At 35.0% G+C, this 72,089-nt stretch overlaps 1 protein-coding gene and 1 long non-coding RNA gene across 2 annotated transcripts; one reads left to right on the top strand and one right to left on the bottom strand.

Moving 5' to 3' along the window:
• Positions 1–25,669: 25,669 nt before the first annotated feature.
• On the bottom strand, positions 25,670–66,207 carry PPP1R3A (protein phosphatase 1 regulatory subunit 3A). The gene is made up of 4 exons (XM_082693070.1): positions 65,374–66,207; positions 31,091–31,149; positions 30,854–30,978; positions 25,670–28,937 (listed from the first exon to the last, which is right to left on the bottom strand). Exons 1-4 carry the CDS (start codon positions 66,159–66,161, stop codon positions 26,556–26,558), a joined length of 3,354 nt encoding a protein of 1,117 aa, XP_082549196.1. The 5' UTR covers positions 66,162–66,207; the 3' UTR covers positions 25,670–26,555.
• On the top strand, positions 41,683–43,092 carry LOC309845300. The gene is made up of 3 exons (XR_014301187.1): positions 41,683–41,735; positions 42,021–42,124; positions 42,992–43,092. It is a non-coding gene; the product is annotated as an uncharacterized lncRNA (long non-coding RNA).
• Positions 66,208–72,089: the final 5,882 nt, after the last annotated feature.

The raw sequence follows: 72,089 nt of genomic DNA, 5'->3' as shown, positions 1-72,089 counted from the left end.
AAGAATGATTAGGGCTACCAAAAGGATACAGGGGTCAGCTTAAAGGCCAGCTCCACTAGCCAACTCTGGAACCATTTGAACATCAAAACAAATAATGAAAGTAACTGATAATATAAACTACTGAATTAAATAAATAAAAACTTCAGTGAGGGGCCCCTGGGTGGCTCAGTTGGTTGAGCAGCTGCCTTCAGCTCAGGTCATGATCCTGGAGTACCGGCATCAAGTCCCATATCGGGCTCCCAGCTACATGGGGAGTCTGCTTCTCCCTCTGGCCTTCTCTCTCATTCTCTCTCTCACTGTCTCTCTCTCAAATAGATAAATAAAATCTTGAAAAAAAAAAACTTCAGTGAGGAATGGAATATGTACATAGTTTCAAACTACCTCCTCATGCAAATATTAATTATTTACAAAAATTAGAAAAGGCATTTCAGGGGTGCCTGGGCAGCTCATTCAGTTAAACATCTGCCTTCAGCTCAGGTCATGATCCTAGGATCCTGGGGCGGCGCCAGGTGGGGGGTGCTTCGTCTTCCTTTGCCTTACTGCTGCATGCCCCCCATGTGGCTTGTGCTTTCTCTCTCTCTCAAATCAATAAATAAAATCTTTAAAAAAAATAAACAAGAAGAAGAAGAAAAGGCATTTCGCAGTGAGGAAGTCTGACATACGCTCTTTTAACTGAGTGATCAAAGTGATCATTAAAGGGACAAATTGAAACTACATTGAGAAAGCGCAGCCGCTCTTCTATGGTATTCCTGCAGAAGAAGCATAACTTGAATCAAATCATGAGGATGCATCAGACACTCAAATTTAGGAAGAGTTAACAAAACAACTGGCCTGTAATCTTCTAGAGTTTCAAAGTCAAGACTAAAGAACCATTCCCAACTAAAGAGCATCAAAAAGACTAGATGGCAGCATGTATTTCTGAACTGGATGTGTTTGCTATAAATAGCATTATCAAGACCATGGAAAAATTTGAATGGAATTCTAAACTTACAAGACGATAATGTATCAATGTTAATTTTTAAATTTTGAGATTGTGTTATGGCTACATTGGAAATTTTTTTTTTTAAGATTTTATTCATTTATTTGACAGACAGAGATCACAAGTAGGCAGAGAGGAGGAAGCAGGCTCCCTGCCGAGCAGAGAGCCTGATGCAGGGCTCAATTCTAGGACACTGAGATCATGACCAGAGCCGAAGGCAGAGGCTTTAACCCACTGAGCCACCCAGGCACCCCAGAAAATATTTTTATATGTAAGAGACACTCAGTAAAGAATTCTGGAGGGATGTTACATCAGCAATGTACTCTCAAGTGGTTCAGGAAAAAAAATGTGTTGTTGTTGTTGTTGTGATATACTTGTGATTTTTTGCAAGTGGGAGATTGTTCCAAATTATATTTTTAAAAATAACACAAGTCTTAGTACACATTTAAATTGCTTATTTATCTTATCTCATGTATCTGATCCACAAACTCTACAATTTTGTATATTACCTTATATCTTACCACTTCCCTGGAGTGACCACTTGCTTTAGTTCCAGAGCTGGCCAAGGCTTTTCTCGTGCTTTTACAAGAATAGTGATACCTCTTTCTTTTCTCTCTCCTAGAAAATCTTTCCTTATTCTCTAAGACCCGTTGAAATGCTCTTTCCTATGGAAACTTTTCAACTCTGTATACTGTTACTTAGGCCCCCCCATTCCCATCAACTTTATACATTATTCTGTGAGTATTGTCTGTAATAAGGAACTTGTCACAAAGGAAAGACCTGTAATACATTCATCTTCCTATTTCTGGGACTTGTCACAATCCCTAGAACATGGGAGCAACTCAATGCATTGTATTGAATGAGTGAACACTAAATTAATGGATAAAGTGTTGAAACTGTTTGTTAATATTGTGTTTCAAAAGGAGTGCTGTTGTAACTCCTAATCCTATATATTACATAAACTTATGGACATATATGATCTCTTGGGGAGCTTATAGTGGTCCTATTATACATGTACTTCATTATATGTTCTTTCAAATCATTTTTTTTTTTAGTAGAATGAAAATATAGAGCATGAAGGAAGGGAGAAAGGAAAGAAGAAATGGAGAGAGATTAGAAGGGAGTTTCAGAAATCCAGTGAATTGGTAAAACTTACCATCTCTAGTATCTGGTCAGCACAGCTGCTTGGGCATAGCAAATAGCACACTTATTTTAGGGTAGACAAACCTGCATGTGACCTCCAACTCTGCCTCTTTTCAGTTATGTCATCTTAAGCAAGGTAGTTAACTTCGACGATTCTCAGATATTTCATATTTTAAATGAAGATAATACTGTGAAATCCATAGCCTCATTGTGATGATGAGAGGGAACATTTTAAATAAAGAGCTTAACATTACGCTTGGAATATTATAAGTTCTCAGAAGACAGAAGCTCTTATTTTTATTATCCCTACGATTCTGATGCTCAGTACCCTCTGATAAACTATCACTTTGTTGTACTTTATCAATAAGTTAATTCACTAGAATAAATGTTTGAAAGTATGAAACCGCAAAGTCCTACTTCTGAAAAATCTAATAGTTTTATTTTTTTAATCTATAAAAGTGTCACATTTATGATTACAGGTTTTACTTTCAATTTGGTTATGTTCCAAGTCAGATATATTTCTAAGTTAGTTAGTTGTGTATGAGAATAGACAATTCGACATTTTGCACATGTAAAGCATCTTCTTTGGTTTTGACAAGATGAGAGGTATATTGTACTTAGTTCTTAGGATCATTTTCTCACTTTCCAGACAAAGGGTTTTTTGCTGCGAATCTGTCAGTCTTAAATCTCATGGGATATGCTCTCTTCAACCCTCGTCTCTCTTGTTTTTTGAGTAAATAATTATACGATGTTTTCCTCCTAATGCATACATTGCTCTAAACCAAAGCTCTCTACAAGAAAAATTTACATGGAAATGAATCACATAGTAAGTATTAATGGTGTTTTGAAATAATAAACAGCAGCTATAAAGGCTTTTAGGCAAGTCAAACTAAAAAAATAAAATAAAATAAAGTGGAGGTTACTGAGTTCAGACTGATGTTATTTTTCACATCACTTCTCTTAGAATTAGAAATCCATGAGGAATAACAATAAAATCTTCCAAACTGAAGGCAACAAAAGATTTCAAAGAGTAAGCCCAAGATATCACACTTGTAGCTTTAAGGTCATGGAGAGTGAGAAACCTAAGCATAAAGACCCATTCAGAGTTTGTATTTGTCTGTGACCCCCAGTATTACATGTGAATTTCAATGGTGTTGATGTCCACATTCCTCACATGAATTGCTGAAGGAGTTTCTGCACACCACCTCCTTCAGTATTCAGTCTAAACAAGTCAACAACCACTATTCACTCTTTGGAGTTTGAAGAACTTTCTTTTTATGTGCTTTGAAAAGTGTTGCATAAAATTGGAAATTTCTAGGGTGTTGCTCGTGTTCAAGGACAGATTTAAACAATGAGGAGACATCAGGCTTGGAAGAGTCTCTGAAAACAAAGGCAACCCACCACCTATATCCTGTATGAGGAAAAAACGTTGTTTGGAAAAAGCTGTGAGTTGATGTATCACAGAATATACATACACCAGTGTAATTATTACAGATAAGTCGCTCTTCTCATGCTCTACAGCTGTATTGCTGGGTCTTTAACAGTGTTCAGAGGCTACACTTTGCACCATGGATTTCAGAGGGCACCTACCAAGCCACCCATATTTTGGAAGCAGTGAGCAGGAGGATTAATGAGTTGCATAGTGCCCCCCTCCTTTGAATGAGTATTTATTGATTCTGACAGAGGCATAGGGAAGTGAATGATAGAGAGTAGAGTTGCAAACCTCACCTGGCTCTCTGCCTTAATTTGTTTGTGAAAATGAATTAAGACTGATGGCAAATAAGACTATGCAGGAAAGACAGGACACAGAAAACTATAACGGTCACAGAAAGGGAGAACAGTGACTAAAAGAATCCAGTTTTTAGCCAGGTGCTATTTTTATAATCTAGGATTTTAGGCACACATAATCTATTTTAATATAATGCATATGAATACATTCACAAAGTTATGTGCAGTTTACAGCCTTAAAAACAAGGTTTTCCTAACTTGCAGCACTGTAAGCTCAATTTCATGTACCTGGGTCTGAAAAAAAAAAAAATCCAATTGTGTTGTTTTAGTCACGTACATCATCATCAATAAAAGAGATTTCTGGTGTTCGACCACAACAGCACCCTTGTTAAAGATGCATGAAGTCAGTGGAATAGGCCTTATTTCTCTTCAGCTGTGGAGGCCCTGGAGGTCCGACAGTGATAAACATTTGTCTGTCATTTAATGAGGCATAAGTGACTCTGAAGAGATGTAATTAATGTGCCGAGGTCTGGGTGTTTGTTTGCTTTTTTGTTTGGTTTGGTTTGGTTTTTGGTAAGGCATGCAGTTGGCCACATCAAAATTAAGGTCAAGAATGCAATGCTGTTGGTATCCTCTCATTCTCTGTGGCTATGACTTCTCTCATTTTGATGGGGGTAAAAATTAGAGTGAGGACAACACTGGGCCTCCGTGTGGCTATACTCTTGTATTAGCTTCCTAGGGCAGGTGTAACAAAGTACCACAAACTGGGTGCCTTAAAATAACGAAAAATTGTCTCCCGGTTCTGGAGGCTAAAAACCTGAAACCAGGGTGCCGTTTCAGGCACCTGAAATCTGTAGGGAAGATTTCCTTCTTGCCTCTTCTAGCAGCTGCTGTTTGTCTACAGTCCTTGCTATTCTGCAGCATGTAGACACATCACTCCAGTCCCTGCCTTTGCTGTCACATCGCTTTTACCTGGATGTCTCTCCCTCTGTATTCCCATCATTTTAAAAGGACACCAGTCATAACTGTACTAAGAGCCCATTCTACTCCAGTATGACCTCATCTTAACTAATTATCTCTGAAAGACACTTCTAAATAAGGTCATATTCTGATGTACTAAAGGTTAGAACTTCAATATATGTTTTTGAAGGACACAATTTAACATATAAAATTCTCAATTGTTTTTTTTTTTTCGCTAAACCTAATTGTGTTTTGGATGCTATAGTTACGCAGAAGAGAGTGAGAAACACATCCCAGTAAGCAACAAAATTGATTAGAGGACTTAAAATTATGTTTGAATTTCACGGACTCTCTTACCTTCTCAGTGTAATTACTACATTCTTCTCACTTGGTTAGATTTTAAAAATTACAGAATATTTGAAGAACAGAATCTCCTACTTATGATTTGCCTGATGAAATTTTTAAAATAAGTTTAAATTAATTATTCTCTTTTATTGACTGTTAATGAATCATCAAAATTTCCATAAACCCCTAATCCCATCTGTGATTCTGAGTCCCTTCAAATGGGCCCCCAACTATGGTTATAAACCATGTACCTACTATGTGCCAGGCTCTGGGCAGGACACTTTCCATACAAGTCTCCCTAAATCCCATTATGCTGGCATTATTCTATCCCACTTTACCTATAAATGAACAAAGTAATTATAGTCATGTGAGCAGCCAGTTCTTTTAAGTATTAAATGCAGAAAACCCACCCTTCTGGATTCTCCCGTAGCCGTATAACTGGCTTGACTAATTTTCCTCATTGACTGGCCTGGTTGTTAGGCATTATGTACAGACTGTCTTGTTGTTACTTTAATTTGGCCTGTGCTTATTATCCTGGGGGGCGGGGGGGAGCACCCTGAATTTACTTGATGAAAGAGTTTTTTCTCCACTAATCTATTTTGTGGCCAATTTTTGTCTGCTTTTTTTTTTTTAATTAAAAGGGATATAATTTTACTTCAGTTAATTGTAGAGCACAGACTAAGCATTTGTAGCCATTATAAGTATGACAGTGCATGTATTTACCTGGTATAACCAATATTGAATCAATGTAATCTACAAAAACTTTTTATTTTAGCATTAATATAGCAACTCTTTTTTTTAAGATATTTTTTATTTATTTGACAGAGAGAGAGAGGTCACAAGTAGTCAGAGAGGCAGGCAGAGAGGAGGAAGCAGGCTACCTGCTGAGCGGAGAGCACGGCTGGGCTCGATTCCAGGACCCTGAGATCATGAGCTGAGCCGAAGGCAGAGGCTTTACCCCACTGAGCCACCCAGGCACCCCCCGCAACTGATATTTTTAAGACAATATCCCCAGCCCTTGTCAATTTATAGGAATGTGAGGAAATAATTGACTTTGTTCTAATGGTAAAATTGGCTTTTATCCACTGAAATATCCTCTCTTCATTCCCCAGATCCTTCCTTCCCCATTCAAATCATCTCCATCTGTGACTTATCACTACTAGCAGCAAGAGAAAGTTCTGTTAGTTGCCACCTGAATATTACACGTTAAATGAGACTCAGACTCCGCATCGTGATTTATAAGACGCGTCCTACTCTGACCTCAGTTCCTTTGTGCTGCTGCTTGTGACACTCCACACACCACCCTGACTAGCTTGGGGTTAGTTTCTCAACAAGAGCTGGTTCTTTCCTTCCCAGGACCCTCCATTCACACTGTTCCCTCTGCTTTTCCATGGCTGTTCCTTTTATTTATTCAGGCCTTAGTTCATATTTGGAACATTTCTTTATGGCTGCCTGCCTTGCAGACTCTGTCTGTTAGATTTCCCCATGTTGTTCTCCTTCATATCATCTTCTGCTTTATTTCCTTAGGAGCACTTAACACCCTTCATTATTTGTCTGCTATTGCTAGGTCTCACTCTAGACAGTTAAGCTCTGTGATGAAGAGAATATGTCTGGTTTTTTGACCGTAGTGCACCCAGTTTCTGTCGCATTGCCTGGCACATATTAGGTGTTCATTAAATATTTATGAAAAAAATGAATAGGCATTTAATACTTGGTTTCCCTGTGATGTCTTGGTACATTTTTATTATTTTTGGTTTTGGCAATCTGCTTACTATTATATGGGAAAAATAAAAAAATATCAAGGTATGGAAAGTTCTGCTTTTTTTTTTTTTGCTTTTTGTTATGTGTTTGATTAAGAAAGTTAAGGTTTTAGGAATTTTATAGCTAATTGAAAGCTCTTTTAAAGACAATATTTTGGGATGCCTGGGTGTCTCATTTGGTTAGGCATCCAACTCTTGATTTCAACTCAGATCATGGTCTTAGGATCATGAGATTGAACCCCATGTCAGTCTCTGCTGGGCATGGAGTCTGCTTAAGATTCTCTCTCTCCCTCTGCCCTTCCCCCATACATGCACATGTGCACTCTGTCTCTCAAAATAATAATAATAATAATGACATATTTGACCATAATACACCTCCATCACTATATTCTAAGAGTAACAAAAATCATCATTCTCCTGTTTGTGTCTCACATTTTACATAGGTTAATTGAGAACATAACAGACAAGGATAGGGGCACCTATCCACCTATCACCAGCTCGTGATTTCAGCTCAGGTGATTATCTCAGTTTCAGGAGATCAAGCCCCACTTTGGGCTCCACACTCAGCATGGAGTCTGGTTGTGATTCTCTCTCTCTCTCTGCCCCTCCCTCTCCATGCATTTGCTCCCTCCCTCTCTCTCTTTCTCTCTCTCAAAATAAATAAATAAAATCTTTAAATAAAAAAAAGAAGATAAACTTAATACTGAATTCCAAAGCACAATTTAAAAAAAAATGTAATGCTCTATCCCTTTTGAAAAACAATATAAGAGATCATGAAAACTGTTTAGCTATAAAAATTATTCATATCTCTCATAGGTTTCTGGGGAAGTGTAATGTTGATATAAGTACTACAAATAATGACCCAATTATATATATGAAATGGTTGAATTGGTGGCTACTCTCTTTATTACCATCAGAGAATTGAAACTCCATTTGTTTAAACCATTAATGTGATACGTTGTTCTTTAAAAAAAATTCCCCATGCTAATTGTTGGCTATTTTTCATATCTCTTCAGGACCCAGCCCATATTAAATATTCACTCCATACATTTTAAACAAAGGAGTAAGCATTAAATATATGCCATTAAATTGAGATTGAAGTATACATATCCGTATTGTGAACTTTCCTAAACACTAGCTTCACCCTGTAATATAATGTCCAGGAACAGGGGTTTGGAGGTATGTTTCTCAACTTTGCCACTTAGTGCCACTCAGCTATCTTTTCCTATAATGTTACTTATCTCACTGGGAGTTCCTGAGACACCATGTGCAATACTGAGTACATCTTACGCTCTCACTTAGCTGGTTATTGAAACTAATGATCAGGCAGGCTGTAAAACAGATACCATTTGTGATCTCTTCTAGCTCCTCAATCAGATAACTTCAGATACCTTTTAAAAGGCCCTATCTGGACAGAGTTTTCTAGAAACTCTGGTAATGTGCATAAGGTAAATTTGTTGAATAATAGCTAAAATATTAAAATATATGCTTGATTTATTCTACAAACTATAAAATTCCCAATGACAATAGAAAATAATGACACATCTCATTGGGATTTACTGATAAATGTTATGCTTTGGCATTAGCTAACTACATTCTAATATGCAGTGGGAATCTTTGCCCAATTAAAGTTTACGTCTTTTCTTTAATTTTACCTGCAGGGGTCACTGCTGTCACAGGGCAATCTTCCTCTCTGTTTAGGTTTTGATGGGTAATTACCTGCTGACAGGTAATGTATTATAGGAATAAGGTAATATATTCTTACGATTTACTATTCAGTAAGGAATTCATTAACATAAAGATTATGACCTAGAATATACCCTTGGGAAACTTTCATGTTGATATGCTTTTATTTGGAAGGTGAGTCACTATGTTTGCTAGTGGAAAATAGTTGACAGAAACTTCATTTTTACCTTACTTCTTATTGGATATAACTACGAGGTTCAGTCAAATGACAGTGAACCAAGAAAAAAAGTGATTCATTCATTTAAAATTTATTAAAGGGATATATCCTTGAATATCATAAGAGGTATGATTGTCATAAGAAAAATGCATTATGTAAACCTAGTTAATGAAACTAACTTTACACATTTTTTTAGGTATGTTAGTAAATTACAAATAGTAGCCTTCATTCCATTCAGGTTGTTAATATAATAGAGACTATAAGAGATGCTTCACATGAATTATTTAGTTAAGATGGTAACAATAAAGCTTAGCATTTTATAATCTAATGCAAGTTCAATTTTTATATTCATATAACTAATTCTTTTATATATAGTATTTGTCTAAGTATCAAATATTCTTTTAATAGCAAGTTTTTATTTAATTGGGGTAAATAGCCCAATTAGACTTATAGTTGATTTCATTCTTCTTTTTGAACAATTGTGAAGAGACGGAGTTTAGAGACAAATTGGACTAAATCCAATCTATTTCCTTTTCTAGAACAAAAATGATGTCCGCCAGGGAGACATCTTAAATGTATAAAGCTTCCATGCAACCCCTGACTGGGGAGAGTGTATCATCTACAAACAATAATACCTCCGCCTTGTTGGTCGGAGAACAGTACAGGGAATTCATTGCTGCTATGTATTTTTTGTGGAATACGAACTAATGTGACCAAAAGAATAAAGGAAGTTTGGTAATTTTCCACTAAGGTTTATATTGGCAATAAAATCAATTCAGAGAGTTTATTTTTAAGAAACTGATTTTTTAAAAATTCAAAGCCGAAATTGGCAATGACACCATCCCAAATCTATAAAAAAAGAAAGCCAAAATTGACAATGACGCCATCCCAAATCTATAAAATGGTTGTGTAACTCTATGATTTTTAGAACTGGATCCATCAAGTTCTTGCAAAATTAAAATAGGATTTTAAGAGTTAATTTTTAATTCCTTGGAAATTTCTTTATAACCTTTCCCTGTTTCACAATGAAAGACAAACACTGTCTTGAAGTTGAAATGCAAGTGAATTCTGAAAAAAAAATTAATGTATTTGTACTAGAACTGCAAATGTTTGACAGAAATTGGAAAGTGGCTCTTTAAAGAAACTCTCAGCAGGAGAGCCATAATTAGTTTTAAGATTTACTTCTAGTGGCTTCTCAGATCAACAGGACTTTGTTTGCTATAGCATCTTAAGGTATCTAGGGGACATTCAGTCGTCAAATATCAAGGGATCTATGGTTTACCGTAGTCAAAGAGCAATGTGAAAATATATGTGAACGTCACAACAAAAGTTCCAAGCAGAAGCCATTTAACTTGAGGTCAACTCTCTTTACATGGAATATATATTTAGACTTTTCATAGTCCTCAAAATAATCATTGTATAACTGTCCCATGCTGTATGGATTTGTATTATTATTTTGAGAAAAAAAAAAAGTCCTCTTCCACTCTTTTGTGTAGTATATATTCTGGTTTTGGAGAGAAGATGTAAAAATACACACAATAAAAATAAATTCTGTTAGTTTACACAGCAGGGATAGGAAAATGAATCATCACTTTAATTTTATATAACAAATTTGTATGAAAACTTAATCTAGTAAATTTTAAAACTCACTGGAAAAGGACCATAAAGGCAGAGAACTTCATATTGGCATTAATTAATTAAATAAGTAAATATTTTTTGAGCCTATGTGATATACTATTTTTTATTTAGATATAGAAGCATAAAATATGGGCTTTCAACTTACCATTAGTTGAAAAGAAATGCAAATAAGGTAAAAAAATAATGATCAAAATATAGAATTATGTGCCAAATGAATGAAAATACTAAAAATAATTTTCCAAGAAAGGAAAGATATTCAAATCCATCATCATACACAAAAATTGTTACAGTTTTAAGCACAAAGTCCAAGCACAGAGAGTCCATGACTCTCTGTGATCATATCCTTATTTTATAGATGAGGAAACAGAGAATCACAATAGTAAGGGACTTGTCCAGTGACACACATAAAAATGAATGATAGAGTGTGCCATTAGAATAATTAAGGTGAAATGAACTATGGCAACAAGCCTGAATTCTTTTTCATACCCATAGTAATACTTCTGTCCTCCTGCCTTCAACTTTATGCCTGCTCCCAAAATAATCTTCCAGAAATGCCTTGGATCTATCACTGACTTGTTGAAAGACTTCTTCAGGGCTCTATGAAATCTAAACTTAAGGCTGCTTTCCTGCCTGTTTTTCTCACTGCCTTTCTCTTCCTCTCTGCAAACCAAGTATCAGTCAAGCTACTCTCCAAAAACACTCTGAACCTTTTGAAAACACTTTGGCTTTTGAGCATACTGTCCTCTCACCCTGGAAAGCCTTGCCCCTTATCTCTTCAACTGCAAGCTTACCCATCCAGTCTTCTACTCAAAAACCACCTCTGGGGCCTTCCTTAATCTCCTCCATTTGGAATTAATCTCTTTCATACTAAACCTATTATATCTCTGGGGTATATACCTATTGCTCCTAAAAATCTGAAAGTTCACTGAAGACCGAGACCTTCAATCTAGCATATTTGTATCATCTGCAGTGCATTGAACAACTTACATATAGCCACAGAGAAGTAGCAATAAGATAGCAATTTATTAGTAATAACAATACACATAATTAAAATAGATGACTTTTATTAGGCACTTAACCCGGTAGCAGGCAGTATCCTACGTACTGTGTAGATGATTCGAATCAGAATTTGAAGCCAGGCAGTCAACTCCAAGACCTTTGTTTTTAGGTTCTGAAGTCAGCTGTTCTGGATTGAATCCTGATTCTACCACTTACTGGCTGAGTGCTCTCTGTGTGCATCAGTGCCACACCTTTTTTTTTTTTTCCTGATTTATGTTTTACCTTTTTTTTTTTTACTTTTTTAAAATTTTTTTATAAACATATAATGTATTATTAGCCCCAGGGGTTTTGTGAAATGCCAAGTTTATACACTTCACAGCACTCACCATAGCACATACCCTCCCCAATGTCCATAACCCCACCACCCACTCCCGACCCCCCTCCTCCCAACAATCCTCTGTTTTGTAGGATTAAGAGTCTCTTATGGTTTGTCTCCCTTCCGATCCCATCTTGCTTCCTTTATTCTTTTCCTACCCCCAAACCCCCAAAGTTGCCTCTCTACTTCCCCCTATCAGGGAGATCATATGATAATTGTCTTTCTCCGATTGACTTATTTCACTCAGCATAATACCCTCTAGTTCCATCCATGTCTTTCAGCGCTTCATCTTTAAAGTGAAAATATTAATAGTGTTTATCTCAGGTTTTTAAATAGATTAAGTTAGATAATTTTTGTTAAATGTTTAGGGTAGTGCCTAGCACACAGCAGTGCTGATTAGTAGTTAACTCTACTTATTATAGTTTGTTCTAAGTATTTGGTGAGTTAAATTAACTCAGCTATCTTGGATAAAACACTTCTTAATTTCTCGCCTCCGATCAAAATTCTATTCTGGCTTTAAGGACCTGTCTGTGAGCCAACTCTCTTGAACTCTTTCCCAATATCATCAAGAGTATTTTTTCACAGTGTGGTATACTCCTAATTTTCCACAGCATCTAACTATAACATCTGTTAGCTTCAGGAAATAGTTATGGTCAGCTATGGTTAGCAATAATGTAAGAAATAGCTATGGAGTTACCAACTTTTTCTCATGACAATAGAAAAATGATTAATCTCTTGTGTTTTGGATTTAATCGTTCCATTGGCTCACTTAAACATGCAAAAATTATTCTTGTGGTAGGCAGAATACTTTGAAAGTCCTGAGTAGGAATACTTAAAAACTCTATACTTGGTCACAACTACAGCAAGAATTCTAATTTATAAATTGGAAGGCAAAAACCTCTCAAGGTCCCCAGGTAGCGTTAACATATCAAAGATGAAGTGTTTACTCAATATGCTAGTAAAATCCCAATTTAATTCAATCTTTTCCCATACAAGAATTGTTTTGGTATCTGACGAACCATACTCAATTTTCTAGGTTGTATTAAAGCATGTTTTTGATGAGGTAATACATAACGATGTATTTTCCTATAATGAAAAGTAAACATATAGTAGGCATTTTCCCTGAATAAGATGAAAGGGATTTTACACTTGTTAGGACTTGATATCTTATTAGGTCAGCCCATAGGCCATGATGTGGTTGAGGAGGGTGACACAAATAACCAGAGGAGTGGTCGCAATGTATTCTGATGTTGCTGTGTTTTGGTCATGCCTTTTGAAACTGAAACATGATAGTACTCTAAATCAGTCACTGGCTAATTGGTTTTCAGCACTAAAATAACTTTTTCTTCTCACTAGTTATTTAATGAGAATAATCTATACAATATTAAGTATTGTTTTATATTTTAGTATTAGGTGTAATTTTATATTTTAGTGGGATAATACTTTAGTGGTATAGCAAACACTAACATGCTTTGACTCAGTCTAAAATCTTGCAAGATGGTGTGTGTGTGTGTGTGTGTGTGTGTGTATGTATATATACCTGAGATCATCTTAAGGCAGCAAAGATTATCATCATAGTGGCAAAGATTAGGAAGAAAGAAAGGGAAAGTATGATATAAAATGAAATGGAAAATAAAAAGCCTAGAAATCCAAAAGCTGAGTTCTCTCTCAGGTTTCTCAGTGGGATTATTATCCCTACCCAGGATACTTTCAGTTTTTCTGTTACAAGTGTGAGGAAATGATAAAATAATATCAACTACTTCAAATGTATGTACCTGGATTTCATGACAAAGAACATTTGCTTCCATTAGGCATTTAGACATAGACCTTTCAAGCTCTAGGGAATCCTTGGATTACATAAAATAAGCATTTGAGCAAGGCCTAGGAGCCCCTAATAACAAATCATTTCTTTCCCTTTAACATAATGATGTTCAAATGTAAGTTCTACATATTTTGAATTCCACAAAGGGATATGTGGTAGTATAATTTATAGATAAATCATAAATATTTAAAAAATCAATTCCACAGCATCTCTGATCTAATTCTAACTTCTTTTTATATTAAATTTTATTAATTTCTTATTTTAATTCCAGTACAAACATAAAATTCTAAATTCTTATTACTTAAATTTTTAGCACTCATCAAAGAGAATAAAAGACAATATACTCAATATCTGTTGCTATTGTTAAAACTAGCATTGATCAATCAAACCTTTTAAACAAAGCCTTTCTTAGGAGTAACCTTAGAAGTAAACTATCTCACTCTATCACTGTGAGATTATCTTAAATGGGCATTATTAAACAGACAGGCAGTGCATGTACTTTTCTTCTCCCTTTAATACCATTTCAACAAACACGCAAGACTACGTTTTTCTCCCTCCAGTTCCCACCTGCCATTTCCTGGGATGTGACACATCCAATACTGGGCTAAATACAAACATTTGATAATGCTCACGATTTGAACCCAACAAATGGGGGTGGAGCTCCCCTTCTCATGAGAAAACACATACTGAAACCTGGAATACAACCTTCATAAGCTACAAGTCTACAAAGAATAAATAGCCTCCCTGCTAAGGCTAGCACAAAAACAACAACTGACTTTGCAGTTGACAGAATCTGCAATGTTTCTATTGTCCCCACAGCACAGAAGCCCCCAAAATGATGATATGATTAGTTCTGCATATGAGGATCAAGACGCCAAGTGAAAACAACCACAAATTGGGATTGAGACAGGGAGAAACAAACTCAGAGAAAGAAAGTGACAAATGAGCTTATAAACAAGAATTCTAAAGCACATGAAGAAATCAAATACAGCTAATCAAAGCGAGAATTGGCACATTCACTCCAAGCTAAATTAATTTTATGAACTATGCCGATAAAGACTTTGAATATCTACATTTATGATACTCGAATTGATCAATGGAAGAATTCTTCTATTTTTAAATAACAAGGAATTATTTTTTAAAAAGAAGAAAAATGAAAATGGCTAGTCATGAAAGAGAAAAATTCTATACATTTAAATAAAAATCATGGTTATTAAAATTTGAAAAATAATTTTTACATTAAGTAGAAGAGAAAACCAGTGACTTGGAAGAATAATTTAAGTAATTCATTAAGAATGCAATATAGAGAAGAAAGAGATAAGAACTGTAAGATATAAACTTAAAATAGCATGATACAAATAAATTCAAATATATTAATTAAAAATCTGTAAATGCCTCGAACTCACCTATTAAAAGACAGATTACAGATTGGATTTTTTTTTTTAACACAGCCATAGTTGCTAGCAAGAGAGATGAGATAAAGTGATATGAATACTAACCATAAGAAAACTAGTACAGCAATATTAATATAAGATGGTATAAAATTTAAGGCAAAATGTTAATAAAGATATCATGGACAAAAAGAAAGGGAAAAAGTCACATAAGAAATATTAGCAATAATGAGCTTATTTGCAACTAAGAACTAAGAGACTTGAAATATTTAAAGCAAAACAGGCATCATTACAAGAAGAAATGGATACCTCTATAATATTAGTAGAAGGTTTCATGGAATGCTAGTTGAAGCAGACTAAATATTGGTTAGCAAGTGGCTTTGAACAACAAACTTAGAAAGCTCAACCTAGTAAATATATACAGAATTCTACATCCAAAAAAATGAATCCATACATAGAATAATAATTAAGTTCATAAATAGTAGATTACAGATGAAGTGTTATCACAGTTCAAATAATTGACAATAAATCATATTCTATGACAGTAGTCTAATGTAATTTGACACCAAAAATCAGAGATCATTAAATAAATTAACTGTCCGGTTAAATAACACATTTGTGTGTTAAATTCCAGTGGGAATTATGGGAAACAGGAAATAATTACAAGTGAATGGAAAATTTAAAAATATTATATATATGCATATATACACACACATACATGTTCTGAGGCATAGATAATTATCTCAAGACCAGTTCAATTCAGTTAAAAATGTTAGCTTTATTTTATAGTGTTATATGAACTTTCTTTAAGAAAAGGATTAAAAATAAATGAGGTATACATTCACCTCAAAAAAAAAAAGAAAAGGATTAAAAGTAATACAAACTAGTTGTACTAATGTGAGACTTTTTGCAAAATGCATAAAGAATATCAGTATGCAAAATTCAATAATGTTCCTATACACTATTGGTATAACCAACAAAATATCAAACTAATAACTAATAGAACTGGTGAGAGATTTTGGCAAAGTAATTGAATAAGTGACACATAAAAGTCAAGTCTTACATTATATTAATAATTTCCCAAAAGAAATATAATAGGAAAAAATAATTCATTCACAATAGCACCAAAATCGATAAAGTATATAGGAATAAATCTAATAAGAAATGGGCAGTATATTCATGGATTATATTACAAATAATAGTTGAAAACAAAAAATACACTTTTTGTAGAAGGGCTCAATATTTTTAAAATGTCAATTCTTCTCTATTGTACACAGAAAAAAATCCATTAAAAACAATTTTCCATGAAACTTGATAAGCTGATCCTATAATTCAGATGGAAAAGCAAAGGGCCAAGAGTTGTAGAATTTTAAAGAACAAAATATAGGAAATTTACCTCACCAATATAAAGATCTACTTTGTCTCCCAATATCAATATCTACTATAAATCTATAGAAATTGAGGCGTTATAGGAGGACCTTTGTGATGAACACTGGGTGTTGTATGTAAGTGATGAATCACTAAAATCTATACCTGAAACTAATATTATATTATATGTTAACTAATTGGAATTTATATAAAAACTTAGAAAAAAAAATTTGGGCCTGGGTGCCTGGGTGGCTCAGTGGGTTAAGCCACTGCCTTCGGCTCAGGTCATGATCTCAGGGTCCTGGGATCAAGGCCCACATCGGGCTCTCTGCTCAGCAGGGAGCCTGCTTCCCCCTCTCTCTCTCTGCGTGCCTCTCTGTCTACTTGTGATCTTTCTTTGTCAAATAAATAAATAAAATCTTTAAAAAAAAATTGGGGCCTTATAGGTCTACAAAAGGAAAAAGAGAGGCAAAAATATATCCACAAAAATATGAGAATTGGCGCATTATAGATACACATTACAAATCCTTACCTACTCTTGAGAACTTGAGAACATTTCCTTTACAGGAAGTCCCCATTACTTTCTGCCTCCAGTTACTGGGACACAGTGGATTCCATCTAGAATGAACATTTTATAGAGATAGAGCCAAATGAATTTCTGTCTCCTAGGAGTTTCGAACTGACATCCAGAAAACTCTAACCAGTTAACTTTTGGACATTTACAATCAGGTTGTAATATTGCTATTAGAGAATTCTATTTTAGGAACCACATGCCTAGAAGAGTAAGTCAAAAGAGAAAATCCACTGACCAAAACAGAAAAATGAAGTAGACATGGGGGAGGAGGAGTTGGGAAAACACAAAAGCCTAGAGAAACCCCAGTTTTGACGACTTTTCTTGTTCCTATTGATGCCTATTTTCACTCTAGCCCTGGAGTAGTTGTCTTATTTCTTTATGATACATTCTTCTTCTTCTTTTTCTTTTTTGTCCCTTAAACTACTTTGAGGGGTTTTGGTTATTTCCAGACAAAGCACTTTGAGAGAATGAGATTGACTATTATCAAATTCCCTTTGGCTTTAACAATTAAAAAAATGATGCCCAACTTTATAAAATACAAAGATCTCTACACCTTCACCAATAGAATAGCTTTATAGATACATAATATTGACCCCAGTGATTTTTTTTTTAAATGAGGAGAGAATATATATAGAAGGACCAGTATTCAAAACCTGCTCCTCTTTGTCTTATGTGGGTTGAAGACAGCTAAAGGCTTTTTTTTTTTTTTCAATTTCTTTTACTTCTTCTTTATTTATTTTTTTAAATTTCCCTTGAGAGAATGGCAACTTCATTTTGGTTTTTAAGGAAAACGTGCTATTTTTCCTGCACAGAAAACTGGATCAGAGTCCATTTCTTTTTTTTTTTAATTAAATTTATTTATTTTCAGCATAACAGTATTCATTATTTATTTTTTTTTAAAGATTTTATTTATTTGTCAGAGAGAGAGAGGGAGTGAGAGTGAGCACAGGCAGACAGAATAGCAGGCAGAGACAGAGGGAGAAGCAGGCTCCCCGCCGAGCAAGAAGCCCGATGTGGAACTCGATCCCAGGACGCTGGGATCATGACCCGAGCCGAAGGCAGCTGCCCAACCAACTGAGCCACCCAGGCGTCCCCAGTATTCATTATTTTTTCACCACACCCAGTGCTCCATGCAATCTGTGCCCTCTATAATACCCACCACCTGGTACTTAAAAATAGAACTTCCCTATGACCCTGCAATTGCACTCCTGGTTATTTACCCCAAAGATATAGATGTAGTGGAAAGCTAAAGGCTTTTAAGACAAGTATGCTAACCTTTTGCCATTCATTCAGCAGGAACATATCTTGTGGTCTTAACTTATGATAGTAGTTCTTTATGTAGTATTGCATACACACATCTCCTAAGTAGAAGTGAAAGAAATGCTTCCACTTGAATCCATTGTCATTCACTGTCCGAGCACAGCACACCTGTTTTGAAGTGAGTCCAGAAGTTAAGGTTATTGCAAAGACCAAACTAGATGGAGGGACACCAGTTCTGTCTTCAAATGTCTTTGTCTCTCACTGAATATCTTAGGTCATTTGTTTATATTTAACTTATTTTGGCTACTGTAATGCTATTGGCTTATGCCATGTTTGTTAAATGCCAGTAATATGGTCTAATTTGTTTCCACAAAATTTTTCTTCCTCTTACAGATAATAAGAATGTATACTCATAATATAGCTTCCAACAACATAGACTATTATAATTTTGAGTAACATACAGTGGCTACCATAGCTTTTGTAAAGGTTTTTTTTTATCTTGATAATTCTGCTTTGGCTATCATGTATAATGTAGTTATCATGTCCTGAGCCCTCTGAATAGGGTATAAGCTATACTGTATAGTTTCCACAGTGTTATAATAATCTTGTGCCAATAATGTAAATGACATCTTTCCAATGGCTTTTGACCAGTGCATTCTTTAAAAAAGTCCCTGCTTTTGTTTTTTAATCATTGCTCTCAGCAATACTGAATCAGCAAAAATGTTGCACTTCTTCACCTATGTTGACCAGTGGCTGGTATATCTGAATTATATTCGGCAGTCCTAAGGACAAGAATTTTGTCTGTAGATTATAGAGGTATTCATATTGGATGCTTCCCCTTTTATTCATGTGACACAGAGTGATTTATACCTACTAGCTAGGATATTTTATTGGATTTTTAGGCAGACCTTGTAATTTTTCAGTCAAGTCATGTGACTTTTGAAAATGAAAATAATACTATTAATAATTATAGAGAGACATCAGGCAAAAATAAACACTATACCATTTATATCAAGATGTATCTTCACTGTAATTATTAAGATTGTAAAACAATTCTAACAATTCTAATGAGATATTTGGAGGGTCTTATTGTGATTTCCTTGATGCCTAAAATTACAGTGTTAAAAAGATGGCACATCCCTGAAATCAAAGAAATAAAGTGTTTACAGGACCAAACAGTCCTTCCTTTGTGTCACTTCTTTTCCTAAATCTTACCTCTATTATTGAACTGGTCACGAGATTGCAATTGCTGATTTATGTCTCCATCTCCTTTGCTCACTCAGACTAGTATATGACATGGGACTGGTGTATTTCTTGGGGCCTGGAAGAAAATCAGTGTATATATATTTTTCTAATTGAGGCCATCTGAATAAATTGGAAAGAGCAGAATAGTTTTAGGAGCTTTCTTTTTTTTTAGGAGCATTATTAAAGATAGGATTATCTGTGGAAAAGATGATGCGTTACATGTAATGCTTTTATATACAATTTAACACCATGTAGCATGTTAGAATATGACTGTGGTTCATACCATAACTTAGTATATCTGAATTTAAGGAGCAACACAATGCAATGGTTAAGAGGTTCAACTCTGGAGAAAGTCTACTGGAGTCTGAATCTAGACTTTGCCACCTACTAGCTGTGTGACCTTGGAAAAGCTAGATTCTCATTATATCCATTTCTATCTGTAAAATGGGAAGGTTAATAGTATGTACTTCTCTCATGGAGTTGTAAACATAAATGAGTTTTTGTACATACAGGACTTAAAACAGTGCCCAATTATTGTAAATGCTTGAGAGCTGGCTATTGCTTTATTGTTACAATAACTCTTACTATAATAGTTATAGTGTTATTATTACTACTATTATTATTAAAGATGAACTTCACATGCACAGATCAATAGAGCTATAGATGTAGATATTATACTCAAATATCCAGACTAGCTGGGTGCTGAGCAAGAATGATTTTTCATTCACATAATGAAAAATCAATATGTTGCACTTAAATTAAATACTGGTTTAAGGATGGGGATAAGATAAGACAAGGTAAGCCAAATAATTCACATGGGAGAAAATAACTAATTAAAACTGAAATCTGTAGGATTTACCCCAAATATTGAAGACAGTGAAATGAGGGACTTTGTATGAAGGACATTTATAATCTCTTATCTTTACTTCCTATTTCCCTTTTCAACTTGCAAAGAATAGAAATGTATTTAAAATATTTCTATTTATGTCTATGAAGTTGGGAAATTATCTTTTCCTTAACCTTTATTCCTTCCTTAGGTAGGAGTCAGAACTTTTTCACTTTAACATGGAGTTTTGTGTGCATAACGAAAATGACAATTGAATTTCTCAAAATTCATAGATTAATTGGGAAGAGTCGTTTGACATATAGAAAGCATGATATAAATATCATTTTATAATGTATGTATAAACATTATTTAAATGTGTGACATTTTCATAAATGCTCCATGCTAAAAATATTTTATAAATTGAACATTAAAAGGCTCCTACACGAAACTATTAAAAATAGAATATGGTTTATTTAAGTGTTTACAAAGAGAATGTCTAACCTCTTAGAGTGATTTTTAAGCACCACCTCTCTGTTGTTTGATATTATGTTTTATAGAGTGCATCTCTAGGAAATTTGAAATCTGTTTCAGAACCAAATCAATACATGATATCGATGAATTCTACAATACAGTAAATGTGTATCTTATTTTACTTTTAAGTCTTAAGAGACTAATTTCTGATGGTGTCAAGCTGTTACATGACATGATACTACATTTGTAGGCCATACACTGCTTTCCTTTAGAGTCTGCTGCAAAAATAGGCATATTTTTGTGTTACCATTTTAATTTCATATCGAATATATAAAATGAGTGTCTTCAAGGAAAGGATAACTCTTTTACATGTTATATCATCTGCATTACTACACACTGTATTAGTAGACTATGTTCTCTGCCATTCCTGTTATTTGTCAGATGTTGGAATACCCGTGTACGTTTATATGTGCGTGTGCCTGCATGCTTATGTGAATATATTTGTAAATATGTATATACAGACTCTTCTATATGTTAATATGGCAAGTGTTTTCTTTTTAAAAAATCCAGTGACTGTTTTTGATGGTTGTGCTATTTGCTTAACCTGAAAAGTTGACATGCAGAACAGGTGTGAAATTGAGAGATCAGCCATTTTCAAAGGGCATGGCAGCAGTTGAGAAGATTGAGTTTCTTACACTTTATACCTTGTGATGTTTGTTGGTTTTTAAGCGACTGCACTACTTTATCTGAAAGCAGGTCTTGTTCTATCAATTTTCCCTTCAGTGAATTAAGGTATACATTATTATTCTTTTGATATACAATCTGTGTGTTATTTCCCATGAAATAGAATGAAGAGAATGTTTCCCATGCTAAGAAGAATTCATAAATATAGAAAATCGATTTAATTATTAAGGGAAATGGAGAGAAAGGATTGCTTGTCTCTTTTCCACATCCCAAACCCCCTGCATTACTTTGTCTTGTTTTCCTCTTTGCCCCTTTCTATGTGGTCTTTGAAAGTTCACTAAATTATCCTAACTTTTTTTGACTAAGTTTACTCGTTTTAAAATCAGACCTCAGAGTATCTTGTCTACATTTTAGAAACAAGATAGGAAGGAGGGATTACTGCAGTTCAGTTTTATCCACAAGTACTGACCGAGGATTCCTTGTGAGAGAATGGAAGGGAAGAAGAAACCGTTGTCCCTGTCCTGAACAAGCAGGCAGTCCAGTGAGGATAATTACTCAAATGCCCACTGCATGCAGGAAGATGAGTGTCCAAAGATATCTGAAAACAAAGATATCCCACAAACTGAACTAGGAGGAGACTTCAAAAGAATAAGGGCTTGAGGTGTACATAGAAAAAAATGTACAGAGTTAGACTGGAAGAGTAAAGATACCTGGAAGTGCCCCAGACAAAGGGGTGTACAAGAGCAGCCACAGAGGAACAGAAGTGCATGGCATGGTTTGTTTGTTTGTTTTTTTAAGATTTTATTTATTTATTTGACAAACAGATCACAAGTAGACAGAGAAGCAGGCAGAGAGGGGGGGAAGCAGGCTCCCTGCCAAGCAGAGAGCCCGAAGCAGAGCTCGATCCCAGAACCCCGGGATCATGACCTGAGCCGAAAGCAGAGGCTTTAACCCACTGAGGTGCATGGCATGTTCTAAGGACCACATGACTTGCTTGACTGACAGAGGACTTCAGGCAGAAAGCAGTGGGAAATAAGGCCTTGTGGTTCAGGTGGGGTGTTAGGGATGATGCACTAAACCAAGACCAGTAACTTGAATAGGCATTGAATGAAATGTTTTCCAAAATCAAGTTGTGGAGGCATCTCAGTCAAATAAAATTGATTTACTCATACCACTCTTTATTATCATGAATATAGAGAATTGGATATATTAGGGGAAAACTTAGGGAATTTTTCCTTAAATTTTTACATAATATATTGTTTCACTTTGAAAATAGAAGGTGTGGTGCCTGGGTGGCTCAGTCAGTTAAGTATCCAGCTCTTGATTTCAGCTCAGGTCTTGATTTCAGGGTCATGAGTTGGAGCTCCCATATCAGGCTCCATGCTGGGTGTGGAGCCTACTTAAGTTAAAAAAAAAAAAAATGAAGGTAATATATATGTATTTAACAAATACAGAAATAACACAAAACAAAAATGCTGAACTTTTTAAAGAGTCATTTGTTTAATAAGTTTTTAGCATACTACAATGACGACATTTCATGAAAACACGTGATTGTTCAAAGCTAGGCTAGCGAAAATTTAATTTGCTGTTCAAAGAGGTTCAGATAAAGTTATGGAAATGTATTAATGACCAAACCTATTTTTAACAGATGAAAAGTAGATTACGTTGCCATGATTTTTATTATGAACTATTTCTGAAAATAGAAAAGGCAACTTAATTTAATTAAATAAATAGAAGTAACTTCCTTAGTTGTTCTCTTCACACATGTGTGCAACTGTGAAGACACTGGAAAAACATGGTCTCCTATGTTTCTTTTCATACTTTGTTGTAGAACCAAGTTTGACCCTATTCCTCAGTTCCACAAGAACTGGCTGAGGCAGGGTTCAAAGAACAAAAGACAGTGCTTATTGCATAGTTCAGTTTCTGTATTCACTCTGAAAACTTGAAAGAAAGAGCAGAGATTCTGGTATCAGGAATCAGTGGATGAACTGGCGCTGGGGATGACAGTCCTCCTGCATGCATCTTTACTAGTTCTCCTGCTAGTTTGTTCTTGTTTTACTTTCTGTGCTTTTTTAATTTATTTATATGCAAAATTCAGCCTAGTACAAAAGGCAACGCGCCTGGTGATGTGAAATAACATTCATGACTGAAAAAAAATGATCAAGAAAAGTGCCATGAATGCAATTTGGGAAAATGAAGTCGTTTATATCCTCAAGTTGGTCTGGATATTTTTAAGTTTTCCATTTACCCAGTAGACCGGTTTAAGATCACAAGTAAGAGATGATCCTGTTTCTCTCACAAAACAGTGACAATCACTATTTCATTATCAAAATATTAGAACTCAGCAGGGAAGCATAACTGCATTAACCCAAAGTTCTTGAATGTTGCAAGGTGAGTTCTTTCACTGACTCATTTCCATTTATGTGGAAAATCTATTGGGATATCGATGATAAACAGATATGTGATTTTTAAGATAGTTGATACCTATACTTGCCAGTTAATTTTCAGAATTGTGTTTCTAATAGAAGCTCAGCAAAATAAGAGGTGATAGTTATTATATCACATTTTTTAGGAACAATAGGAGGCAGATGTGTAATGAAGTTCTCTTTTATTTTTCTGCCACACCCTCTTTTTGCCTTTGACCTATACTTGGGGTGGGGGGGGACACAGTGAAGGCATCTATACTTATAAAAATTACCTTGTCATGATGATTCACAGTCAAATCTTTATTAACCAGGGGCTCCCACTTCTTTCTGAGATCCATTTCTCTTGCTCGTCATAATGTTGTGATCAAAATGGGTTGCAAAAATCTACCCCTCCACCTAGCAACACTTTCCTAAGTTCTTATGACTTTATTTCAAATTCTTCATAAGAAATGTTTGGAAAGTCAGTTAAATCACCCATTATTTCTTCACTGCATGCAGAGAAATACACAATTAAATATTTTAAAGTCTTTGAAACTTCTATTGTCATATTACAAATACATAATGAGAAGGTTTAGTAAGTTAATGTTACCAAAAGTTAAGTAAAAGAGAAAAAAAATTCATTCTTTATGTATAAGGGAATAATTATAGTTCGGGCACCTGTGTTAATAAAGTAATGTAGTGTTCTTTGCATTAATAAGATATGGCATATTGACCGAAACTCTTAAAGGTAGAATGCAAAAACCAAGCCATTAAGATCTGAAGAAATACTAACCTTAACTCTGCTGTAATTTGGACCTGTCAACAAAATTATCAGGATAGAATTTTAGAGATAATATTCTAGGTATGGCCCTACAGTATTCCACTTGTATTTAATGAAAATGTGCTTTCTCAAACAATCAAATATTTGCCCTAAGTTCTACTTCAGGATGTTTGTATTTGTTCAACTAAAAACTTAAAGTCAAGCATTCAATTTCAATGGGACTTGAGACAAGCATACAATTAGGGATTTGGAAATAGTTGTGTACCTAATGAAAATTAGGGAAATCATTTACTACTACATGAAAGTCAGTTTAAATGCTTTGTTCTCATTTTTTATTCCCATAAATGTATGTTTCTTAGAAGCATGGGATGATATATGCAAGTTTTACTCATTAAATTTACCTTTACAGATAAATAGGTTATCTTTTCTCTCTGAAGATCATGTTACATGCTCTATGAAGGAAGTTCCTATGAAAAAGAAATCACCCAAATGGACCCCCTCAGTGTTACTCTCTTCCATATTCCTAGCCAAGTCAAAAGTATCAAACTACATACCTATGCATCCTCCCTGAAAACTAACCATTCAGGGTATCAAAGGAAGTACTGTGCCATAGACCAGAGCACAGGATTTTTGGATCTAACAGTCCTTTAATAAATGGTTGTTGAAATCTTATATAAAAATCTTCACATTCCCACTATGTGACCAAAATGATTAGTTCCATTATTTAACATACTTAACCATAGATAATAACAGCAGCTAAAGTCACTGCTATCCGGGATATTCATTTTTCCCTGAGTAGATTTCCAGGTCTACTTATCTGCCCACTAAAACCATGAGTTATCATTTAACAACCTGATGATTATGTAACAATCACAAATGATTAGTTCGTCTCTATATGCACCTTGGAAAATAATTCATTGTCTCATAAAAAAAAAAGATTAAAAAATTGTTTGAAGACAAAAAATACTACCAAGTAAAAATTGTTTGAAGACAAAAAATACTACCAAGTATCTTTTTAATTATTACCATTTAATACTTGATGCTTTATAGGTACAAATTCATTCTGAAGCGATGCTTGTGGAACTTTTCATTTAAAATCTCAACTGAATATTTGACATTAAAATTGTTCAGCTGTGTTATACTTTCTCTTCTTTGTAAGACAAAAACATTGCTTATTGACAAGCCACCCAGAAAATTTTGTAAACTGAGAGATCATCTCCCAATTGTTTCAGTTTTTGTCAGATTTGGCTTATGAGTGCTCTAACTTTGTAGGTATATAGGAGGTAAAATATCTGTGTATAAAGTATTATTCAAGCAAAAGGTCTTTAAGTTTATGCATTTCAATATACATGGATGTTGTTCTTAAAAATATGAAATCAAAGTTTAAAGATTTGATCTATCAAAATGTGCTGATAAATGATAAGGGATAAATGCAAATTCGATGGTCAATACCAAAAGACCAAAAAAAAAAGGTCCTCTACCATTGTTCATGTTTTATCTATTTTTTAAAAAACCGTAGAAGGAAAAATACCCTAGGGGGGAAAAATTGAAGCTTTACTGCAAAAGAAATGAATGCAAGAAATGGCACTTTAAGTAGTGAAGAGACGTGAAGCATTGCACCTTCATAGCCTGCTAAGGAGCAACAGCTGTACCTAATTTCAACTTGACGTGCTTCAGATCTCATATTCATATAGGTATTTAATGATCCAAACATAATGGTCCTATATAGAATAATTACTTATATGAAGGAGCAAACTTCATACGCATTCCTTTTTAAATGATCCTTCAAGAGAAAAACTGCACTGGCTCTTTGAACAATGAATAGTCTCTTTCACCAATCCAAATGTTTGGGGCTAAAAAGCGTATCTTTTACGAGAAAATAATAATAGTGGTGAAGTTACTTCTTTTTGACAGACTCTTTTTGTTTCCCCCCTTCCCAGGAAAGCCAGTACAATGACAAAAGGTAGAATGCCAGGCCAATTATTAAGTCATACTGGTAGATGGTTACAAGAAATATCAGAAACAAAAGGACATAAGGGACTTTAGAGTTGGTGTATTTCGAAAGCAGAGATTCGCTGCTTTCAGTTTGACCTTCCTGGGCAGGGAGACTAGTGGAAGTAGAGCTCTCAGATTGCTTGTCACCTGAAGAGCCCAGTGATTGTCCAGAGGCTAATCCTTCATTTTCATGCCTTGCCTGTTCCACGTTCTCAACAGCTTCACCGATGAAAATCGTTGACCGTAGAGATTTTTCTACACCGTGTTCTCCTTGTTGAAAAATCTGGCTTTTAAATTTTTCTCTGCTACTACCTGAGGTCTCTGTTCCTGAACTTTTAGAAACTTCTTCAGGTATAGAACCAAGATGAGGGTGCTTCTCAACACCCTGGATTTCACTTGTTGGATTACAATTATATTCTGATTTAGTAGAAATAGATTGGAGAGTCATGGTAGTAATTATATTTTCTACAGCAATTGCCTGTTCATGAGATGGCACTGAGGTTTTAGCATGGTGATTGGAAACGTGAGAGCCATTCTGAGAAGCTCTGTTAGTGTCTGAGTTTAAAGCAGAATGAATAAGAGCATCTCTATCTCGGTTCTTTAATTCTTGGACCTGTTTATGATCTTTATTTTTTGGAAATGTTTTTTCATCTTTTGGTAACATTCCCAAATGTAAATCCAGTTCTGATGCTGCTTTTTGATTGCCTGTAACAACTTGTAAGGATTCTTCTACAGATGTGAAATTTCCAATGCCACATTTCTTCCTGTCATGTGTCTTCCCAGGATTGTATATAGATATGGTTTCTTCTTTCTCCATTTCATCTACATGTACATTACAAATACCTAAACGTGATTCCTTTTCAAAATCATTGTCATAAATTACACCTCCTGTATCTCGTTGACAAAGGGTATAATGTGAATCATCATTTCCCCCTTTATGTGGATCAAACGCTGTTTCCTTTACCTCGATGGGCCTGTCACTTCGTGCTGTCTCTTGAGGTACCTTAGCAATTATTGCTTTTTCTCTAGCAGACATGCTTTCTAGAGCACTTTCTGATGTTGTCTTAATTATATAAGCTGTACCTGCTTCTGCTTTTTCAGTAACACCATGATCAGCTAGAGAAGACAGTTCACAGCTCACTGTTTCTTGGCAGGTAAACAATTCTTCCGTAGGAATAGCTTTCAAACTCCTTGTATTATCTCTTTTTTCCCACATGTCTTCACAATCTGCTTGTTCTTTGATCTGTTCTGTCCTATTTGTCTTGCTTTCTCTTGCTTCTCTCTGACTTTCTAGAACATTCCAACTTAGTTTCTGTTGTGCATTCTTATTCTGATCTTCACGATTAATCCAATCTGATTTTTCTTCTTCAACTTGGAAAAGGCAATCATTCCTCAAAACATTTCCACTTCTTGGTGAACAAACTTGGCCACGCATCCCTCCTAAAGTAGTGCCTTCACTAGTCAAGAGATCACGTCCTGGAGTTGGTAACACAGCTTTTTCCCAACTTAGACTTATTTTTGGCAAATGAAACATATCTGCGCTGATTGCCTGGTTGGGAATTGTGGTGTCTTTACTCAGCTGAATGGTTAGGTCTCTGTTGCTAGCTGCCGCCCCTTCTGTACTGATTTCAGAGTGGCCCATCTTCCTTTCTTGGTCATGTAAGATTGAATGAAAATTTTTGCTTTGTTTTACATTAACATCTAACTGTATTCTTTGCTCCTCCTCCTCAGTCTTACCATTGTCATAACCTTTCTTAGAAGACCCTTTTTCCATTGATTCTTCTGAGTGGAAATCTCTTCTTAAACATTCCCAATCTTTTATTTCAATTTTCTCAGCTTTTCCTTCATGTTTTTTATTAAAGTTGTCTGCAACTAGTTGATCTGTGGAGGGACAAGGTATTTGCACTCTGGCTCTCCTTTTCGCGGGATTAGCATTATCATCCAGTACTTCTTTGCTGCCAAGATGTAATCGCACTAATTCATTACTGCTAGTATCTCCCAATGGTGGCTCAATTTCTCCTCTATCTGTAGTAATTTCCTCTGAAAGTTGATGTCTACACTTATTTTCTGAGGAATATTTTTCAATACAGTAAAAATCTCCCTTTAAGGGGCTTTCTGCTGATGAACTTGGAGACAAAGACCTTTTAAACAAGTCAGGGTGTACTTCACCATGGCTTTGCTTCTTCTCTAACCCCTCAGCTTTATTTGGAAAATTGACCGGATCTATTGCAAAGGTATTCTTTTCATCTCTGGAAGCAGTACTTCTTATTAAGCATTGATTTATCTTAAGGGATAAAAAACAAAACAAAACAGATAATGATCAAATGATTTTAAATATACAGAATGAATTAGATTTCATTAGTGGGGCTAGCAATTAACTCATAGATTTCCTTGATTCATTTCATTTGTGGATTTTGTATAAATTCTGAAAGCCGGATGTTTTGGGGGGATCCTTTTAGGCTATGACTTGTGAATGAGATTAATAAGAAAAGGGACCAAAATTAATCACTCTCCTTCCAGCTTCCAAATATCACATTGTATTATTCAACTATTCTTGCTTGTCATTGCACTTTCTCCTCACTTAGGATATACACATTGATAGCTCCATGCTAATCAATTAGAGAGCAGCTTCCTGGGTGCCCCTTGCTGCATTTACACTTGCTGTAGGTGCCCCTATTACAGTTTCTCTTATTAATATGTTTTCTGCAAAGCCTCTGCAAACTATTAATAGCAAAACGTCACTCAAAGAAAAGTGAGGGAGTTAATGTCTCTGCAAATTCTGTTTTAATGACCCTCTGCCAACTGGTACTCAAATGTATTTGAGCTCTTCAGTGATGCCAACTGTCAGGATTTAACAGTGAGATGCCTGTGTTTTTTTTTCCTCCTCATAACTGACATTTGCATGATCTCAATAATTATATGCAAATCTTACGTTTTCCCCTTCTTCTCACATAAGGCTCATGTTACTTGTCAACTGCACAGCTGTCTTGTAAGCCAATGCCTGTGGGTTCCACAGATTTGGTTGTATTTCCATCTATTATAGAGCTTCATTGTTTTATGCATTAACGTCAGCATGGAGCAAATTAGCATCTAAATTACAGCTCCCTGTTCATTTATTGGATGTACAATCTCAGTAACTTCTAAACAAACTTTTATATTTGAGCCTGCTCATTGTAATGAGGTGTATTGGTGAAGCATGTGATTTTTCAGGGCCCTTTCATTATATTCTGTGGTTTGAAAAAAAAAAATGGCGATGTTAACTTTCAGCTGGTGAGAATTCTCACAATGGGTGACAACTTTGTAGTTTCTTAAAGTTGGAGCAAAGTAAATTGCATACTTTAGTGATGCAGCTTCCATATCACTATAGAAAAGGTGGAAAATGTGGGGAAAGAGATGAGCTCTATTTCTTTTCTGTTTCAGCACTGACACTTGAAGAGGCAAATGTCATTTTAATCTTGGATGATTATGAATCCATGTATCCTAATGATATGAGCTCCAACCAAATACAGTAAAGGATAAATTGCATTATGTGACTCATTTACTCCCATTTCTTCCTTTGTGATAAAAATGCTATCTAAACCATCCCCCCAAAATTCCAAATAGATTGAATGTTCACCAAGTGTGAAATTTATGATAACAAATTTAATACTAAATTGTACAGTACTGAATTTGTTTCCTGTTTTAAAAATATAGCACAGGCTATTTTCTCCTCATTTGATAATTTAATACTTCCTAATGATATAGAACTGTGAGATTCTCACAAAGATGGAAGTAAGTTTTTTAAAAAAATGCTGTTAAATGCAGGATTCAGACTTGAAAAGCTGGACAGACTCTAACAATCATCGAGTCCAACCCTCTCATTTTACAGACGAGTTTATGCTAAGTGTACACTTGTCACAAAGATTAGAAATGCACATCAGCATAGTGCTTCCTCTTCTATAATTCCTACAAACTATTACTCAGAGCCGCTGGTGAAGAGATAAGAAATGAATGTCATTAATTTACCACTGCAGAGACCAGAAGCAACATACTGAAATCAAAGTGCCTTGTTGATCAAGCTAGAGATGCAAGGACAAAATAGGCTGTGCTTTCACATTTGCAAATTATATTAGTTGAAACTATTGAAAGGCAGGCATTGCAGCATCTTTGAAGCATAAATGGATTCATCCTCTGTAATACCGTGGCAACCAGAACACTTACCATCATCTCTAATTCTTTTTCATTATGTTCATCATGTTCCCTGTTTACATCTTTTACATTTTGATTACTGGTTTCCAAGTCTTCCTTGTCCTCATGAGAACAAACAATTGTTGGGATATAGGTATCTGCAAAGTTAATAAAATTGTGTCTGTGTAAGATCGTTATCATTGTAGGTTTTAAAAAAAGACACAGATTTTGTTTCAAAATTAAATTAAAAAATCAAATAAAAAATATTACCTGTAATCTTTGAGTTCTCAAAGTTACTCTCATTTGATGTTGCTAATGATTCTTCTTTACTGTCAAATTTAAAACAGAATGTTATAAATGTTTTCTGAGACTACCTCTTCTAAGTATTTTTGTACAGGGGAAAATTCAAACAGATAACAAGTCAAATATTATATAACCTTTCATATTTTCTTGCATTACTTGGTATGCTTTTTAACTAAAATTAATCTCTTGGAATAATTCAGTAGTAATTCACTAGTAGTAGAAAAATTTTTAAATAATTTCCACAATGCCATATTTATAAATAAGATTGTGTTGTCTATATTTAAAACTTACATAACCAAAGCAAAAATATATGTAAATGCTGATTATTCCATCATGCATGAATTTAATCTTTGCAAGTGAGAACATTTTTCTCTTGGTTTAAATGATAAAGTTTTATGAACTGACAGTCCTTTTGTGGTCATGGAAATTGCTTTTTAATGTTCCAATTATTAATTTTTTTGTGTTGCATTTTATTTAAAATTCTTTCAGTTAGGTGGATATAACATTAACTCTCTCTCTCCAGGAAAGGGGGAAAAAAAAACAAACTAAAAACTGAAAGGCAGCTAAATTTATACTCAGTTCAAAGACTTTATGTCTGTATTGCCACAGGCTAATTTTACAACCAAGACTTCAGATTGCACATATGAAAGCATGTATTTTCTTTCTTTAAAATGATTTGGGTTATACTTCCTTTATGATAATTTTCTGCATGGTGATTAATACATTTTTCTTTCAAATGTACTCTATTTGTAGGTATATTTGTGGCATTGTTAGAATTTAGATTTGTCCATGACACTCAACAAACAGGTCAATCTATTGGAAATGATTCAGCCAGTGTTCACATTTTCTTGTATTGTCTCAGCTGAATTTTCTTATGATGACTTTCTCAATGACCTTTTCTCTTTAATAAAATGCATCTAGAAAGTTGGCAATGGCTGATAAAGTTGTGTAATAGAGTCTACTCTCCATTGCATGGATAATGTTGCTCCAAATCCCAGGAAAGCCAATCTTTTTTCAATCATGAGAAAACTTCAAATTCTTCCATCTAGACTAAACAAGAAGGTATTTTTTGTATGTATTTATGTTTTGTATATATATTTTGTATATATTTATAAGTTTATAAGTTTAATTTAACTGTACCAAAAATATTTGGTATTTTTCAGTGGGTCCATGAAGAAAATGTTTCTGCATAAATATAACATCACTGGAAAAATATAGTAATTACACAATTGATACTGAACCTATAAATCTGTATTGTTTAATGAGGCCAATAATTATGCAAAGAATTGTTTTTGTGCAATCTAACTGTAAGCTGATGGGTTTTTTTCCTTCTCCAAATACATGATATTTAGGTACTTAAAAATATATAAACCATCACACACCATTTAGTTGTTCTTGCTCTCTCTTTATCTCCATAACAGCATTGAAAATCTCATTTGTCGAGGGAAAAACAGCCATTTAAAGCCTTCTGTTTTTGACTAACCAAAATGCAATCAATAATTTTTCTAATTTAATTATCTAAGATACTTCAATTTTTAAAAAATGATTGCATCAAAAGAAAATAAACCTGCTTTTAACTAATATGAGGGACAAAAAAATTAGGTACTAAAATGTATATTATTATATTGGTGTCTTATAGAACATGTAAATACATAAAATGGGAGAGATATCTTAGATTCAGGGATAAATACAAGAAAGAAAAGCTGAAATACATGAAATTTAAATATTATACCAAATATCTATGAAGAAAACTAATAGAAGATATGTAAGACTCCTACTACAAGGAAAAGAATAAAGTTGTATCAAGAAATAAAAAACCCCTAGAAAAATTGAGATACATACCATGTTCATAGATAGGAAGAAGATATATTAAAGTATTAATTCTCTCCCAAATTGATCTGAGATTCAGTCCAATTCTAATCAAAATTCCACAACAGTTTTTGGGGCACCTGGGTGGTTCAGTCTGCTAAGCATCTGTCTTCGGCTCAGGTCATGATCTTGGGGTCCTAGGAAGGAACCCGACATCAGGCTCCCTACTCAATGGGGAAGACTGCTTCTCCCTCTCCCTCTGCCTCTCCCCGTGCTTGGGCTCTCTTGTTTGCTCTCTCTCAAATAAATAAATAAAATCTTTTAAAAATACACAACAGGTTTTTTTGTTTTCTGGGTTTCTTGTTTTGTTTTGTTTTGTTTTTTACAAAATTGGAAAACATATCTTTTTTTTTTTAAGATTTTATTTATTTATTTGATAGAGAGAGATCACAGTAGACAGAGAGGCAGACAGAGAGAAGGAAGCAGGCTCCCCGCAGGAGCAGAGAGCCCGATGCAGGACTCGATCCCAGGACCCTGAGATCATGACCTGAGCCGAAGGCAGCGGCTTAACCCACTGAGCCACCCAGGTGCCCTGAAAACACTGTCTTAAAGAGAAGACTAAAGGACTGAAGATAGATGAAATATTTCTGAGAAGTTGCTTTGAGGAGAAACCTGTTCTACCTAATTTCAAGAAATCTTATGAAGTTTTAGTTACTTAAGACTGCTATGCTGGGGGCACCTGGGTGGCTCAGTGGGTTAAAGCCTCTGCTTTTGGCTCGGGTCATTGATCCCAGGGTCCTGGGATAGAGCCCACATCTGGCTCTCTGCTCAGTGGGGAGCCTGCTTCCTCCTCTCTCTCTCTGCCTGCCTCTCTAACTACTTGTGATCTCTGTCTTTCAAATAAATAATTTTAAAAAAAGACTGCTATGCTGATGCACATATCTAGAACTTGGGTATATGGCAAACATGGTTACATAGCAGGTAATAAGAGATTGTTCAATAAATGGAGATAGGGGAAATGGCTGCTTCTACAGAAAAGATGAAATCAGCACATGTATTCAAAAATCAACTCCAGATGGGATAAAACCTGAAATGTCAAAAACCTTGAAATTCTTTTTTTTTTTTTTTAAGATTTATTTATGGGACACCTGGGTGGCTCAGTGGGTTAAAACCTCTGTCTTCAGCTCAGGTCATGATCACAGGGTTCTGGGATTGAGCCCCACATTGGGCTCTCTGCTCAGTGGGGAGCCTGCTTCCTCTTCTCTCTCTGCCTGCCCCTCTGCCTACTTGTGATCTCTGTCTGTCAAATAAATAAAATATTTTTTTAAAGATTTATTTATTTTTTCAGCTATATACATGCATTTTAATTTTAATGTTTGTGGCCAATACTGTGCAAGACCAATGTTTACAGCCTTACATTAACTTCTCCAGCAGGACCCATATGTAGCAGAAGTGTTCATATTGCTTTTATTTCTGCTTGTTAGACTAATAGTATCCTAAAATAATATAGCCACCTGGAACCATACTTACACAAAATATAAAAAGAATCTAGATGATTTAATTGTATTCTGTATTTCTGTAATTCTATATTAAAAAATCATAAGAGAACTCACAATGTAATTTTTCCAAAACACAGCTTTTATTATAGCACACCCTAAATTAGATATACCTCTCTCTGTAAACATTGTGCATGTTCATGAAAAGTCTGGTTTCCTAAATAGGTATAATGAACAAATATAAGCAAAGTTGTTCAAGAAATTTACCCTTGAAACTTAAATTAACTATTACCATCTTTGAAGTTGAAAAATAACACAGAAATGTTCCACTATGGAATGTTGAAATATAAACAATTTGAATTTTAAAGTCATTTATTCTTTTGAAAATATATTCCTGTTTTAAACAACCAAAAAAATCTAAGATTCAAATTTGTCTCTATGAATAGGTTAAGCAATACACTAAATCATACTTACTTAGAAGCAACAAAAACTTTGGCAGTAATGCAACTAATGTCTAATGAACCCAGAAGTTCAGATAAAATTGGAAGTCTATGTATCCTCTATAACAAAACATTTCCTTCACTCAGAAAAAAAAAAAAAAAAATCTAGCATCTGATTTAAGTATATAAAGCCAAAATATTCTCTTTGCCAGTGCTCTGCTGAAATGTGAAACTTATACAACCAGTTTCATTAAATTGACCAGTAGAGGTTTATTTTTACTCCTGTATATTTCTGGTATCTATTGAACAGGTTTTACTTTGATGGAAAGCCATTTTGAGTCATGGGATTGTCATTAAGTTACAATTGTCACTGACCTGATTATCAGAAGTATGGCTAGTATCAATTATTTATTTAGAGAGCACAGCAGGAGGAGGTGCAGAGGAAAAGGGAGAGAAATCCTCAAGGAGACTCCACTCCACTCCCAGTGTGGGGCTCATTCTCACTATGGTAAAATCATGACCTGAGCCAAAACCAAGAGCCTGTCGCTCAACTGGCTGTGCCACCCAGGCACCCCTAAGCCTTGAAATTCTTAATAGAAATATATGTGGGGCACCTCGGTGGCTCAGTGGGTTAAAGCCTCTGGTCATTATCAGCTCAGGTCATGATCTCAAGGTCCTGGGATCGAGCCCCGCATCAGGCTCTCTGCTCAGCAGAGCCTGCTTCCTCTTCTCTCCCTGCCTGCCTCTGCCTACTTGTGATCTCTGTCTGTCGAATACATAAATAAAATCTTAAAAAAGAAAATACATTTGAATATCTTACACACTCAGAGTTGGAAATTTTTTCTTAAATAAGAAGGGAAAAAAGTGACTATAAAAAAAAAAGATTGTCAGTGTAGCTGTGTTGAAATTTAAAACTTGTTCATTAAAAGGCAGATTTATAAGAGAAAAATAAAAATTACAAACTAGGATAAAATGCACGTGTTACATAAAACCAACACAAAAAGGCATCAAGAATATATAAAGAACTCCTACAATTCAATAAGAAAGCCCTAACATTTTCATAGAATCAGGGGAGAGGGACAGACCTTTCACTGAAGAGAAACTACATATAGCCAGTAAGCACAGAAAGGGATAGGCAGTATTGTTAGAGAACAGAGAAATGTAAATCAAGACCACAAGGTCTTAATATCCATTTAATATCCATTTAATTGATAAAAATTAATATCCATTTAATTGATAAAAATCGCTATCAAGTATACAAACTTGAAACAATCCAAATGCCCACCAACAGGAGAGAGACACAAAACTATGGCATAACATTAAAAAGGAATATTATATAGCACTCAAAATCAATAAACCACAGAGACATACAACAGTATGGGTAAATCTTAGTAATATAACATTAAATGAATAGTCCCAAAACATTACATCAGATGTTCTTTTTTTTATAAGCTAAAAACTACTAAAGTAGATAGATCTATAGATAGATATAGAGATATAGATAGATCTATAGATAGATATAGAGATATAGATAGATAGAGATATAGAGATAGAGATCTATATAGATATAGAGATATAGAGATATAGAGTTGTTCTGTGGCTTAGATTAGAGGATGACTTTAGATAAAATCCCACTCTGAAATTCAAAGTGCCAGTCATATGACCAATTATATCTAAAGAGTGAAATTAAAACAACTTTAGAAGAATTGAGGAAAAAAACAAAGCACTTGATGATTGATGATAGGGCCCAGAACTATACACAGTTGTCATAGAAAGGACAAGTACTATTGAATATTTCTAGTCTCCCTTTTAAGGGAGACTGAGCCCTTTTAAGCAAAGAAATTTCATATTTATTTGTATTCCCAGTGGCTAACACAGCGCCTGACCCATACTAGTGGCATAACAAATGCTGTTGAGCAAATGCACAGCATCTTTTCTACTCTTACCTTCTCTTTACCTCTTTGTCTTATAATGCTGAAAGTTTTCCCTCTTCCAAAGCTCAGGAAAATGTTTTTAATTATGACTTCAAATAATTAAACAACTTCCTAAAATCTTATACACTTAGAAATTAAAATGTCAAAAAGATATGTATTTTGTGGAGAAAGTTCCAACGCATCTTAAATCATATAATATAGTCCTTTGTATTATTTAATCATAAGGGTCATTCATTCTTCTCGAATATATTTTGATCACCCACTCTCACAACTTAATAACAAACACTGGGAAATCAAAGATGAATAAACTATAATGTCTTAATCCCCTTCATTAAACTCCTTAATCCCCTTCACCTATTTAACACATCTCTAAGCCCACCTCCTCTCTGGTAACCACCAGTTTGTTTTTGAGTAGATTTTTTTCTTTTTCTTTTTTTTTTTTCAATTTCTTTTCAGTGTTCCAGAATTCATTGTTTATGCCCTACAACCAGTACTCCATGCAATACATGCCCTTCATAATACCCACCGCCATGCTCACCCACCCCTCACCCCCTTCCCTCTAAAAGCCTCAGTTTATTTCTTAGAGTCCACAGTCTTTCATGGTTTGTCTCCCCCTCCAATTTAAAAGGGCTTAGCATGCTAAGCCGAGTGGGGCCGAATTCTTTATACACTTTTTAATCTCTGCAGGGGGTGGTGGGAAAAGGGAGTTCAGTGGGAGAGAGACATGGTCAGATGTCCATTTCAGAACCAATCTCTGGAGGTTCATTTAGGGACTTCTGTATGGAGAATCTGTGTAGAAGACTACAGTATTTCAGGCACAAAAATGATGAGGTTTTGAAATGAATGGCAATGAGAAAAGAGGAGAGGAATCAAATTTGAGTTACAACTCGTGATGTGGAAACAATATGATTTGTTGATAAAGTCCCTGTAGATAGATTTTTTTTAATCGCTTTCTCTGCCTGACCCTGGTTGCATTAATGAGATTTAGAAAACTATATTTTCACTCCTAAGACCTAAGCAAGGAAGAGTTAAATCTGACAGTTAACTGGGGCCCCTGTACTATAAGTCAGGAAGGTGTTGAGTTAATCTGCAGTGTGGTTTCTGATCTCTTATGGACTGGGTGATCTACATCTCAGGTACCCAGGAGAAGCACCTTCTTCCTTAATCTCACATGCTTGGAAAGGGAACCCACAGTTATGCTTAGGCTCCTGGCTTTTAGTCTAGTCCTTCACTGGGGAAAAATAAAATGCCTTCCCATCCACACTGTTCACCTCAGTCCATAATATTCTAAGTGGTTATTAGCTAGCCTGTAAGTAGTAACTTACTAGTTTTGCTAGATTTGAGCATTCTATCTAGATGAATTTTTGAGGAACTCAAGATCAAGCTTATAAAATAACTTTAAGCATCTCTACTGTTTGGGACCCCTGCTACCTTGTCCTTCCCTTCTCCCATGAACAATATAGCTCTTGATATAACAACAGATCCCCAAATCGCCTTTCATATCAGAAGCACCAGATCTGATCTCTGTAAGTTTTAAATTAATAGACCTTCACATGGAGGTAAGGAATGGAGAATTATAGAGCTGAGAAACTCCCAAGATGATTTTGAGGTGAGGCCAAATTTGTAAACCCCGATAAAGATGTGATGTATCTCAGTGGACTGAGTCTATCGGGTCAAGCTATGCACACTGCCCCTTCCCTCGATGATAGGCAGTGGGAAGAATCATTGCTCTGCTTTAGTTGGCCCTCCTGGTCCCAAACCTGGTTACCCTATTCCATGTTAGTTTGCTGTGACTTTGTAACATGCTTTCCTGCTATTTAGAAAACACTTAAGAGTGGAGAGAAATTAAGACTAATGCAGAGGCTTCTAGTTTGAGAATTTAAAAGAATGGAACTAGCATCATTTGAGATAGAGAATTCAGGAGGAGAAACAATGGTAAAGGAAAGCAATGAGTTTCATTGAGAAAATGTGTTAGGCTTAGAAAGCCTTTGAGCTTTTGACCAAATGGGAAGTGAAAATTAGGGTTTATTGAATCCAAAAGCCCAGATTTTAATGTTTTTTTCTCTCATAATATCATTGCACAAAGGCTTGCATCTTCTTTACAATTTAAATTTTCCCCCACTTCAAAGAAATGGTACATGACATTGAAATTTTATGTGATGGCCTCAAGTAGATAAAAAATATGTTTTGAGTATATAAAAAAACTAATGGTTTCCAATCAATAATGATCTATAAGAAATATAATAGTAACTTAAAATACATGGTAATCAATATTAATTCAGTTAGTCATCATTTAATAAATATTCAAATGCTTACAAATTTCCAAATTTTGTACTAGATCACCGCAATGAATAAGAGAGAGTTCCTGCTGTCAAAGGGCTCACAAACCACAAGGGAAGGCAGACAACGAAATAAAGGATTAACCCAGCAGTGTAATGATTGTGTGCTCAGTGGGCAGTAGTATGGGGTATGAAAAGTGCCCAGGAGGGTTTGCCCTTTAATTTGAAAACTAAGCAAGAAATGACACTTGTTAGAGAAGAGGGGAGCAGCAATTCTAAGCTTAAGGCACGTACAAATGCCTTATCCATAAAAAAGCTATTCTAAAGTTGTCAAGAAATTTAAGATACAATTCAAGAAGAAAGAAAGATTGTGAAACCCAGGGTATTGATTGGTGGTCAGCCAGCTGAAGAGGCACAAACTTTAATGTGGTTCACTGACCTTCTATGTGAAAATAACCTGGCACTCATTACAAATGCTGCTTTGGAGGCCCAAAACCAGATCTGAATCAGCAAGTCTGGCGTGGGGAATAGGAATCTGCATTTTTTTAGTAGAAGCTCAAAGATGTTCACGTGTTTGAAGACATCTGATCTAAGTGTTCGTTCCTATCAGGGCTATAGGAAAACACTCTAAGAATCCAGGAAGGTAATACAGGAAGTGTCTCCTTATGTCTCTGAATTTTCAGCAATTCACATCCGGTTATGTAAGGAGGGCTGCAGTTCTATGCACAAAGGAAAATAATTGTGTATGCATCACATATACCCATAAAATAAATACATTGAAACACAGACCAATTTAAGTGCCTTGGAGAATAAAATGATGAAACATTGATAAGGTAGGAATTGAAATGTATTTGCAACCTAGTAAGTTAACAGAAAAACAATAATTTGTGTTTCTGAGTCAGCAGTTAATCGCTCAAAACTTGAGTCAGTTCTATAGACTCTCTACCTCTGAGCTTCATGTAACTTCAGAAAGTTTACAATACTTTTTATGCCAAACTCCTCCAATTCACAGGATCTCAGATCTATAAGAGGTCTCATACTTGGACAGTCCCAACCCATCATATTACAGAGACAGAAACTGAAGCCTAGCTAAACAATATGGCAGAAGTCACACACACACACTAACTAGTTTAGTAGCTAAACTAGAACTACATACAAGTTTCTTGATTACCATGTCAATGTTCTTTCATAAAGGGTCAGTCCGGAGTGAAAAAGAGCAGGAAGACGGGGATGTAAATCTCATTCTTTCCTGTTATTTACCACTTACTAAGCCACTTTCACTCTGAAACAGCTAAAAAGTAAATAAAAGTTGAACTCTCAAGCCTTTCAGCCTGTCCTCTTTGGTCTCATTTTGTTTCCTCTCTATGCTTCAGGTTGCTCCAAAATATAGCCTCCTCCTTATACAAGGGCAATAATTTAGCATAGTTCTCAATACATGGAAGTGTTTAATAAGTTTATCATTATTATCACTATTGTTGTTGTTTTTGTTATTAGTGATGTGTGATAAACACACTCACTCTACACTACCATGGTACCCAAGTACCAATCTTTTCCTTTCACTTGGAGTTATCCGTAGTTTTTGATGTTTACCTTATATGCTCTTCTATCTTTAATTTACAAGCTACTTTCAAGGGTAAAATTTGCAACCCATGTTAGCATACTTGCTTAGTTCTTTTTACAGTGTCCTTCTCAGAAGACCATCCTCCAAAGAAAAATCACTAGATCTTTGGTAAAAGTAGCCTTTATTGAAAAATGTCCTCTCCAAATAAAATGTTTACGGGAATGTTAACCCACACTTTATTTATTCAGTGTCAAGATTTAGGCACCATGTTAATACTACTGTACTACTCCAGTTTCTGGGTATGTGGCACTTCTGCTTTTGGAGTTTATTTTAACACTGTTGAAATGTAGTTGTTTTCGTATAAGTAATGATATGGTTTTCCTAAGGTCTTAACAATGCCTTTGTGCTAAAAAGCTCATATGTCTCTTAAGTGAGTGAAACCTCTCAGAGACCTGGTCCACACAATCTGAGTCTGTTGTGATGGAATTACCCAGCCAGTCCAGGTAAATATCAAGATTGGGTTGTGGGCAGCAAGAGTGTAACTCTGTTCCACAAGGAATAAAAAAGTTGGCATAAAAAAGGATCATTTCCAAAGTGAGTCATGACTTGTATTTGTGTCTCCTTAACACTGCTGCAAGGTGTTCAGCGTTGCTCAAAGAGAACCAAACTTGGAATTCTTGGGCACCACCTTTCACTCTGAAACAGCTAAAAAGTAAATAAAAGTTGAACTCTCAAGCCTTTCAGCCTGTCCTCTTTGGTCTCATTTTGTTTCCTCTATCCTCCTCTTTCCTTAAAGAAAGAAAGGGGGAAAAATGGAGAGCTTTTAAATTAGAAAAAATAGAACCTTTCTGCGATTTTTTTTTTTAAAGACACTTAGGAATACATTAGCTTTCGCATTGGCACTGACAAATGGCTACTTCTAGAAAGACTGAAAAGGCTTTCCTAGAATAATAATTACATCTTGTATACTATTTATTTTCATAATTTTGTGGTGATATTTTCCTGAAAATTCACCTTCTATTATTCTTTTTTTTTTTTAAGCCACTTCTGAATTAGAGGATGGAGGAAAACAAAAGCTTATACTCAACAAGAGGTAATGTTGATAATACATTAACTACTGGAGCTTAATATATGTTCCTTTGGTGTTACAATACCAGTAGTCTTCTCTTGATAGGGAGTAAAACCAAAAACAGACGCAAAATATTTGATCAAAAGACAGAGAATTAAAGAGATAAATTTCTAATTGTGAGTGGAAGTATCTAAGGAAAAAAATTTAAAGGCATGATGCAGAAGGAATTTAGGTTGAAAAGACAAATTACATTCAGTTCCTTGATGATAAGGAAAGGACAATAAAATGATAGCTCTGCGTTATTCACAGGGATTGAAAGAAGCAAGAAATAATCTCAGAGAAAAAAACAGCAACATTTTTAAATGGCTTTATATTCCCTTCAACACTGAATCTGGAGACTAATAACTAATATGGTAAGGAATATGGTTACTTGGGCATCACATTTCCTTATCTTCAAAGTGAAGGTTCTGGATTAGATTAAGGATATCAAATACAATACCCTCATGCTGGCCTCTCTCTCTAGCACCTAAGGCAAGCACTGATAACAGATCAAGGAATTTTCTTGCTGAGACCAGATTCAATTCTATGAACTTTCTCCACACAGCCAGGCGGCCACTACCCATCAACCCTTTTATTGCTCAAATTGGAATGAACTTGCCCTTCTTAGTTTTGCTATGAAATAACATGCCTTCCAGTTTTAGAGTTCTATATTTATATAAATAATAGGAGCATCTATGAATATAATTTGAAATGTTTAATTTGGAATTTTCTTAAACCATTTTTTAAAAAAATAAAATGCTAGAAAAATCAGTACAAATAGCTACTAAATTAAAATTTCAATACAGTCAAGAATAAACTCTTGGTTAAATCTTATGGTCAGCATTATCAGTTCAAACTGATAGAGGTCCTAGCTGCACAGTTCGTGAGCTAATCCTGCATTATTTGTAGTAAAGATTACAGAATCATTTGCTTCCAATTCATCTTACTTATGTTCAGGTAAAACTTTTCAAATAACAGAACATTACGCAAATCACAACTGGCTGGATAAACAAATGTATTGGATAATACCTATCATATAAGTTCATTTATTACTTATAAAATGTAATCATAAACCATGGCAAATCACAAGCCCCTTGAGTAAACTCTAGTGAACAGCTCAAGCATTCAAGGAACTAAGCATATGCCACATTAGGGACCAGATGGTTTTATTGAGTCATTTTCCTGCTTTCCATAAAGCTGAATTACTACATTTCTAAAAATCTTTTCTGTTTCTCAATTAGAGCATTGCCCATTGCCTTGGTGCTTGATCTTGAAAACATACTGAAAACAATGGTACTATGCCTTCTCAATAAAGGAAATTTCAATAATTGAAAACATACCTTTGTTGGAGAATCCTTTGGTAAGTTTCTTTTCCAAAGTTTCTTCATTTCGTGACTTGGCTGCCTACTAAGGATTGCCCATACAAATCTGCCCTGCCATGTCAGAGTGCTGGATGCTATTTTTTCTTGCTCACCTCACCGTATAGGAATCAGGACAAAAAAAAGACTATTTAGATTTAGTTCTGTGATTGAATCTGGGCAGCATGTGCCATTTTGTGGCAATGTGTATTTCCTAAAGAGGTACTACACTGTGAGCATCCAGTGAAGAATTAAGTATCTTCCTGGAGGTCCAAGTGTGAACCAAAAATTGTAGGTTGCTTTGGGAGGGGATATAATTATAAGCAGAATCCATTAATTTTAAGTGAAGAAGACTTCTAGGTAAACCTGGCTCAAGAGATACTCTACCACAATCTGTCAGTTCTATTCCATTGAGAGAGAAATGTGAATGTTTTTAAACAGTGAGTACGGCAAAAACTCAAGAATACATAACAGAGGGATATCAGAAAAAGTTCTTAAACTTATTGGCCCCAAAGCCTTATTTTACTTGAGTTCTTAAAGGAAGTAATTGTGACCCATAGAGTAGGTGGGTGACCAGAAACTAGTGATTGTTCAGCTGAGAGTCCTGCTACTTCAGAAGCGACATCCTAATTCTTCAGAGTTCCCCTGCAAAGTAGTTGCTAAGAGTTTTATACCATCTCCATCTTCCAAAAATTACCAGAGTATTGTCATGTGTATTTTTTCCCCTAGGATACTAAGTTGCAGGCATTCTTTTTTTCATAATGATGTTGATTTATCTGTGTTTGTGTAAAAAGTCACTATCATAGAGTTACAGCTACTGAGCCAGCTAATTGCAATTACAGAAACTCTGATTAAACACATTTTCCTTGTGGAATCTGCATGTAAGTATTGCTAAGCTATTTGGTTTGTTAAATACTGAGATACTGAGCTTTGACATACAACCTCCTTAGCATTTGTGTTACATAATTGTTTCGAAACTGTTTTAAGAAAAAATAATTTAAAATGTAAATTGATATATCCAGTGTATTTTGGGGAGCTTAGGAGGCAGAGGCAACACAAAGGAGCAAGAGACTTCCAGACTTTGAATTGAAGTCATTCAAGAAGTGACCGTCTCAGAAAAAAATGTTTGCCAAATGGAGGGTGACGGGTATGAGATCAGAGTACCAAACTGTACCTGAGCATCTTTGCCCTCAATTGTTCCTCAAAATAGCAATGTTTACAACTGGCTGTTCGTTTGTTATTATTATTATTTTTTAATGGGGAACAAAGTGCTAGGAAACTTCTCCAACTTTTTCCCCCAGCTTCTACCCATTCCTGTCTCTTGACAAAGAATTTCAAGCATGTGTCGATACTCCTTCCTTCATCTAGAAAATAAATCAGGTGAGATGGTGTGTAATTCAGTAGAAATACTGGAAGAACAATTCTTCAGTATTTTTTAATAGGAGATCATAGATTTTATGTTTGCCAAAAAAGCACCAGATATTTTAAATATAGTAATTAGGACTAGCGAAAGTCAAGGAGTACCAAAGCAAGCTAGAAAAGTTTAAATAGTGCCTTCCTGCGACTGCCTTGAATTGTTAAATTTAAAAGTTATAAAATCATTTTTTAGGTCATTTCTTTATTGCTTTGAAATTAATATATGTCTGCCATTTCCTCTTTATTTTAAATTTTTTATGTATTAGCTCCTGTGTTAGTTCTAATGAGTGTTTATGATATGAAATCTATTCTAATTCATTTCCATGTTTGAGTAATTCAGTTTCACAAACATATTTCCAAACTAGCTATTCTACTTATGCTAATGACAGCATAAATTGATATATCAGGGAAAAGAGAAATATGGTAAATTGGGTTGGATGGTTTATGTTAAAATCCAAATAAGAATCCTATTATCCAACTGGATTTGTATTTAACTGCATTTGAGAAGTTTTCTAGGCAGAGGAGTAAGACTTAAAGCATTATTTCTGAATTTAATGCTTTTGTGAACTTACGTCACACATTAAAATCATCTTAATGCACCTTTTTGTCAATTCTTCACAATAGTGTTACAAAAGGAAGGGAGGAGAGGATACATTTAAAAAGCAAATGAAAAAGAACTCAATGGGAGCCTATTAGGCTACCTGTTGATGAGCATGTAAGAGAGTCATTAATATGCGGCTCATTGACATGATAGGCCATAATGACTCCTCCAGGGACGGTTCAGTCTATTGTGTCAGAGACTAGTTAGGGATTCATTAACGGGAAGACTCATGACTTCTTAATATGCAAATTATTAATGCAATGCACTGAGGCATCCCTCACAAATGTCCACATTTTGCACTACATGTCTTTTTTGCCACCCTTCACCCACACCTTTTGTGAACTGTCTTCTTTTACCCATCCTCTGTTTCAGATCTCTCCACAAAAGATTCCATACTCCTGCGGAATCCACCACTTTATATTCCAAGACCCTTCAGCCCATGTTTCTGGGATTTAATGCAGGTTCACATACACAAACCCCCTTGAACATTTTGAATAAGTCAGTAAAAATTCAGCATAAAATCTGATTGAATGTATTTCTCCCATGTCAAGTCAGTTTTTGGCTAAAGGCAGGGCAACATGAACAAAGTGGTTGTTTTTAGGAAATGAGACTCTGAAACATGAATAGTATCATTTATACTGAAGGTGAGAAGGGAAAGAGAAAAAGAGAGTTGAGAAAAGCCCAACAGAGAAGGCACGAGGAAAAAAAAAAAGTTTAATTAAACGAAGTAGGAAGAGTAACTATTCATACCAATGTAATACATTAAATGAAGAAATGAATTTAAGCCACTCAATGTCTGACATACAGCAAGTCAATCAGTAATTAGTAGCTGTTACTATTATATTGGCATTTTGAACTTTGCACAAAGATGAAGTTGATATCTTCATTTCCTTTTGAAACAATAAGAAAAATGTTATTGAGTGAAAGTTGTTCCATTTTTAAATTAGAATACTGTAAAGAGGGGATCAAACACATTCTTTATTTCTATAGCAGAATTAGCTACAGCATTCATGGAGAGGTACTCAGGTATCCTTTGAAGCTTATCCACATTTCATGTATAGAAACTACATTTTAATATGCCCTTTCATGTGGGACTTTATATACTACCTATATTCATTTTCTTGCTACTCTATTATTCTAACCTTGTCTAAAACACAATACCTTCTTTGCAAAGTTTCAGGAGAAATAGACTCTATTTCTAATTTCCATTAGCCCTCAACTCTGTAGTAGATCTACAAGTCTATTTGTCATAAAATCCACATTTCCATGCAAAATCAGTAATGTTTTTTAAAGCTAACAACTTTATCAAATAATAATATATATGCCATAAAACTCATCCACTTTAAATGTACAATACAATAATTTTTAGTATATTTAGTGTATTTTCAGAATCATGCAGCCATCACCAAAATGTAATCTTAAAATATTTCTAGTACCCCAAAAAGAAACCTCATGTCCCTTAGAATCACTCTTCATTTCGCACCCCCAGCCTTAGAGACACTAATCTTCCTGTCCCTAAATATTTGCCTAATCTGGACATTTCGTACAAGTGGAATTATGCAATATGTGTCCTTTCATGTCTGGCTTCTTCCACAGAGCATAATGTTTTGAGGCTCGTCAATGTTGAGGCATGTAACAGTGCTTTCTTTTTATTGTTTATTAGTATTCCATTTTATATATATGTAATACACTTTGCTTATTCATTCACCAGTTGGGCATTTGGATTATTCTACCTTTTCCTGTTTGTGGATAGTACTTATGTAAACATTTACATTTGTGTGGACCTTGGGTGGAAACCTAGGTGTGAAATTGCTGGGCTATGGTAATTCCGTATTTCACATATTGAGAAATTGTCATATTATTTTCCTAGAAAGTGGCTGCATCATTTTATAATCCCACCATCAGTGCATGAGGGTTTTAATTTCTTCAAGTTCTTACCAACGTTTGCTATTACCTCTATTGATCATAATTATTCTAGTGCACGTGAAGTGATACCTCATTGTGGTATTGATTTGCATATTCCTAATGATGTTGAGTATTGTTTTATGTGCTGATAGGTCATTAAAAGAGCTTCTTTAGAGAAACATCTATTGAGATGCTTATCTTATTTTAAAATTGAGTTCTCTTTTTATTATTGAGTTGTAAGAATTCTTCTGGATATAAGTCACTTAATGATATATGATTCATAAATATTTTCTCCACTATGTGGATTGTCTCTTTTTTTAAACACTTTATTTATTTAGTTGAGATAGAGAGAAGGAGGGAGAGAGAGAGGGAAGGCACAGCAGAGGGAGGAGCAGTGGGAGAGGGATAAGCAGACCCCCTGCTGAGTGGAAGCCTGATTCAGAGCTGGATCCCAGGACCCCAAGATCATGACCTGAGCTGAAGTCAGATGCTTAACCGACTGAGCCATCCAGGTGCCCCCTATATAGACTTTGTTTGAGTAAATCTCTTTAAATAGGAGACAATACTTTTAACAAAAATAATCTTTATTAATATAATTATCACAAGCACCTAATTATACTTCACAGTCTTCTAATGTTAATTTCAAATACTGAATGCTAGAAAACATCCAATGCTTATTGGTCCTACCCACACTGAAATAGATATAAGCAGGTTTCAGAAATGCTTCAAATGAACATGTAGATTTGAGGAAAGAAGTTCAACTGATTTAGGAAGCTCACAGTACAAACATTATCCTATTTTTCTCTGGAGCCTACAGCTGGACGAGATAGAGTAATTAGGGAGGAGATCATCTGTGCCAAGATTACTATCCCAGTGGAAGGCCTTTAGATCCCTGATTAAATAGAGCGAAGTTTATTCCAGGAAATCCCAAGTAGATAAAGTTAGAAGGGCTCAATAAGATAAAACTATGGTTGGAGATCAAAACAAGAGCAATAGGGTACTTGGGAAGGACTAGTTGAGACCCAGATATGAACCAAAAGGCAAGGAGACTTTTGACTGAAGACATTGGGCCTGAGACCAGGGCTGCAGAAGGACTCTGGTACAAATGCCAAATTCTGCTGAGACCCAGCTACATTGCCAAAGATGAGGATCTCCGCCACACCCTTAGCAAGGCAACAACAGACTTTGCAGTCAACACTCTGAAGAATACTTCTATCAAGTGGGATTCAGTCCTTCTGTTGCACATCATGCTAATTCAGAATAATGCTAGACAAAACTCAGTGTGTATTCATTCAACAAATATTTAATATTTGCTAGGCATGGGACGCCTGGGTGGCTCAGTGCGTTAAAGCCTCTGCCTTCGGCTCAGGTCATGATCCCCGCCTCGATCAAGTCCCACATCGGACTCCTTTGCTCAACAGGGAGCCTGCTTCTCCCTCTGCCTCTGTCTGCCACTCTGTCTGCCTGTGCTCACTCTCTCTGACAAATAAATAAAATCTTTAAAAAATATATATTTGCTAGGCATTATCCTAGAAGTTAAACCATGAGCACAAGCCAGGATTAAACAAACTCTGCCTTCATAAAGTTTACAGTCTAAAGAACTACAAATATAAACCAGCCGTTTAAAAATCATAATTGTTCTATTCAGAGCTGGAGAAGCATGGGGTCCTACAGCAAAAAATACTCGGAGCACTACCCTAAACTCAAGGAAGGGAGGAAGCCCAGGAAGGCAGTAGCTGCTGTGCACACATGTGGGCTTGTAAAGACACATTAGACGAGAAGGAGGACAGATCCTGCAATCGGACTGCAGATCATGTTTAAAAGCTTGATTTTATGAATCATAAAATATACATTTTTTTCAAGAAGAAAAACTGTTTTAAAAGAAAATTCTTAAAAGTTGACTTCGTTCTAAATGGCAATAAACTCTACCCCAATGTTCCTACTCTTGCTTAACCCTCTCACCATACCTACAAAAGCATTATTTCATTTAGATTTACTAACTTTCTTTTTGTTTAAATAGTATTACTCTTTTGATATATACGAAAACTAATGATTTCTAGTTTTTTAAAAAATTATAATTCAGAACACCTATGTTGAGGTCTTATTGTTTACACCTGGGGAGCTTTTTTAAAAATACCTATGCCTGAGCCTTGCCCCCAGACCAATTCAGTTAGTCTTTGTAGTAGGGCCTGCATATGGGTGCCTTATTTTTCCTTTTCCTGTGTGGATCAAGCTTGAGAAACATCGGTTTACACCACTATACTACCCTGGCTTTCACTCTGTGAAGGTATGGATGTGGGAAATTAAGTCCTTCGGTAAAAATACTCTGCTATTAAGTTTCCATGGTGTGGGGAGAGAAGAAGATATACATAAGGAAATAGGCTGGCATTAATGTAAATTTTATACAAATTGTACGTCCGCTACTGTTAGGTCTATAAAACAATTAATTTTTATTCATCATGGGGATTACCCACCCATACTTCAGTGCATTTAAATTTACTTATTTTTCTTAACTAAAAAGAAACCTACATGCGGTTTAGGGTAAGAGACAGTCATCATTTCTACTTTAACAGCTATATAGCTCATTATAAAACTGATAGTGTTTGTAAAGATTTAGACCTGAACTAGTAAAACGTTTTCCAGTTGTACTCTGTGGCAAATTGTCCAAACAATTACTGCAGATGCAAGCACCATAAAGTGTATTGCCAAGGACACTGGTCGGTTAGATCCTATAAAAGAACAATTAGAGTCTTGAGGTAAAAATAATAGAAATGAGATGACAGTCACTGAAAAAGGCAGAAATTGCAATATAATAGTTTAAATGTAAGTTTGTGGATAATGCTGATAGCTTAATGTGTTTGGAGTTTATCATGTGTTAAGAGAATGCTTCATACAAAAATACCACAACCTGATCTTCATTTTTCCTGATTTGATATGTAAGTGAAGGCACTTGCTATCTTTGAGGATCAGCATTTTACACCTGTTTGCTTCATTTATGTGTATATAGAGTTGATTTTATGAAAAAAAAATTCTTTTTACATGTCTCAATTTACATAAGCTTATTCCATATGTATAATACTAATAGCCTATAGTCAGGATAATCAAAATAGTTGAAAATAAAAATAATGATAGGTACAACTATTTAGTGCTTTTTCACTCCAATAATTCAAATGTTGAATTCCTTCTTTGATTAACTGGAGTACAACTCCATCTTCACTAAAACAAAATTGCAAGGCGGTGCGCCAGTGGGAAAAAAAATGGACCTAGAAAGATAGGAAATGAAACTCTGGGAAGCCAGAGAGCAGCCAGAAAAAAAGGAGAAAGGGATCCTTAACAGGTTTGGTGTCAAAGAGAAATGGTTTTCCTGCCTTTCCTGCATGAGACCATATGGCTAGTTAGTGACTGGTATGCCCAAGAGTCTATAGGAGCCATAAGGAGATGGGAATCTAATGCAAACAGAGGGGAAAGGTACATCACTTGAAGATGCTTCCAGTGTTGCCCTTGTGACTTTGTTCAGCATGGAGCCCTGTTCTCCCAGGGGTCTTCATGATTGACTCTCTTCACGTCTCTGATCAACTGTCATTTTCTCAATGATGTTCAATCTTTACTCATCTTTCTTATCTGGTATTGCATTTTATACTCTCAATTGCACTTGCCATTTTCTGACATAACTTATTTATTCTTTAAATTAATTAGTTATTAGCTTTCCCTCCCATTAGAATATCAGCTAATCAAGGAAAGAGACTGTCATTTTTTCACTAGTGTATCCCCAGTGTTTAGAACAGTACCTGACACATAGTATATACTCAGTAACACTTCTTGAATGCATGAAGACACTTTTGTCATTTCTCAGTCACGCGTGGTTTTTGGTTTTTGGTTTATTCTCTGTCAGTGTACAAGCTAAAGGGCACAATAAGAGATTTGCCACTGGTGTCTTGATTTTTTTTCTTTGAAGTTAACTAAGACCCATATTTTCTCAATCTTGAGGGCATTGGTATTATAGAAGGAAGCATATTAGTGGAATTTTCATGTACCCATCCATAAGGATAAACCTTGAGATGCCTGGAATAATCTTTCTCACCAAGTTAAAACATAAACCTTAGATTTTAAAGGAAGAATTTGAATCAACTAATTACAAAAGGAAAATTTCCCTGAACATGACCAGAGCAGTAAAATGAATCACTCATGAAATAGGTGTAAGAATACCTAAAAATGTGTGCCGTCTTACATACCTGCTTTTTATATTAAAGGTGACCTATAGCAAAATTAAATAACTAATATTGATAATGAGTATAGAATAAAATCTGTAGGGGCACCTGTGTGCCTCAGTCGTTAAGCATCTGCCTTCAGCTCAGGTCATGATCCCAGGGTCCTGGGACTGAGTCTCACATTGGGCTTCCTGCTCAATAGGAAGCCTACTTCTCCTTTTTCCATTCCCCCTGCTTGTGTTCCCTCTCTCACGCTCTCTCCCTCTGTCAAATAAATAAATAAAAATCTTAAAAAAAAAAGCTTTAATAAAAATAAATAAAATTTTAAAAAGAATAAGACCTGTATTTAACCATTCCAAATACAGAAAGAGATAGCAAAAAATAGCTAAAAACAGAGCGCTGGGGTGGCTCAGTGGGTTAAAGCCTCTGCCTTTGGCTCAGGTTATGACCCTGGGTCCTGGGATCGAGCCCTGCACCCGGCTCTCTGCTCAGCAGGGAGCCTGCCTCCCTCTCTCTCTGCCGGCCTCTCTGCCTACTTGTGATCTCTGTCTGTTAAATAAATAAAATCTTTTTTAAAAAGTGGTTAAAAACCTAGAAAAGGTTTCCAAACCATGAGACTCCCAAAACACAAGCAGAAGTACAATGGTACAGTACTTAACGGTTCATAAGTGCCGTAAGTAGTTTTTCAAGGCAATAAAGAATCTTTCATAAAACATGATTAGTGGAAAGCATGTTAGGAGAGAAACATTGGGGAATTTATGCTCAATATTTACAATTACATCAACCCCATTTCTTACAGTTAGCAACCTAGTTCATACTTTTCATTAATTTACTCTGAAAATTTTCTGAATTAATATAACTAAAATACTACTTTATCCTTGAACAGGGAGACTAAAGTTCAAATTTCAGCCTTGCAAGAGTGTACAGTTCTTTCCCATCTTTGTTTTTCAAGTTTGACTTTCACAATTCTGTCTGTTCTAGGCAATCTGATTGACTAATAAAATCCCCATGTTGTCCTTTGGGCTGCCATTCCACACATCTTTTTTACAGTCTGTAAATACCCCCCTGCTCCTTCTCCACCTACCCAAGTTTTAGCATTTCAAGGTTAAGTTCAGTTCTTCCGTGATGCTCTTCTTAATGAGGGCAGCCTGCTGAACAGTCCTTTCTTGAATGCCTATTGCTCTGTATCTCCTACGATTTTCTCTGAGTATGTGTCCTTCTATTTGGCACACTTTACACTGATAGCTAACTTTTCATGTATATAAATATATTCCTTAACCAAATTCATGCTTGAAGATAGTAGCTACTTAGAAGTGTCCTACGCAAAATAAGAACCCTATTATTTCTTTATGAATAAGTGTCTTATTGAGGCATTATGGTTCAGAGCCATAGGAGATTAGAGAATTTAAATCACAAACCCACTTTCTCCTCTTAAATATTTTCTGGACTTGATCAAATAAATCCCCATTGCCTAAATTTATTCTTATATCTGATGGGACTGGTGTTGCTTACTACAATGTATAAAGGTGAGCTAATGAGAACTTTTTATCATTTAAGAAATGATGATAGATTTAAACCACATATTCTTTAAGCTTATATAATTAAAAGTTTCTAAATAAAAGAACAAGGTAACATTAAAGTAGTAAATATCATAGAATTATAGTTGTCAAAAAGGTTTAGTCCATACATGATATGAAACTTCCTCCTAGTTTGGCAGCCAAGTTCTAACTAATGTAACAGATCCTTAGACACAAAATTAGATGAATGAAAGGAATTTCATACCTTAAGTGGTCAAGGAATTCTCTAGGAATTGGAGAAACACACACACACACACACACACACACACACACACACAACTGGCCTTTATAATCATGACAACATAAATTTTTTTTATAATTTTTAAAAGGATTTCCAAAAAATTAATTTCCTTAAAGGTTACAATTAATCACAGACAAGCACATTCTGTTGTACTAAAAAAAATTACCCCCAGTTTCTCAGCAGCTAAACCTTACCCAGAAAACATTTACTTCAGTCTCACAAATAACATTTTCATTAGGAACCCATCTCCACTTGTTTATTGAAAATTAATTGGAAAACAACAAATTTAAATTGTAAAACTTTAATTTCCAGAAAACTTCATTTAAAAACTTCTTTAAAAAAATAGTAATAATCACTATTTACAAACTCTATGCCTTACCTACCTCAATAATACATTTTTACTTTGGGTTGTAACCTTAGGTTTTACACTCTAAAGTTCTTTAGGATATTAGGAAAATTATAGTAAAACTCTTAATGAAAACAGTGAGATGTTAGTTGAGGGTGGTAGTGTAAGAATTAATTGCTATTCAGTATAGGGGAGCATCTTATTTTTGCCATAAGATACATGATTATTTATGCTAATTTCCTAAAATATGTTTGTTCCCCAAGTTTTACTGCCATAAGAAGAAAAATAATACAATTTTCAAAGTTTTAAAATTGTTTTAAAAATTAGAACATGATGTCTGATGTCTGATGACAGTACAACATCAGTTTGAGTTTAACGTTTTCACAAGATATTTTGAATGTATTTTATATCCTGCAAAATCAGCAATTAGCTCCAAACTAGAAAGTTACCATTGCTTAAAGTTTTCAAAAGTTGAAGCTCTGGCCTATAAGAGTCAATGCAACTGGACCCTGCTGTTATATAGTTTTAAAACCTAAGTACACAGGAATATGGGGAGTCTTCATATTCTTCCTGCAACTCTTCTTTAAATCTAAAACTATATCCAAAAAAGTTGTAAACAGTATTCATTAGAACGTAGCAGATCCATCACACGACCTTTTTGTAAGCTTTAAGGTTAAACATTTAAACACATTGCATTACTCCTCTTAACTACTTTTGTTTTTTGTTTCCTGGAGGGGAAGACCAAGAACGCAATCTCAAGACAGAGCTGACCATACTGTATGACTTAGAAAAGTTTCGATTTAGGGATCTGGTAGGGGCAAAAGGCCCAGTCAAGAGAAGACATTAAGATAAAGGAAAGCAGATAAGACAGCAGGCAAGCCCAGATGCACAGGTGTCAGAATCAGGGAACATCATATAAGCAGCAGTAGTACTACTATGAATATTGGCTGGGATCCTGGCCCTGGCAAGAAGGAAGGATGAATGACTCTGTTCTGATCAGTAGACATACAATATCTGCGTTTGGTCTTTTCATTATTCAGCCTATTAGATTTTTCTGGCTCTGGTTCCACTGGTCTGGACTGTTGTATGTAGAAAGCCGAAGGCTAACCAGTGAATATTTATTCTATTTGAGATGTTAAGATTACTTGTTATTACTTCAAAGTAATATTTTGGTGACTCCATGAATCAGCTCTTTAGAAGACTTAGGATAGAAGGAAAGACAATAATGAGAGTATCCCATCATAGGCTATGTTAATTTATTCTCAATATGATCTCTTGTTGATACCTTGATAACTGAAAGTAACCATCTAAATTTAGATTATCTATAAGATGTTAGAATGGTTAGTGTGTTCATTTCTATATTTAATTTTGAGTCAATTTAGACAATAAATACATGGTTACTGCAGAGACAAATTTCCTTTTTATTTGTTTTTATGTTATGTAAATATAGTCTTTCTATATTTTATCCTATTTTTAATTTTTTAAGTAATTTTTATTTTTGATCCAATGAACAATCATTACTTCATGGCTATAGGATATAACGTAAGTATAGAATTTATAAGAACCAGCAAAAGAGAAATCAGTTATTATGTTCAAGTTTTTTATTTGCATTGCAGGGAGAATGACTACGATTTTAAACAAAATATGGAATAAAGAAAGAAGAGTTAGGATTTGAGGAGAGATGCAACTTTGGTGTGAGACATTAAGGGAATAAACTTGCCACCTGGCTATCCAGATGGAGATGTCCAGATGACATCTGATTTTTAAAGATTGTGAAAACAATAAAAGCACTCATCATTACAACTGTAACAAGTATAATTCATTCTTCAATTATTCAGAAGGTGCTTTTGGATTTTACTAGGCCTCCGGGTTATAAATGAAAAAACCCATTGCCTTTAATATTAATTTTGAGAGCTTTTTATATGCAAATCCTTCTATTAGCTACAGTGGGGAATAATGTTTAGACAAATACATCATTCCTGGCCTCAAGGAACTTGCAGACCAGTTGGGAAGATGAGACACACATAGGTTTTTTAAAGTGCAGAGAAAGGCCACCACTATAAATAAAACCTTCGTAAACATTTTGACTAAACAGATAATAGAGGCTATATGATGGAAATCCTCTTCCTTCCGGATTTAGGAATATCTGATAAACAGGAAGTCTTTTGTTAAATGTTAATTTCTTTGCCTATAGATTAATTGCATCAGATGCAAACATGGTAAACAACAATGCTTTCATTTAAGGAAAGCTATTTTATTTTGTACCCTTGAAGTAACTATTCCATGAAAAAAAATTGCCAGAAATATGGTAATTTAAAGGAAGAATGACAAAGCAATATAAGGACAAAGGCAATCCCATAATATGGATAAATCAGGAATAGGACCAGGAGCCTTGTTGAACTACATGAGTTTAATGAGATTTGTAGATAAATGTCTTATATGTCCCTACATATAACTAGTATTACCTAAAAACTTGGCTTGCCAAAGTTAGCTTTAAATGAGATATTATTAATAGAGAAAATAGAAAATATTAGAAAACATAAGAACTATCTGAACAATGCATTTCTTATGTGTATTACACACACATACACATGCACACAAACAAGATAAGGTTTAAGTAAAAAGCTGATATATACAGATGTGTGTGTGTAGTTTTTCCACACAAATTAAGAATAATTGAAATATAAATGGGCAGTATTACTTAACTACTCCCTAAGTTCAATTTACTAAATAAATTATGGACTGGATTGGCTTCCCAGTTCTCTGCACATATTCATTGATTAGAACAAATAGTTTTAGCTAATACTGTATACACACGCACACACGCGCACACACACACACACACACACACACACACAGGTTCAAGAAATTTAACATATACTCAGATGAATTCCGCTTGTAGTTACTATGTTAAACTTTCTTTTTTTTTTTTTTTAAGATTATATTTATTTATTTGACAGAGAGAGATCACAAGCAGGCAGAGAGGCAGGCAGAGAGAGAGGAAGAAGCAGGCTCCCTGCTGAGCAGAGAGCCCGATGTGGGGCTCGATCCCAGGACCCTGAGATCATGACCCGAGCCGAAGGCAGTGGCTTAACCCACTGAGCCACCCAGGCGCCCCTATATTAAACTTTCTAAAAATGATATAATTAGAACCAATTTAAGTTTCAGCTGATCTATATTACATTTGATTTTTACAAATTTATTCAAGATTTCTTTCAGTGTCTCATACAGTTAACATTCTTGAGTGAAATTTTATTAAAAATTAGTTATCTAAAAAATAAAAATAAAAATTAGATATCTAGAATATAGTGTACATAGCTATTCTAAATTATTCATTATTTGTCTAAGAGGATTTTAAAAATTCTAATGGCTATCTTTTTAGGTAGAATTGAGAAATAAACTGAGTAATCTTCTCAAATATTTTGAATTTTGTAACTTCTCTTCCCTCGGCCCCATAGAAAGTACAGTAATAACAACAATCCCTCCAGTACTCAGAACTCAAAACTAATGATGGCAGGATTGGGAGAGCTCTTTAGTTAGTCTGCTATTCCCTGCCGCCCCTGGAATGTTCGTGCCCGCAGTGCACAGTCTTTGTAATAGTCATGTCATTCCCAACTTCAGAGAATCTAGTTGGCGGTGAGTTTTTCCTGTCTCACTTTTGCATTAAATAATACAAACTAATTTATTAGCTTACTGGTTAGAACCCCAGGGCAAAAATCTAAAGTTATTAGGTTGGTTTACCTGAAAAATAGAAAGAGTCACAAAAACAAGATGATTCTGCTTAACCTTGTACGGATAGGGACTCCAACATTTAATTCAACTGAGAATCAGAGGGAACAAATGACAAGATTGAAGACATAGAACAATATGAATGGCTACATAAAAGACCTAGAATTCCTGATAGAATACATTACTGAAGAACACAATCTTCCTAGAAGATGATTCAAAAGAGAATATATAGCCATTTGGCTTGGGTAGTTTTTAAAATAATTCTGCCTCTAAGCAAAAAAACAGAATTAAATAGTATTTTCTACAACAATGATTTATTGAAAATGATTCAGAAATCAATTGCTGTATTAACACTGGAAACAACGATTGAACTTTATTTACAGCAAACACAATAGTCTTATATACCCATTAGAGTATGTATGAAGATTACATTTTTTTACTGCATATAAATGTGCTTTTTAAAATCTGTGTGATATTCTATTGGCAAATACCCGGAAGATTTAAGTTATAACAATACATTTTAAAATCTTCTGTAAGTATTTATCCTCAAAAGGAGGTACTAGTAAGATGTGAGTATTTTTCCCAGCTTCATTTCATTATATGTCTTATGAAGCTAACATTTACCTGCACAATTTTTTGTGATTTTTAATTGTGTGAAGAAAACCACAGTAATTTTCAAGAATGAAAGTAAGCTTGGGGTTTTTCCTTACAGAGTTAGTCTATTTGATTTGTATCATGGCTTAAATCTGTAAAACAAATCAGAATCCCATCAGTGTCAAATGGGTTATAAAATCTGTTTCACATAATTAAGAAAAGAATCTACTATTTGGCATGCTTTACAAATACAAATTTGGGGGATATTTTATCTTTTGGTAAGTAAAGAGATAAGTAAAATTCAAGTCCACAATACTCTACACATAGAGTAATCATTGTCTTATGGTGGTCGCATTTATTTCTCTTTTTGACTTGAATAGCACTTAAATGCAACACAGACAAACCATTCTCAGACCCCCTCTCCTCACCTGAGGGGGAAGGAGTAGCAAAATTACTTAAGACAGCTTTGTTTAATGTATAACTGATCTCTGTCACCAAACAATGCCATAAAACAGTACAATTTAGGAATTACCATTTTGTCATAAAATCTTTAAATAGCAGGATGATATGATTAAGGCTTCAAAACCGGTTATTACTTATTTAATAGATAATAACACTACCATGCCATTTATCCAAGTAAAACTATTAGAGAGGCAGAATAAAAACCTGAAAAGATTAGAGGCATATGTCCTGAGAAGCTTTTTCTCTTTTATATAATGGTGAGGTACAGAGAATCCTTTAAAACAAAGGAATGACTGAAATGTGCTGGTGTATAATGTGTTTTTTTTAGAGGAAAAGTGTTATGTAAAATTCAGTTTCATCTTACAGGTATAAAGTGATGATACGGTGAAGTTATGTGCAACTATCTCATTTATTTAGTCCAAAAGAACTATTTTAAGAACTATCTTAAGAAACATGCTATAGTTTTTTTTTTTTTTAAGTAGTGTTCAACTTATGAACAGGCAATGTTCCAAAATTTTTTGTAATCCAGAAATTCCAAAAATTTGGGAATTATTTTCCCTATAGCAGCAATGGCATAAGTTTCTCTGGTTAGTTAGTTTCTCCAAAACTAACTCCAAAGCTTGTGCTCCAAAGCTTGTTGACTCTACAATACAACTAATTTTGAAACTTTTTTTTTAGCGTGGGTCCTGGCAGCAGAAATGATACAGTGGAAATAAAGCATTCCTCCACTAATTTTGAGTGTAGGACTCGTCATATAAGATTTTTAAAAGTCATTTAAGATTTTTAAAAGCAATATTTATCTCCAATACCATTATGAATATCAATGAAGTATCAGCAACTGGGACAGATGCTTATATATATTAGCTGATGTGGTTCTCATAGCACTTCTGCCAAGTAGAAATTATTAACCCTATTTTGGCCTTTGTAAAGAGGACACAAAATATAATTTATCTAAGTTGACACAGTAATTAATTAGACTGACAGCCCAGATCTGCCCCAATTTAAAGGGTGTGCTATTTCCATTATGCCTCATTGTTTATGGAATCCACCTTTTCCCCTAAACACACACACACACACTCACAGACACACTCACACACACATTCACACACACTCCAGACCCCCAGAGTCCTCATACTTCTATGGAACCCGTACTGCAAACTCTGTACTCAAACCTGGTTGTATCTCATAGTGCTCTCTCCTCTAAAATTATCCATTTCCATTGGCTCAATCCCCTATGTGCAACCAACCTTCATCGGATGTAAGATAAAGATAGCCCCTGCCATCCTGAATGTGTCTGCATTTAAGGAAGGGGAGTGTGTGTGTGTGTGTGTGTGTGTGTGTGTGTGTGTGTGTGTGTGTGTATACATGTATATAAAAATGTCAGGCATGGTTTCAAAGTGAAGTGTCAGAGCATAGAAGATCTTTTAAGTCTGCCAGTTTACTAAGCGGTCAGGCCCACCTCAGGTGTCTTCTGAGTTCATTTATCCTGCATTATTCCTCTTGGGGTTTGGGGGTAAAAACTTAGAACAGGGACAAGAGTCACAGCAAAGTTGGAAGAAGTTGAAAAACTAAGTGTCCTAGTTCATAATCTTTCATAATCTTTCTTTTTTCTTTTTTATCTTTTTTTTCCCCCCTAGAGCCTTACTGGCTCAGAGTGCTTGGACCCTATAAGAAATTTTTACAGGCTTGGGGTGCCTGGGTGGCTCAGTCTGTTAAGTGTCTGCCTTTGGCTCAGGTAATGGTCCCACGGTCCTGGGTTTGAGGCCCACATTGGGCTTTCCTGCTCAGCAGGGAGCCTACTTCTCTCTCTATTTCTGCTGCTCCCCCTGCTGGTGCGCTCTTTCTCACTGTCCAATAAATAAATAAAATCTAAAAATAACAATAAATAATAATGATAATTTTTACAGGCTTGCGGTGGGAAGTTAAAGTTGGAAATCCAGAGGATCGATGTAAGAAATGGAATCCATAGTGATTCCCTTCAGCTTGAACTTGAGAAACACCCTGAATGATGAGACTCTCTTGGTTTCCCTTCTCTTAGAAAAAGTTACCAAACTACGCCAAGGAGTCTAGTCTTCTAGGGGAATGGATTTATAGAAAACCAGGAAGCCACAAAGTCCTGGTAGATCTCCAAGGAAACTAAGCTTCTTGGCTCCTTGCTGTCAAACCAGCTGGCAGCTTCCAAACGGTCCTCTTGACAGGTCCTGTGCAGCTGCATTTTATGTTTCCATATGGCCTTGCCAGAGGTCCCCACCTTAAGCAGACCTGGCTTCCACAATTAGTACGGACTCACAACAAGTTAGTTATGGAATACATTAACTCCTAAAGGCCTCATGGGGCTATTTACACCTCTTTGGACTATTTCCAGGATCCCAGATTATACTGTAAGTGTAAATTAAGGAAGTCTCACAATCCAATGGCTCTGACTGGAACATGCAACATTACCATATCTTATGCTTCATTTTCCAATGCTTTTCTTGGCCTCATTTTAGCGATTTTTATGCCACCCTGAAAGATAAACTCTCTGTAATCTTAAAATCATGCTTTAGAATGTATTTCTCTCTTTTCCCTCCTTGAATATGCCTGGTTCTGTTTCTCAGGTACAAAAATTGAAGACTGATCAATTTTCTCCTTTGGCATTGAACTCTTTCAGGAATTTATTTGCATTCACCTGGCCAAGTTATAAATACCATCCAACACCTATATCATGCCATTTCTTTATTTAAAATAATAAATTGGTTTCACTTAATAAAATACAAAACCAGATGAAGTCAGTCTGTGTACCCAATGGTTGGAAACATACGTTTAGCAGCTGGTGAGGGAAAAAAAAGATCATTCCCCTAGCCCATGCACGAGATCAGTTATAGATCACATATTCTAGAAAACCTGAAACATAATGTAAATGGTTCTTATTTTAATTTTTATCCATGGCTTCCATTGTATACCCAAAGTATTGGAGTTGATGTTCTTTCTCTGTCCCTTTCTCTGCTCTCAGTCTTTGTGAGGACTTTTTTCTTGGGACCTCTCTTCATCTTCACAGGGTCATATTTCCAGTCCTGTTTCTCATGGATACTGGTGCCTAATAACACACAGGTCCTTAGTAAACACTTGTTGAATGAGTTTTGGAACCTGAACAAGGTAGACTATGATATCTGGAAAAATAATGCAAGTCCAAGAATCAGAAATTAGCTAGCTGAACAAGGTTTGATAATGATTATGGCAGTTATAGGTAGTTTTTGATAACTACTTCATATGTGCACAGCACTGCACTAAAAGCTTTAAGAATATCTAATTTTATGTTAATTGAGTCATCACACTATCAGGCATCATTACTCCTATTTTAAAGATGAATAAACTGAGGTGTTGAGAAGTAAAGTAGTATGTCCACAATCACATAGCTAGAAGTATATATTTTACTGGGATTAATACACAAGTCTGTTCAATGCCAAACTTCATGCCTTTTTTATCCCTTCCCATCTGGTCTTCCGTTTTATAATCTAGTAACTGTGGAATATTTAATAGTCATTAAGATAACCAGTTTTAAGACGTTTCAGATATAAGGTGACATACATCTCAAGAAAAGGTAGGATTTAATTAGTTTTGCTAATTGATTAAAGTCCTGCAAGAGATCCAATGCTAAAAAACTTAGGAACCCTGGAAAGAAAGAAGAAAGAGACTCTGGGGCAAGTTGAGCCTTTTTAGGGTTTTGGGGATCCATCTAAAGCTAAAGTTAGCCTTGTCTTTTTTATACTGGTTAACATTTACTATGTTCCAGATACTCTACCAAAAGTGCATATGTATTATTTCATAGAAATCTCAGCCAACCCTGTAAGATAGTACAATTGTTAGTCCTAACTAACAGATGAAGAAACCAAGCTTAACTTGTCCAAACTCCTACAGTGAACATGGTGGAACTTGGACCCAAAAGCCAGATATGTTTAACTTTGAAGCCCATAATTTTAACTGCTTCTGAATGCTATTTTTAGTTTATTTATTCATGTACATTTAAGGTAATTCATATTAATGTCATTTATTTCTTTTGGTCATTTATTTTGAAATAAAGCCCAAGGGATGAGGATCAGAAATCTGCTTAGTTTGTTTGCTAGCACATACGCCTGTGCCCTGTCTGTGGTGACACTTATCGAGTATCTCCTGATGCGTGCCTTTCGGTGCAATTAAATACCTCTGGGTCACTATCAGTCACATGCCTACAAGTAACAAACTCTGCATTCCTCTCCCTAGTCTAGATATTTATTTCTGTCAAAGTGGATGGATTAAGAAACATAAAAGAAAATAGACAACATCATCAATGTAGAGATTTACAAACTCTGACCTGAAAAAAAATCTCCGTAGAAAAAGTGTAGTGCCTAGGGTGATTGACATAACAGAAAACTTACCTCACTAAATGTGTTCGCATAGTTCATTCTGAACTTACTAGAAGGGATTGTTGACACTTTCAGAAGATAAAATATCTAGGACCCTGATAGCAAATTAACTTTGGTATTAAGAGGAATTCAAGTTAGATGTTACTGTCTACATTAGGACAGCTTATTTTCACTTTAACTCTGAGTTATATAACACATTATTGTTAATTACTTGCATGTATGAAGCAAAGATTCATATAAATTTCTTTTCTGTATTTATCTGTTGGAAGAAGCGACCACCAAATTAAGCTATGGAGGAAGTGTGGAAACACTCAAAAAAGACCCATTTAAATTATGCAACTCTTTGGAGGGAGGAGGATATTTTCGAAGCTGTAATTTTTTGATCAGATAAGTATTAGTTCACTTTTATTTTAGCCAAGTATACGTTTTGTAAAATAACACTAATAAGGTGTGCTATTTTTCCCTAACTAAATTCTTCACAATGAAATCCAACTGCAATATTCATTTAGAAATTTGATAATGCTCTCTTGTGTGAGTTTTAGGAATATTTGAAACCCCATTGCATATAAATTATATCATGGAAAAGCTGTATAAATATTCTATTACGGCACATGCTGTTCTAAGGATCTGTCAGGATTTCCTTTATACACTCCATTTTGAGTGGTATATAAATCAGATGTAAAAATTCATGTTGGACTGAAACTCAGCACAAAAGGCCTCCTCCAGAGGCAAATGCTTTTTTTCAAAATGTGGTTTGAATTATGTTGGTCATTTTTAAGTTATAGAAGTGCAGAAAATGTATTTGTGGTTTTGAAGGAGAGAGATTTTTTCCATTTTTATAACTCATTAGGAAACTTTACAGGCCTTCAGACCATTTTGTGGTTTAGTTCTTCTCAGGTTTTTCCCCAAAGCAATATTAAAACTTGAATGGTGTCCGCTATGAATCCAGTGATTACTGTTCTGAATACAAATGTATGGATGGATATATATAGCTATACATATCTTACAATAGAAGAAGTTCCAATAATATCATGAGTTGGATAGAAGTTGAGACCTATCAGTGCCCATTTTTGTTCTTGGTATCAAATCAACTTTGGCCTATCAAAGGAATCCTGTTTTTACCATAGTTGAGTGTGTATTGCTTGTATTTTAAAGCTGCATCTTTAACTTCAGAACAGTCCTCTGAGTTTAAACTCTCCTTCTATTAGCTCTTTGACGAAAAGGCTGTGACTTTTCTAAATTTTGCTTTTTCTCTAGCAAGAGAATAAGTTGCAACATGTTTAATAGATATTCACTGATGATCATCTCTTTTGTAAAATATTTAATGTGTATGTGTATATAAATTAATGTTGAGTTTATTTTGCCTATATAGCTAACATGTTGCTGAGTAATTTCATAAACATCTAAGTTATTATTTTAGCACATGTAGAGATTATGGCTATATTATTCTTTTAATAGCATCAGTTAAGATCTGAGAAAGTTTTAGTTGGACTAAAAGTTGGCAAAATTCACAAAGTTGAGTAACCCAATCTTTCAAAAGACTAAAGGGTAATGAAAATAGAAATATTTTATATGACTGAATTGCTTCCATCTATGTTATATTTAGTTCATTAATGCATTAGACTAACACACTTAATAGTTACTATTTACTGTCCTATAATAGAACAAGGCACTAAAGCATAAAGAGGCTAAAATTTTTTCAATGTCATTCCTTATGTTTTCATTAAATTCTTCTTGGAATCTCAGAGTCTTGATTCGTAATACAGTTCCCTCTTCATCATATTACAGTATTTCTGGTACAGTTGCTAGAATCTTTAGGTCTAGTAACAGGATGGACCACCCACAGGACAGTCCAACCTTTGCCTGTGACTTGTGGAGCAATGTGGACTTCCCACTGAGACATTTTGAGGAGCAGAAGGGATCTATCTCCTCCTGGATGTTTTATCTGCTAACCCAGTGTCATGGAAATTAGCCAACTCTACAATAGAAAGGGCTGAATGCAGTTTTCTTTATTTTTTTTTTTTTATATTAACAGGAGAGCAGGGTTACTAATGAGGAATCATATCCCAAATCTCTAATCTATAAAGCTGAATATACTTATTTCTATTTGGGTCATTTTTTTTAATTCTGCTCCATTTGCTTTTACTAACTTATACTACTTTGTGTTCTATAATGTTATATTTGGTTGTAATTACAAAATTCTGTGTGTAATTTATACATTTATGTATATTATTTATACATTCATATACTTTTGTCTTTCTCTTGGTTTGCCATTAAAGTCATACATCTTATGATTTACCTTAACATGTACTCCAAACAGCCCTGTATGACTCGATCATTAAGAAGTTTGAGGGGAAACTTACGAATTTCTGAGCACTAAGAGCATTTTGAAACACAGTTTTATGCTAATCAGAAATATTTTGAAATACACCACAGACCTTTAAAACCCACTGAAAATAAATATACTATAAATGTCAAAGTGAAGTTGTATATGTTAAGAATCTAGATTTCATGATTTGAACTTAACAATTTGTAAGTCATTAGGCAAGCCATCTGTACATTGTGCTCCCTTCTCCCCCATCTACTATATTATACCCATACTTTTCCTTGCATTTGGAGGAGAGCTAACATGGTGTTATTATTTGAATAGCACTGACCTTGTTAAAGCCTAGCATCATTGTTTTGTGTATAATGAGCAGAATATTTTTAAACAGAATGGCTATTTCTTACAACACATGAAATAAGAATGACATAAAAAGACTTTAAGATTATGAAGAGTAAAGAATGTTAAGATAGATTCTCACCTTGATTTTACCTTTAAACAGCCTTTTATTTGTCTGTTAGGAACTTCTTCCCGTGGTTTTACAGGTTCCGGCTCTTGTTCTTTCTTTTGACAAATCAGTATATAATTTGTGCCATTATTATTTGACCAAAATGTACCAACAGAAGTTTCATAACGTATACAAAACTGAACTTTACTGCCATCTTTTTGATAAGGGGGAACCAATAAAATCTTAAAGGAGAACTGGTCAGTTTCACCATCGCATGAATTTGGGACATATTCTGCTAAAATGTCATAATGTGTCCGCCAGTCATCCAAGGACATTCTCACATATACTAACTTCTCAAAAGAAATATTCAAAACTCGAATAATGCCCTTCATACTTGTAGACCCAGGAGGATACTCAGTTGACTCCAGTATTGCTTTCTGTACTTGAAGTTGCTGCATAAGATCTTCTTTTGAAGAAGGCAAATTAAATAGTGGAGACAAAACATATTCTTCTGTGTGAAAAATGTCCTTCCTTAAGTCAAAACCAGTTGAAACACTCGGTAAATCCCAGCAATCAAATTCTTTGACGGACACAAGATTGAATCCAAAAGTGTCGGCGAATGAAACTCTTCTTGCACCTGAAGATGGAGTGTCCAGGTATATATCTTCAGAAGAATCAGAACCTCGTCTACTAGGTTGAGGGGAGAAGCCAGGTTTGAAAGTAGTTTTAACTTCCTCATCTTCAGAAAGAGAATCAGATAAATTAGGAACTTCTAAAAAGTTATCTTTGCTAATCTGTCTAGGTTCTTCAGAAGGCTCCATTGGGCTCTCTGATATCAAATAAGGGAAGACTGTACAACTAGTAGAGGCTGATATTTGAGATACTGAAGCTTAAAATAAGTATTATGTTACAGTTGACATTGCAGAAAGGAGTCATCTCTATAAATAGGTCCAATGGCGTGTAAACTATGCTAGCTTGCCTCCAAAGGCCTTTAATATGATAGCATCCATGTTACTTTCACAAGTATGCTTCAGAGTTAACTCTCAGTTTTTAAAGTTGCATCTGTTTGAGGTGATTTCCAAAAAGACATTTTAAATATTTTTTTTGCTGTGTTGAAAAATCTGAATTTAGAATTTTAAAAAATTGTTTTAGCCATTTGATCTTAAAAACAAAAACATGGACCACTTATTTGAAAAGAAAATAAAAGTAGTATCCCATACTAATACATAGTTTTGAGCTTAATCAATCCATTGAAGTAGACAAGGACAGATAGGAGAACAGAAGAACATTTATAGAATGGAGGAAAATCCAGTGCCTAATAATAATGATTGCTACTATGTAACAGGGGCTGACAATGTAAAATGTGAACTATAAAAGTGTTAGATTAAGGTTCTAGGAGTCTTGAAGAAACATGATTTAGAAGAAGAAGTTATCATTTGAAATAAACCATGAAGGGTAGGTAGAATATAGACATGCAGGACTGGAATGAGGTGGATTTTCCAGGTGGAAGAAATGGCCTGAGCCAAGGCCTAGAACAAATAGTCAAATCTGTTATTTTAAACATTAGTAAGTTTCTTTTAATTAACTTATGGAAAAATATATACAAGTAATGTGTTATTGCCTTGAAAATATAGATGGGCAATGGTAGGCCTGTCCCAGGAGTGAAATATTTATGTAGAATAAAATGTTCATCTCTAGCAAACTGCCATTTTATGCCCACAAAACAGAAATTAATACCATGACATCTTGGAGTTTGATGTGAGTTTTAAAGTGTGAGCTGCCCTGTTTAGACCACCATATGTTTTGTGTTAATGTAAAATCCACTGGGGAGATGACAAATCCACTGGGGAGATGACAATCAGGTAAATACCTACAAAAAATTTTAACCAGACATATGCTTTGACCCTGAAATATTCCAGCTAGAAATTTACCCTATCAGTATATGTATAAAAAAATTAGATATGTTTACAACAGAATTGACTTTTAAAAACTCTAGAAACTACTCAGAAATCAACCCACAGGAAACTGGATAAATAATGTGACACCCATGCAATAAAATGTTATAGTCATTAAAAAGGCTAAAGTACCACTTTATATATTGACACAGAAAGATAACCAAGATAATGGCTAAGCGAAGAAAGAAAATGTGCACAAATATGTGCCTAGAAAATTCCTGGAAAGACACAGAAGAAATTGTTAGCAGTGGTTAATTCCAATCATAGAGTCTGGAGGTCATAGGGGAAGGGAAATTCCTATTTTTCATTCAATTAATTAAACTGTGAAAGGTGATTAATTTTTTTTTAAAAAGAGAGCTGCCTAACAGCATTTCTTTAAAATTACAACTTTGTAAATACATTTTAACTTATTGGACAATTTGAATGGCATAAAATCATGGCCCAGGAAATTATTATTTAAAATTAAAAATAAGTGGGGTATAGAATAAGGAAACAAAATTATTTGGGCTTTACATCATCAATACAGCAAGAATAAGTGGTGACCTCATATATTGTTCAGGAAGGGAAAATGGCTATCCCTTACAAAGTTAATGACCATGAGCCTTGAGTAACCACATCCCAAGGTACTTAAAATATACCATTAGGTATTCAAGGACATTAGTAACAAAATATCTTAAAGAATTAGTCAATAATCCATACAGCCATGTAAATAATAGAAGAATGAAAATTTACAGATACAGTGATGTACCAAAGTAATCTAACTATTCATGCGTTATGAGCTGAGGCCTAGAACTAAAGCCCTCTGGGGTTGTATTCTGTCTCTGACACTTACTAGCTGGATGATGTTCAGAATTCTGCTCAAATTTTTTAACCCCCATCTTCTTATCTTCTTTCATTGTTAAAAGGCAATAATAACAATTAAATGAGCTGCACATTAAAAGTAGCACAAAATCAACAGTAACGGTGGCAGGCATTATTTTTACTTCTAAATATGTTTGGGAGTGGCTGATTTCTAAGACACATCAATAGGTGGACAATAGACTACAGAGAGTCCACATACATTAAGTGATGATCTGTAATTTGATTTTTTTTTTTCAAAGACTCTAGTAGGGAACACTTAACTTTATAAGACATAAAACAGCTCTACATTTGAAAATGGCCCTGTTATTTGAACTCAAGTTTTCTCTTCTTAATGTGTGTCTTTACACAGCACTACTCCCTTGATTTGTAGTAATTACTGCCTCTCTTTCGCAGTTTATAACCTTTGCATAATTGTAGACACTTGAATAGTCCATCTTAGTCACCATTTAACAAAAGCCCAGTGATTTCATCTTTTTTATCTCTTCTCCCATGTCCATCCTCCAGCGCTTTTTATCATTTTGTTACTCCTCTATGGCCTCCTTCCAGCTTACGTTTATTCTGTTAATGATCTGCCCCTAGATGAATGCAGTATCACAGATCCAGTGTCTCTGGAGCATGTAAAGAAACAATACTGGTTCCAACATTGTGACTTGGTGTTGGTATTCAGTTAAAATTCACATCACCTTGCTTGTTTTCCATATCATAGATCAGACCATCATCCCATTTTCTCATATTCACCACTACTTCAATTATAAAAATGACTTGTACCTACTTTTCTTCAATTGTTTAGACATACTTTTTTTTTTTTTTTTAACTAGGAAAAAGAACTAGGGCTTTTCTTTTCCTTAACAAACTACAGCTCAAGTTTTCACATACTCCATCTCTTTGTGTTAATCAAAGATTCTCAAAGGTAACTTCAATGTAAAGGACTGTATCAGTCTTGATCCCAGTAAATGGGAGATCAACATCATGCTCAAAATAAGGTAATTCCTTCCAGAAGGGTTTATTTACAAGGATCTATTTATAAAGTATAAATTCACAAAAGCCATGAGGACTAGTGCAGTAAACTAGGGCCCAGGCACATCAGTGTTGTTACCATACTTCAAGGGATGAGGAAAGGGACAATCATCTGAACCTGAAAGCAAAGAGTACCATGAGCTCCCTACTGGCTGAAGAGGATCAGTGATCTTTGGTCAAGGGACACAGCCAACCAAATATGACCTTGCCAGGAGAGATCCAGGAACAAAAATGCATTGAACTTACTCTTCTTCTTTCCTGTGATGTCCTACTAGGGCATACATTGGCCAGAGGCTACAGGGGCTATAACAATTCATTCAGGTGAGCTTCCTGGTATAGAGAACAGGATGGAGAAGGGTGAAAAAAGTGGCAAGTGGATCTGGAGGAGCAAACAAAGATTTCAGAGATTAAAAGTTTACTACTTGTTTATTGTTATATGCTTATACATTATGTTTAAACATGTAATTTAAAGTATGCATATGTTTTCCTTTTGCATAATACATATTCTATCTCAATCTCAATACCAGCTGAGTTCCTATTGCCTGGTATTTTATTGTCACAGTGAGAAAACTTGAAATATCTAGCATTCGTAAACTGATCCAGTGGAAGTAATAAATACGAAATACTGAGTTTATCCACAGATGATTAAGAAAGAAAGAATCTTTTTTTGAGATGAATTATAGCATCACTTTGTTTCCCTTGTTGGCAAAGTCTTTGCAACCTAAACTCAAGAAATATTTTGTCAGAAGAGATCCCAGAAGAGTGATTTTTAACCAAGGATACATATCAAAATCACTGAGAGGTGTTCAAAGTACACAGGCTAGGTGCGTCATCAGCTCTACTGAATAGAACTTCCAGGTTGATGATACTGCACAAATGATTCTAGTAAGGATTGAAGATGCAGGATCTGCGTGTCTTTTTGCTGTAGCATCAAGGAGTCAGGGACCTAGGTTCTCATTAGAAAGAATTATAGCTATCATCCCTCAAGTATTATGTGGTTTATCTTGGGGGTTTTGTCTTGTTTTGTTGTTTGTTGGTTGGTTTTCATTTGTTTGTTTGTTTGTTTGTTTGTTTTTGAAAAGAGAGAGAGAAAGAGAGACCATGCCCACAGGTGGGGGTGAGGGAGGCAGAAGGAGAAGGAGAGAGAATCTTAAGCAGGCTCCACACTGAGCCAATGTGGGGCTCCATGCCACTACCCTGAGATCACGACCTGAGCCAAAATCAAGAGTCAGACACTTAAATCAACTGAGCCAGCCAGGCACCCCTGTGGTTTTTGGTCTTTTATGTTTGTTTTTGTTTTTTTTTTTTTTGTACAAGAATAGGTTGTTGGGGTTTTTTTTCTTTTAAGATTTTATTTGTTTATTTGACAGAAAGTGAGAGAGGTCACAAGTAGATGGAGAGGCAGGCAGAGATGGAGGAGGAAGCAGGCTCCCCGCTGAGCAGAGAGCCTGATGCTGTGGGGCTCCATCCCAGGACTCTGGGATCATGACCTGAGCTGAAGGCAGAGACTTTAACCCACTGAACCACCCAGGTGCCCCTGTTTTTGTTTTTTGTTTTATTTTTTTTTTTATATAGAGTCTATAAAATACTTTCATAAAAATTGACATAAAAATTTAGTAGAGTTATAGAGTAACAGAACTTTAAGGCACTTAGCAATCATTTAGGCTGATCCCCTCACTTTCACAGAAGAACACTGAAATCTGAAACAATGATGGCCCCACCATTTAGTAACTGAGCTGGGACTTGAACTCAGCCCTCTCTTGCTTTGATTCTAGTGTTCTCCATATTATCACATATACTCACCAACTTTTAGCTTTAGAATTCAAAATTAACAAATAGTCATTAAAATTCATTTGTTCTATATCCAGTTTATTTTTTTAAATCAATTAACTTTTGTGAACTTTCTTTTTTCCATTTGATGAAAGATCTCCAGAGTGTCCAGATAATTTTTCTTCATGACAGAGTCACTCAACCTTTTTTAACCTTTGCTGCCTTTGGTAAATATAATATCTCACACTGTCCTCTCCCTCTCCCTCAGAGACTCTGCTGTACTCCTATTTGGGAATTACTGATATAAGTTATAAAAATGAATTATGTGACCTTTTTATAACTAATATTGATACTCAGTATTTTAAAGGACTATTAGTTAAAGGACACTGCTTCAAACATAGTCTGAGACCCAGGTTGGCTCATCAGATGCCAATTACTGGAAGACATCCTCTGCAAAGATGCATATATCTACCAATAGAGGATGCACAGATAAATCAGTAGAAAGTGGAAATTTTGCCAGGTGAAGATAAATTTTTAAAGGTATGTGTCATTTATCCATGGAGAGATGAATGATTCAGTGTAGGTGATTGATCATGTTATAGCAGAAGATTTTTGTCACCAAAAGCAGCATCCTCATTCTTTAGCTTAATTCACAAAAGAAAAACTAGTATAATATTCAAGCACCGAGTGATTATTTTATAGGGATTAAATAATGTGCTTTGAACTCCTTGGATTGAAATAAAAATGTATAAATACAGAGTTAAAGAAATCTAGGTTTCAAAGTTTACTAAGGAAGCAAGCATCTAGGTTAAACCCTGCGTTTTACCAATAAAACACTGAAATCTAAGGGGTCAATTGGATTCTTACCTCGGGGTGTGGATGAATCCAGCATTAGTCCTAGAAGGAAAATATATTAAAAGTTTCTCAAAGTCAAGCACAATCTAGTAATATCTTAATAACTTTTTAATTGATCACTATGGGGCTTCTGCCATTTGGTTTACTTAATATGGGCAAAATTTAGCATTACCTATGGATTTTCCCCAAAGTTCCAAAGATACGTATTTGCTTTATGCACTGCTTGGCACAGTTTTGGGTAAAGACGAGTACTTAATACCTCAGTAACAACTTACAGAATCTTAAGCTGAA

This window comes from Mustela nivalis (assembly GCF_964662115.1).
Source record: "Mustela nivalis genome assembly, chromosome: 12".
NCBI classification, from domain to species: domain Eukaryota; kingdom Metazoa; phylum Chordata; class Mammalia; order Carnivora; family Mustelidae; genus Mustela; species Mustela nivalis.
Note: the sequence above shows the minus strand (reverse complement) of the source record. Positions and strands in the feature narration are given on the sequence as shown.

Coding starts and splice junctions, on each gene's coding strand:
- PPP1R3A (XM_082693070.1), bottom strand. CDS start 66,161: ATGGAGCCTTCTGAAGAACCTAGACAGATTAGCAAAGATAACTTTTTA. Junction 30,979..31,090: donor TGAGAACTCAAAGATTACAG/GTAATATTTTTT, acceptor TTAACTTTGCAG/ATACCTATATCCCAACAATT. Junction 28,938..30,853: donor AAAAAGAATTAGAGATGATG/GTAAGTGTTCTG, acceptor TTATCCCTTAAG/ATAAATCAATGCTTAATAAG.